The 72,089-nt window shown below is 40.6% G+C and overlaps 2 protein-coding genes across 4 annotated transcripts; both read left to right on the top strand.

The window, feature by feature from the left end:
• The first annotated feature begins 16,017 nt into the window (after positions 1 to 16,017).
• Positions 16,018 to 18,126, top strand: LOC147425218 (uncharacterized protein At4g15970-like). Of its 2 annotated transcripts, none has more exons than XM_086500628.1 (4): positions 16,018 to 16,170; positions 16,296 to 16,409; positions 16,786 to 17,145; positions 17,511 to 18,126. In XM_086500628.1, exons 2-4 carry the CDS (start codon positions 16,356 to 16,358, stop codon positions 17,991 to 17,993), a joined length of 897 nt encoding a protein of 298 aa, XP_086356754.1. In that variant the 5' UTR covers positions 16,018 to 16,170; positions 16,296 to 16,355; the 3' UTR covers positions 17,994 to 18,126. The 2 variants fall into 2 exon arrangements, with proteins under 2 accessions (XP_086356754.1, XP_086356755.1); XM_086500629.1 differs by having other exon boundaries at positions 17,574 to 18,126.
• A 3,207-nt stretch (positions 18,127 to 21,333) lies between these two features.
• Positions 21,334 to 33,096, top strand: LOC147425219 (uncharacterized). Of its 2 annotated transcripts, XM_086500405.1 has the most exons (4): positions 21,334 to 30,608; positions 30,702 to 31,368; positions 31,446 to 32,284; positions 32,364 to 33,096. In XM_086500405.1, exons 2-3 carry the CDS (start codon positions 30,790 to 30,792, stop codon positions 31,617 to 31,619), a joined length of 753 nt encoding a protein of 250 aa, XP_086356531.1. In that variant the 5' UTR covers positions 21,334 to 30,608; positions 30,702 to 30,789; the 3' UTR covers positions 31,620 to 32,284; positions 32,364 to 33,096. The 2 variants fall into 2 exon arrangements, with proteins under 2 accessions (XP_086356531.1, XP_086356530.1); XM_086500404.1 differs by having other exon boundaries at positions 21,334 to 31,368.
• Positions 33,097 to 72,089: the final 38,993 nt, after the last annotated feature.

Genomic DNA, 72,089 nt, shown 5'->3' on the forward strand with positions numbered 1-72,089 from the left:
AGTGTAATGTGTGTGCGTATACATGACTGTGTGTGTGTTTGTGCTATGTGTGCAAGTGTTTTGATGTGTGTGTATCACTGTGTGTGTGTGTGAGTGTGTGTGTGTGTGTGTGCTTACCTGGACACGCTCGCCCGATCCACCGGAGGAGGTCCAATGGAAGCTCCATTGGAGCTCCTCCATGCCTTGAAAGGCATGGTGAGAAAGCAGCACGCGCACTGCCCTCTCACCATGCCTTTCAAGGCATGGGGGAGCTCCAATAGGAGCTCCATTGGACCTCCATTGGACCTCCTCCGGTGGATCGGGCGAGCGTGCGCAGGTAAACACACACACACACACACACACACACACACACACACACACACACACACACACACACACGTGAGTAGAAAATCTACACACACACACACACACACACACACACAGTAGCTTGTCTTCTCTTACTCCTTCTTCTTCACAACAAAACTCCACTTTCTCTTCACTCCACTTTCATCTCCTTCTTCACAGAAAAACTTCACTTTCACTTCACTCCACTTCAATCTCAATTAAAACTCCATTTAAACTTCACTCCACTTTCATCTCAACTACTACTTTTTTCACACACACCATATATTACAAAAATGATATTGTGGTATAAACGCTCACACACACACATTCATTTATATATATATATATGTATATACACACACAAAGATATACACAAAATGGATTCATATATATAGTTTTACTAAAAAAATACTATGTTTTTTACACACACACACACACAACCATATATTTAAAAAAATGATTGTATGTGTTTGTGTGTATAAAAAACGTAGCATTCTTAAAGTTAAGTCATGCACACACACACACACACACACAAAATGTAAAAACTATGTGCACAGTTAAATATCTTATGTGCACATACACTCAACTTAAATATCTTAACTTAAAAAAATGCACATACACTCAACTTAAATACACTCAACTTAAAAATATCTTAACTTAAACTATGTGCACATACACTTAACTTAAATATCTTAACTTAATAAAATGCCACAAAATCATTTATACACACGCACAGTAATGTATATAACTTAACTAAAATAATTATATATACACACTACCAAAAACACACACACATATATATAAAATGGCAAGATGGAATCATATATATAACTTAACTAAAAAAATTGTTACGTTTTTTATACAAAGTCAGTCATATAGAATGTTACGTTTTTTATACACACACTCACACAATCATATATATATATATATACACACACACACACACACACACACACACACATACACAAAAGATGAAGACGCTATTAGACTGCATTAAATGCAGTCCTTGAACCACCATTTAGAAATTAAATGGCCCCTCAAATTTGATGACATATTCCACTGCACATACATTCAGAACCGTCATATATTAAATGCACTTCTTCAATTATGATTTTCATTATTCTTTGAGCCGTCACAAGATCTTATGCAACTGTCTTTTCGTCTACCTACCAATCTTTCACTTTCATTAACCTTCACATCTTTCATTAACTTTTACCAGTTTCATTAACCTTCACTTTATCTTTAACTTTCATTAACCTTCACTTTATCTTTAACTTTCATTAACCTTCACCACCTTCACTTAATCCACCACAGTTTTCTCGCATCTCCACCCTGTAATCTGTTGCTTGAGAGAATATGTCCAACATGAAAGTAACAATAACTTGGAAGGTTGGTGGTCAGATAGTCAACCGCGACATTCAGTTGAAGGGAAACTCATTGTTGCTTAGTGCTTACTATTTGCAGAGTTTGCTGCCTCCATCTTGCCATTTTCAGTCACTATCTGCTCTTATTGAAAGTGATCGTGGCCTAACAAAAGTCTTGCTGCAACCACAGTGGGATATAGAAGGTCATCAGCATTTCTTAATAGATGGTTCTTTTTCGAGCTTGTTTGAGATGCTTCATTCAGACACATTTATACAGGTATCTGATAATGAGAAAGGAAATGACAAAGAGATATCTGAAGATGTTTTAAGCATTGTGCATCTTGAAAGTAGTGGTGACGATATAGGACAGCTCAAAACTCAGTCAATCGTCATTTGGATTCAACAAAATCCAGGGGCAAAAAAGTTAAATGATCTGTTAACATTATGTGGAGCTCCTTTGCAAGTTGCTGAACTTCCACAACATTATGATGGAAATTTGTGTTTTGAGTTACCTGCGACTCAGGATAAAACAAAACGAATGACAGGGATGGAACAACGCTTTGATGGTCACTTGTGGACTCGCCCATCTGTGACAACCATGGCAATAGCATGCACAATTCGTCTAAGCCACTGTTTGGGATTCATGCAGTGTAACTATTCAACATGTCCTCATTATATTAAGGAACAAGAATTCAATAGTAGAGATTTTCATGGATATTTGGACAGATAGGTGAAAAAGGACTACCTTGCAATGGAAGAGAATACAACAATAACTTGTCATTATTGTCAGAAGGTTGTTACTTGTGTTGCTGCTTGTCCCTGCAAAATCTATCATGTTTTGCCTAGAGATGGTACAATGTCGCGACTGGCAATACATGTTGGTAAACATTGTCATAATGTTAAGGCAGGAACCTCTAGGGCTGCTATTTCAAGAGTGCGGAAACTGGTAGGTGCAGTACTAAAAATAGAAAAGGGTGGCCCAAGAAAAATTCAAATGTTGGTGGCTCAACAACTTGTTCTTCACTCCTTGATTGGTGAGGAAGCTGAAGCTACATCCAATGTACAATTCAATGATTTTTTGGAAGAAATGATGCCACTCGTTCAAACCAAAGGGTAAGAAAACTCAATTTGGTTCCTTGAATTTGTTAATTTTTTAACTATTATAAATTTAGCCTTCTTGTGATGCATCGTGTAGGTTTTCTTCAATTGTTTCAAAGGAGAGAAAGAGTCAAGGTGCTGTTATTGGGGATGGATATGATAATATTTTATTGCTTCAAAAAAAGTGTATGTTTCCTTTTTTTCATGGGAGTAGATTTCCTGGACAGGGTGAAGAGGATGACAAGTGCTTCCTATTTAAAATTTCCACTAAAGGACCAGGTTCTGGAATTGATCTAGTAAATCGGATAAAAAGAACTAAAACTGGTGACTTGAGAAATGCGTGGGTACATTTTGATTTTACCCATAGAATAGATGGATGGGCAACAATGTCATGCTCAGTTTATGATCCACGGTAATCTTTAAGTATTTAAATATCTCGTATTTTTTTTATCATTAAATAAAAGAAGATGTGTGAAAATGTTTATGTTGAATATCTTGCAGCATACGATCACTACAAATAATTGCTATATGTGAAACTAAAAAGGAGGATGCAAAGACTCAAGTTATTTTTTGGGAGAGCCTTAATTCAACAATGGAAAAGTACGGACATGGTGCAACTGACTTTGCAGGTTTTATGTCTGATGAAGCTGGTGCAAATTGGAATGCTATTCGAACAGTCTTCAATGGCGGGCCAGATAATATCATGGAGAGACGTGAACGATCATGCCTATTTCATTGGGAGCAGAGTCTCCACAAATATGCTAAAAAGTGGATACCTCAACATCTAACAAATCAACATATTGATATGTGTGAGGACTGGAGAGCTTGTAAGACCATTGTGCTTGCATCTCAAAAGGCACTTTCAATTCAAAAGTGGTGGAGACAACATCTATCTACAGAGAGCATCACAAGAGTGAGCAGATGGTTTAAATGGTGGGAGCAACAAATTTCACACTGGGGAGGAATTGGAACAGATGTAAGTACCTTTATGACAATCTATATTTTTAGAAAAAATTCTTTTCATACATGAAATTTATAAATTTTAATTCATGTTTTTTTGCATTTCATAGGGTGGTCTAAGTCCGTGGGAGCGGGCACAAATTCCCAATGTTAATTTACCAGAAAGTGTACATGCCAGTTGGTTAGCAGGTGAAGGTGGAAAGGGAAAAATATCCTTGTATGATGCATGTGTAACAGATGTTATAAAATCATATATTCAATGTGCAAAGCGTTTGGGATATACTACTGGGCGTTATATAGGAACGGGTCCCACAATGGAGACCTTACTTTCTCGAGTTGAATCTCAGCAAACTCCAACTCCAACCAACGTGGCCCATCTATTACACGAGGCTGTTGCAGGGACTCCCATGTATGCGCAGCCAATTTTGCATGGAGACAAAGAAACAGTACAACGCAAAAAGAGGGGCAGAATAGGAACAAGTAGCTCCCATCGGCCAGAATATGTCATGGAATCTAAGCAACGAAACCATCGCGGTCGACCAAAAAAAATCAAGTTTGATACCCAAGGACCAGGTATTTCTAACATTCCGCTGCAAATTAGTGACAGTGATGATGATATTGGAGCTCAAAAAGAAACAACCACACCTTTGTCATCTAAAACAAACAATGTGTTTGAGAGTGATGTGCCACGCACTCAGTGGGCCCTCAGGAGAATGCCCATTCAAAGTCAAAGAAAATGTTTTGGAACAGTAGGGAGAAAAAATTGTGACAATATCTTGCATAGTCGCTCAATTGGTCTTGTTGCTCCATGTATATGGTCCGAAAGAATGTTCAAGGGTAAAACAATTGAGCAATGGTTATGGTTTTGTAATCATGATATTTTGCATACCCAATCAATCAAAAGACAAGTCAAAGATTTACCTCCTGCTCCAAACGTTTGGCTAGTAGCAAGAGGGACATATATCTCCACACAGGAACTTGCCGCGCTGCATCAGAGTGGATTTCGGACAGAGAATTCAATGGTAAATCCACAACCTCTTGCTGGCGACTGCAAAGAAGGTGGTGGTAGCTTCAGGAAGAAAAAGTGGAGGCATGGAATCTCTAAAGAGGCCATGAAGAAATTGGAAGCATGTAATAGTATGACAATTATATTTTTGGATGAAGTGAAAAGGTCTCAAGAGCATGTAATTTTCCGAGTTCTCACTGAAAATAGTTATGAGATTCATATAAAACAGAGTCCAGCATACACGTGTCCGGATTTTCAGAAGCAAGAGAATACCAACAAATCCTTTTTGGCATGCAAACATATGTACTATGTGTACACAAAAGTGCTCGGACTTGAACCTAAGGAGCACATGATTATTCATCAGCCAACCCTCTCACCAATGGACATCGCTTTTATTCTTGGACAACCAAGGATGATTTCTCCCTCCATTTAATTACAACTGGTTTGGTATGCTTCTTTCACTCAACTAGAATATTGATCTATGATATGAAAGTGTTTTTCTGTATTTATTTTGGTTTATTATACTTGTGATTATTTATCTTGAAAAAACATTGTTTATGCAGCAAAGGATTTCAAATTTCAAGCAAAAGATATGAAGCATCTTGCAAGCTATTTGGGAGCAAATTACTTGCCTTTTAGAGTGACCATTACATTTATGGCGACTATCCTTTTTTGTACTCTAATTTTGATCTTATCCTGTGGTAGTTTTGCGAATGTACTTACATCCTCAAACTTATGTTGTTTCAAAAAGCAATTGCTTGGAAAAAATAGTATTGTCTCTATCTGGAATTATTTTTGACTTCATCACATTTATATATGTTGTGGATTATATTTAACTCTGAAATTAGTGTTGTCTCTATTCTTCATGATTTTTTACTTTATCGCATGTTTATATGCTGTGGATTATTTGACTCTGATCACATGCGTTGCGAGCATATTTGACTCTAATGGCATGAGTTGTGAAATGGTGATTTTATTTGTTTACATTTTTTCCGTCGTTATGCCCTCTCTGTCTCTCTCTCTCTCTCTCTCTCTCTCTCTCTCTCTCTGCGTAGTGATATACAACTCTATGATTTTACTTTCTCTCTCTAGAAGAGAAGTCACTCTCTCTCTCTCTCTCAAGGATTTATGATCTCTTCTTCCAATGGTAACTCGCATAAATACTATCTCTCTAGAATTTATACTTTCTCTCTCCGTCAACCACACATATATGGAGTCTTATGACGATTGAAAATTACATTAAATAGATACTTTATGCTATGACACATATTTGGTTAAAAAAACTCTAAAGATTGCTAAAATTGTCAAAAAAACTTGAAATGAAAAACTCGCAAATGTTAAATCCCCTGTATGTAAATACACACACACACACACACACACATGTGTGTATGCATGTACATACGTGTGTGTGTATATGCATATGTATATGTGTGTGTGTCTATCTTCATACATCTCTCCATACACACATCACATTCTCTAGTGTCTCTTCCTCGTTGTCATCCCTCACCACCCCCACCTCTCTCTCTCTCTCAGCCACCCCCCCACAAGTGGACGCTTGGGTTGTCTTAGCGGATGCTTCGGTGCATGTTTGTTTAGCTCCCTCCTTCAATGTCTCTCCTTTCACCTTTTTAGCTCCTATGCTCCAAAAGCCAGGCAAATCTGTAGTTTTGCATTAATTGTGCCACATGGCTATTGCCTTCTTGTTGACTCTACCCGGACCCTAACTTGGCTATTCTCCCTCCCATGTCTTGATTGCTACATGTATTTACCACCTAGAGATGTCCTACTTTGTGCAATGTGAAGAGCCTTTTGGGTAAAGTTCTCCACTAAGGTAGTAGTAGTAGCAAGAAAGGATTAGCTAGAGGTCATGCATTACAAAACTTGAAAAGTAACTTTTACAAAGATGTGTATCTAGAGTGAGAAGCATGTATACCTCTTGCAAGACATTGGCCTCTAGCTCACCATCTTCACCTTCTGCTCATGTGCCTCGTTGCATGAATGAATCCCCCTCATCTCATGATAGAGTAGTATAGATAGAGGATATCAAACATGGATGTGATTTGGAATTTGTCTCATAGGCTTCATTGGCATTTTGGAATGTTAATATATCTTTATTTCTCTTCTAAGAAACTTATATGAGGTTACTAACTTACTTGGACAATTCTCTCTCTCTCTCTCTCTCTCTCTCTCTCTCTCTCTCTCTCTCTCTCTCTCTCTCTCTCTAGATATAGATCTATGAGGACTCTTGGGATTGTTCCTATGACATTCAAAGTCTCATCAAATAGATCTTTGAGGTCTCTTGGATTGTTTCTACAACTTTAACATCCTCTCTCTCTCTCTCTCTCTCTCTCTCTCTCTCTCTCTCTCTCTGCGCAACTATAATCTCTTGTCTCCCAGCCATTAATAATTTTATTCACTATATGATCTCCCTCACTATCAATCTAAACCTCTCCCTCTTCTTTTGTCAATTCATGCCAATGTCAATAGATTTATCCCCACTTGCAGATCCAAAGGGGTGTTATACACAACTTGCAGTTGCCCTAAGAGATATACAAAGGCTACAAAACCTGGTAAAGTCAAGTTTTTAATCTCAACTTGCAATATTGTGCAATCAGATAGTAGAATCAAATGTAGGACCAAAAGATGTTTTGTCCATGTTATTGCCAACTAGAGTGATTTGGTTGAAGTTACTCTTGTGCAAGATTAAAATTTGGAGTCACTAGCCAACCTCCTTCCTTCTATGTCCACACACACACACACGCACACACACACACACACACACACACACACACACACACACACACACACACACACACACACACACACACACACACACACACACACACACACACACACACACACACACACACACACACACACACATATTGAGGTAATGGTGATGGCCCCACTAATGAAAAAGATGAGAAAATATAATGAGATCAGGTGGGCTGGTTGAGCTTGGAGCATGCCGTTACTTTGTGAAGCAGAGGGTCTCATGAAAAATGGCATGAAAATATGCATGTGGTAGACTACCACTTTGAGTCAACCTGCTCTATATATGACGGTAGGAGATGCAGGTGGTTGCAGGAAGAAATTGGACTCTGAGGCTTAAGAGTTTTGAGTCAAACTAATGGTCTGAAAATAGAAACCAAAATGTGCAAATTGACTTCTCATCTTGCTCAAATTGACTCACGATGTAAATCCATTGCTAACCTTGAGCTTTTCTATTCCTCAGATCACCCTACTAAATGTAGATTGATTATGATCCCAACTTGGTCAACTAGATTCAATTATAAGAGCATGATCACAAGAAGATTTAGAAATTTTCTCATGTAGGAAAACAGAGTCTTTCTCAATGTTTTTCATACAATGCATAACATCATGAGCTTTTTCTCGAGAGGCATCACATACCTAGGTAGGTACGATTGGGGGCAGGAGAACCCCGGTCCCCCCCACCAAGGCCAGCGGTCCCCTGCCCCCACTCATACCTAGCTAGGTATGTGGCACCTCCCTCACAGAAGCTCATGATGTTGAGGTAAGTTACTATGTGGGAAATATTGTGAGAATTTGTCCAAAACATCGTGTGGATGCAACCATTGATGGACCTCAACTGTGATGAACTGAGAGAGAGAGAGAGAGAGAGAGAGAGAGAGAGAGAGAGAGAGAGAGAGAGAGAGAGAGAGAGAGAGAGAGTCAAACACATTGGCTCTCTATATGGATATCTTGTGCCAAGCTTGCAATCACTTCTTGAACCGATTAAAAAAAGTGATGGTTCAACTCACTCCTTCAGCCACTTTAGCTCCCGTTCTTGACTTCTCCAATTGCCATGCTATAGAAAATGATTGGCTCACCGACCCCACTCCCATGCCACGTGATGGATGCTGCACCTGTGGCGCTCACGTTTCTAGAGCTCGCCTGTGACCCCACTCTTGTCTCTCCACGCTCTCCTATTTTTGGCTCCCCATTATAGGAGCAATAGAAGTAGATGTTGATCAAAGCATTTCCACGCACAAAGTATTTCTCAAAGAGCCTTGGACTAACAATCTTTTCATTCTCATGTTAACACTAGTTTGGTACCAAAACGGGACACTTAAATGTCCTTTTGTTATAAATTTAAATTAAATGCTACTTGCATTAGCCTGTTTATTTAAGAAAACCCTCTTAATACGCTTAAATATGTTAGCTAGAGGGTCTTTTAAAAATGTAACCTTGCATTTTAGAATCTACCATGATCAAGAACTATACTCATCAAGTTGACCCTCGTAAGACTGCGATTGATGCTTTGAAGAAATCGATTTTATAAGCGCAAGAAAAAATGAAGCGGCCTTGTAGAAAATTCTAGGTGACTTTTCCATAATTTTTCAATAGATAATTGAAAGTTTCATTTGCAAAAAAAATTTGACTTTGGAGTATATAAAATAATGGAAAGTTCCATGTGTTTGCTATGGCCATTTCAAGCCTATCGTTTTATACAAAGAAAAATATGTTTTTGATGTGTTTGTAAGTTTTCGAAAGTGATACATTGCATGCCCTTTCCATTGAGGACTCATTATGGCAAGTAGAAGGGCTTTGGTATGCAACAATTATTGGATCATTTTAAATATTCAAAACTGCATAAGAGAAAACTTTGATATTTTCATTCTTGAGACATATGCATTTAAAACCTCAAATAATATCAAACTGTCTATGTAGATCAACTAAATGTATCAAAGTACATGGTACATATATAATTGGGGTGCCTAAAACCTTGGTTTCAATGTTATTATGGAGAACTCAAGATTTTCAAGAATTTTTTCACCAAAAAAAATCAAGATAGAGTTCAAGCAAGGAGATTTAATTGAGTTAGGGAGCCCAAAAAATACATTGTTTCTTGATTTAAACATACAAAGTCATTTGTATTTGTCAAACTGCACTAGAATAGTACCAATTTCATGAGGGGACCTTTGGAAGACCAAAATTATCCTCTTTTTCAGCACGTGCTCAAGTATGAAACTATACCTATAACTTGCGTGTGACTTGGAAACTTGTCTTTGAAGTGCATTCCATTGTTTTATAACACTAAATGCTAACACTTGGCTTTATAAACATAAAAAAGGCCATCTCTATAAAAAGATATAAGAATTTTGTGATTTTTTTTGGCAAAACATTAAAATTTTACTAGAATTTATGACTTAAAACTTACCAAAATTCTCTCTATACGGATTGTATTTTGACATGGACAAAAATCCAGTGTTTTCTTTCCCTCATAACCAACCTATGGTAGAAGCAAGGTGTAAAAAACTTCTTTCTAGTTTGACAAATAAATTGCCAAACCTTGGTAGGAAAACATGACACTTTAGTGTTTCAGTACACAAGTGTCATGAGACACTTTAGTGTCTCAGAACACAAGTGTCCAATTACAGAACTAGTGTTAAAATTCTCTATGTGATGCAAGATTCCTTGCTTTGGCTCCTCTATAAACAAACCAAGTAGGAGTGGATTATAATATTCCCTCATAGAACATTTATGGCACTGATCACTAGAAGCTTTACTACATGCACATCTCTCTCTTCAAGGAGGGATTATCTTGCATGTAGAGAATTGAGGACTCTTGTATGCATGTGCAATGCATCTGCCTCTTGCCACCACCAGATGCTAGCTAAGCATTAGACATGAAGAACTTTGTTTGCACCTCAAGGATTTATTTCCTAGAGCCCCTAATGTTGTTGCTTGGCAACAATAGCAGATGATTGAATTGGTAGCATGCAAGGGCTAAGAAGGTAGTTTTTATACCCTAAAAGAGAATAATTTTACACAAAGGGACAAAAAGCAAGACATAAAAGGAGCTTAACATACAACTACCATTATTATAAATGCTTGAGAACTTACAACCTAGGATGTAGTTACTATGCATGTAACTGCTTAATGTTCATGAAAATATTGACGGTGTTACGTAGAGGTACCAACGACATTATTTACAAGTCAGTTGGTTGGGCCTTTGTGATGTAATTCCAAGGTTGAGGGTTCAAGGCTCATGGGCCTTTGTGGGCGTGAAGTGTATTGCAAGTCCGATTGTCAATACACAAGTCCCTTCTTCCCCACGCTAATGGTGAAAAAAAAAATACTATTGCAAAGTTACATGTTGAAGGTGCGCTTGACGTCCCATATATTGTACTTACATGAGAGCTACATGCTACCAGAGGAGGGCAGCTTGTGAATTGGTGTAGAATTTCCTTGAAAGAGATGGAAAGCTTTGTGCAGGTGGCTTGTTGGAGGGCAATGGGGCATGATCTACTCCTAGAATGTGCGTTTACTTGCATAATGCTTTACCTATGCTGCAAGCTAGAGCCCTCTACCAAACCTTGGGTGCTACCTTGACCTAGTATATTTTGTATTATAGTAGTGTGAAAGAAGTATGCCCACAGCTATAGCTATTAGTAGCACACTCGGGTTTCACGTCCAATTAGCTGGTGCTACTCATGTAAGGATGCATGCTGAAGGAGAGTTTGGCATGAGAAGAAGTCGCACCTCACATCTATTTGACTTCCTAGACACAAACAAAAAACCGTGAATTGTTGTGTGCCTTCAGGTTCAAGTTTTTTTTGAATTGAAGATGCATGGTAGAGCTTGCCACGCCGTGCATAGCTTGGTATTACAACTTACACATCCCCCTTGTTGCCTATTCACCCCTTGGCCACGAGCTTCGCGTCTAGTGCCATGATCTGGCCCTCCTTCCTGATAGCGCATGTGTACCCACCGGATCTCAACGCTTGATGCATATGCCAACTATATCTTTGATTGGCATGCAACATGCACCTCAACCAAATTAAATGGCCCCGCTTGAATAACAATTCTTGAGTTCTCAACACTTGTCGGATAGATCTTTGAGGTCTTTTGGGATAGCTTCCTAGGATGTTAAAATTCTCTTCTTCTCTTAATCTTGTTGTTCTTCTTCTTCTTTTGTTTCCTTGTCCTTTGCATGTAACAAAATGGCACATAGATTAGAACAAACTTTTAGCACTTCCAAGAAAGTGAACCTAGAGAGAGAGAGAGAGAGAGAGAGAGAGAGAGAGAGAGAGAGAGAGAGAGAGAGAGAGAGAGAGAGAGAGAGAGAGAGAGAGAGAGAGAGAGAGAGGATCTTCCGCAACAAAGCCTACATTTGTGTCCTATTGTACTTGCATCCAAAGACCATTTTTGCACTTGCCCTCAGGATTAAGTGACACGAAGCATTTAAGAGGGGGGGGGGGGGGGGGGGGGGGGGGGTGAGGGGATAAATGGATGGGAAGACCACGCGCAGCAATTGAGGTGATCTGCACCCTAGATTTCCTTATTAAAACTAAACCCAGCCAAGAACTAAACCCAGATATGGGCCCTGTCTGGGTTTAGTTCTAGGCGAATCCAGGTTTAGCGTTTACAACACCATGTAAAATGGCATTGCTTTCACATGCACGCGGACGGGCGTCGTGGTTAGCTCAAGCCTCAAAAGGCATTGGGGCGCGAGGTCGTGGGTTCCAATCTGGGCTCCTGACCTATGCCACCATTTTTTGGGGGGCCTCACCCACCTCGGGATGCCCACCACCCTCCTCCACCGTCGATCCCCTTACCCACCCCCAAGTGCACGGCTGTGTCACTTAGTGTCGTGGCTTGCTTGCCATCTTGCTATGCCCCACTTAAGTGTTGCGCCTTGACTACTCTGCATCACCAACGTGCTTGCTCCCTATACTTGCTGCCCTGCACCTGCAAAAGTGCTGCTAGCGATAGTTACACAATGGCATGCATATATTTTTTGTTGCCTACACCCTGCCTCAATAGATTACCCACACATTGATAGTGTTGCACACATTTACATTCATAACCTGCGAGCTTTTTCACCGTTGCCTACATAACTATCTACATGTACTAACCTAACCCATCTAGGCACAAACTTAAAGGAGTAAGAAATTTCTCCATGATTAGTCAACCACCTTGTGTAGCGCCTCCCTCAACAATGCACTACTCTTGTGTCTTGCTTGGGATGCATAACTATTGGCAACTAATTATATTCCTGTGGTATTTTTCTTTCTTTACGACCACTAGAGAGAGAGAGAGAGAGAGAGAGAGAGAGAGAGAGAGAGAGAGAGAGAGAGAGAGAGAAGAAAAAGTGTTTCTCATGGGTGCTCAAAACTGAGGGGTGGCCGTTGCAAAGAAGGCTAACATTTCACTCCAACTCCTACAAATAGCCCTCCAACTCATAATGTAATTGTTCACGTCTCTGATTCTCTATGCGTACTCACCACTTGGTTTTGCTAGAAAGCTTAAGTTTTGGGCCCGAAAAGAGAATGCCACGTGGCCCCCGGAATATGGACTTTCTCAATAGAGTAGTATAGATTGGAAGACATGTGCATGATGTTCTTTTTCTCAATTTATATGGTTGATAAACATACTATAACCATCATGGCGGAAAAAACTCAGATATGTAGGAAAGGCCTTTTTAGAGAAAAGTCTCATAGGGGATGTAGTTGGAAGGCTTGTGCCTTGTGCAACATGATAGGAGGTGTACTGTTCACTATTGCAAGCGCACAATGGCCAAAACAAGTGTGGGGACTATTAGACACCTACATTGAACCCACCACCTCCCATACTGGAGGCTTTGACTATACCATTAAGCTACACAATAGGATATTGAATGTTCAAAATAAATTAATCAAATGAAATTCATTCATGGGAGGAGTATCATAATGAAGTCAATATGGTACAACCATTACCACATACAAGGTAGGTGAATCAAGATGTGACTTATAGTTTTTTTTGCATCTCTATGAGAGAGCGTTGTACCACACTATTGTACGCTTATAGGATAAGCTACAAGACATGCATATTATGCACAAAATAATATGCAAGTAACACACACACCATAGTAGGGTAAGGGACTTTCCTTAGCCTATCATGCTCTCTCTCTCTCTCTCTCTCTCTCTCTCTCTCTCTCTCTCTCTCTCCTTCCTATGTCTCTAATGGAATAAAGAAATTAGGAATGTTTTCACTAAAAAATTCTAAGTCGATATGGTAAAAGGAAGGGCTAAGAGTCATCTGGTTTATAAGGGCTACAGACAATCTATTTTATATTGGCTAAAAGCCATATGTTTTGTAATCCATGAGTGATTTCTCTAAAGATCCTAGTCATTTATCGACCTCTTCATAGTTGTACTTTCAAGGAAAGAAGTTCTCCATCTGCCAAGGGATTTGGATTGGTAGGATCTAACCAAGGGGTTCGGATTTCCAAGGCAATACCCACCGTTATGAGTTAACATTCATTTGTTTTCACTAGTCTCTACTTTTACTATTCAACCGGTCACATAGATTTTGATACTATATCTTTGAGGGTTGAAGATTATACTTAACCACCATGTAAGTATAAGACCTTTTTCACCTCATCATAAGCATATGAATTGATCCAATTTCTTTTCCAAATAAATTTGGTTTCACTCTATAAGTGGGATGCAATTGCGAGCATGCTTTCATCCACTTTTGTCTTTAGCCACATGAGAAGGTCATGTACGAGCACATAATTTTAGGGAAGTAGTGTTTCATGTATTGTTTTGACACCATGCCACTTTCTCTCTTAGTTGTTCATTAGGGTACCATGAAGTATTCACTCCATATTGCAACACTTCCACATCTACATGGTAGGGTTTTGGCTGAATACCATCCATTGCCGTTTGATTAATTTTATTGTGTCACATAAGTAGCGACCTGCTTGGCACATGTTTTTAGTCGCAAGGTGTGCAACAAGTTCTAGAAACTCATGGAGTTTAATTTAGTCAGTGTGGAGCAATTTTTATGAGGGTCCCTCTCACTCATGTCACTGAGTATTTATAATTACCTCCACATACAAGTACTTGCTAGTTGTCAATTTTCTTGACATCCTTAGAATATGAGTCTTTGGACTGACATTGGCACATGTTTCCTAATGATGTGTCATGACAAAGTCCCTAGGTGCTGGTCACTTTTGTTTATTAGAACATTTTGAGCACATAGTATCAAGAACAATTTCAGTGGCCAGAAATTGGCGGGTACTAAGTACATATTTGTTGAGGTTACAAGTACTATAAACAACATTGACAGATGGTTGTTCACACATATAGCAAGGCTATGTTCTATTCATAAAAATATTTCATTGTTGGTACTTAGATGTGCTTAATTTTCACAGTCTATTATGGTCCAACGGTTTAACAAAGCTTCAAGTAATTACAGTGGACAGTGGACAATAATTAGTTTCTTTTTGTAGAGCTATTTACCCATTGTCTTTCCTATTATTATCAAAGTGCTATGAGAATGAAATTCGCGATATGCATTGGCAATTAAAGTCATGAAAATGCAAATTTGAGTACGTTTTTGCTAAATGCATGCACACTAGATGTTAAGGGCCCTAGTGTTTAGCAAAGGCTTACTTGGAGCGGTTTGCAAATTCATGAACTTGATAGCTTATGAAGCATTTTGCACCACAGGTGCAGTATCTCTATGAGATCTACTATGGATCTACCAACCATCATACGAGTTTATGGCTTGGTATGGGTGCCTGTAGATAAGCTGATTGGACTTTGTCAAGTTTATTCACTTCCCTATTCAATCTCTAAAGTTAACCAAGTTGATTGTCAGTCATTGTGACCCCCATTTACTAGTCATTTTTGGAGGACTGCCTATAAATGGTTGGGGAGAAACAAGTCACTACAGTACGGCCACTCGTTTAAAGACGACTGGAAAACTTGTTAGTATTAATCTAGTGCTAAAGGATATGCTACGAGCATACATTAGCAAGAAGAAATACACTAGAAAGTTTACCTTTCCAAGTTTTTTTATAATGATGCAAAGCATGTTGCGATTAGGTTTAGTCCCTGCATGTTTATGTCAGGTTTTCAACCTTGATCACCAATTATGGTGGGGTTGCCTACTGACAAAAATGACAGCAAGTTTATAAGGACTTAGTATAGGCTGAGGAGTTATGTTAGTACGTCACTTTCATGGAAAGTTGAGAAGAGGTATTTCCATGTCTAGCCGCAAAGGTACAGAGGGGAACACAGGGGATGATGGAGATAGGAGCACTCTTTTTCTAGTAAGATTCAGGGCAAATTTGGAGTGTTGATTGATTGAACTTTATAAAGTGGGGCCAGTAGGTATGTAGATAGGTCTACGTACCTACCTACCTAGGTAGGTAGCCTACCTAACTATTTACATACCTAGCTACGTAGTCTACCTACCTGCCTACGTCCTATCTAGGTACCGACCTATGTAGGCAACTACCCTCAGTTTTATTCATTTCTTTACAAGATGCCTCCGAATCTCACCCATTCTTTCCCTCCAAAGCATCCTTGCTACCATTTGAAAATGATGAGCTTCAGCTTCGAGCTTGACACCGCCTGCTCTCTCATAAACACTCCAGCTATCGCATCGAACTGCACGCAGGTGCCCCCCCCCTCCCTCCCTCCCTCCCTCCCTCCCCCCCCCCCCCCCACACAACAACATGTGTCTCGCAAATTGAGAGGGGAAAAAAAATTCTATTGTTCCAACATTTATATTTTCTGTTGCAGGCAGGTCGAGCTCGGTAAGCAGGTGCTTGTGCGGTTTTCCTACTACTCTTCTCTCTCATCATGCTCTATCGCTCCACTTTGATTTCTCCATGGCTTCGATTTCGCCAGACGCAGGTACTCACTTCATTCATGCACATGGCTAGCACGCACATGAGCTGAAAGCTCTTCATGTCTGTAATATTGCATGCATGCAAATAGTACTTCCCCTTACCAGATTGGATGTTTATCATGCTGGGGTTTGAATCAAGTTGCTGTATGTTCGAGTACTGCTCTATTGTTTCTCAACAATTGTTTAAAGTGCATTCCTTAGCAGTGACTTGAATGTTGAAGACGCAGACAGAAATCTTGTCATAAAGACATTAGTAATCTTGTCATGAAGACATTAGTCTGTTGATCTGTGCCATGCAAAACTCTGCATTTATCTTGTTTTGCTGGTGGTGTTTACAATTCTAAATTGCAAGCATTCAAAGACAAACTGGTTGTGATACAGGTATGCCGGGAGACTTCAGATCTTCAAGAGATTCTTCGGAAAACCGCAATGCCTGACAATATGGTTATTATAACCACTCTCAATGAGGCCTGGGAAACACCAAACTCAATGATCGATCTCTTCTTACAAAGTTTCACCACCACAAGCCTTTTGAATCACTTGCTGATTGTTGCCCTCGATAACAAGTCATATGAGAGGTGCCTGGGCATTCATTCACACTGCTTTCATCTGAAGACAGACGGAGTGGACTTCTCAAGAACAGAGAAACTTTTCATGACCCCTGACTACCTGACGATGATGTGGACAAGGATTGACTTTTTACAGCAGGTTCTTGAGAAAGGATTCAGTTTTATCTTTTCGGTATGATACTTTGCATGGTTTGGTGTTAAGCTCCATTGTTGCTGTCGCAGCTTTCCTTTGTTTGCATTTGAAGTGGCACGTTTAAAAGCAATTGCAGAAGACGTAATCAGGTTGCCTTGATCGAAACTTAAGTTTTGAAAGAACATAACGATTCAGAGGAAACTTACTCATAAGAAGGGACTGAAACAAGCAAACATTGATTGATGAAAGCTGAATTGGGCTTGTTGGTTAGTGACTATACATAAAGGAAGTCAACGTGAGTTAGTGCCTCTAGTGTATGCATAGGATTCAGCAGATTGTTACATGAATTTGCATACAATTTGCACCCACATCTCTAACATGAATTGCCACACATTTTTTGGCAGGATGCTGATATCTTATGGTTTCGAGACCCATTTCAGTACTTATCTGCTGATGTAGATTTTCAGGTGGCCTGCGATTTTTATGTGGGGGATCCAAGCTCATTGGAAAATGCAGTTAACACAGGCTTTGTCTTTGCTCGGGCTAACAACAAGACCATCAGCTTGTACAAGTATTGGTATATGGCCAGAGAAGCGTTTCCTGGAATGCATGACCAGGATGTCTTTAACAAGATCAAGCGGAATAAAGCTCTTGAAGTGATTGGCTTACGAATGCAGTTTTTGGACACAAAGTTCATCTCAACCTTCTGCCAACCTTCAGATGACCTTGAGAAGGTGGCTACTATGCACGCCAATTGTTGCTTTGGCCTGCAAAGTAAGCTAGATGACTTGCGGTGGATACTTGCTGATTGGAATAGGTATCGGTTATCGACAAACAGGACAAAGGAAGTGAGGTGGTCAGCACCAAAAGCCTGTTTGGACAGGTGAAAAGTGCTGGATTAGTCTAATTGGATGGGCAATGTGCGAGAAAAGCTACACAACATATGTCATTAACTGTACATGTTAGTGAGGTGTACTACAAAAGGCAAACATCATTAAACATACACAAAATTATCTACTAGCCAAAGTGAATCTCTAAGAAACACGGAGGATGGCATGATGGGATTGGGGCAGCAAGTGACAAGACACTGCTACCTGTTCAACCATGATGCAGATAGTAGTCAACCATTCCTTGCTAAAAAGGTGGAAGCAATTAATTAAGATTTAATTACGCATAGGATGCCTTTGTCAAAGTCAACGATGCGGAAGCGTATAGACCAAGGGGAAAGAGCACGAGAGAGAGAGAGAAAGAGAGAGAGAGATATTGTGAACCAACCAACGTTAGCAATGAGCTAATGATAATACAATGGGGGTTGAGGATTGCTTGTATAGCAACCTCAGTGAATTGCCCTACCCGGACTTTGACAAATAAGTAAAATAAATACCTAAAAGCCAAACTAAATAATGGGATTACATTCGACAGTTCACTTGAGATGCCAAAACTCCAATACCCTTTCTGCAACTCATAGTGGACATCAGTAGTGAGACCAAGTCGATGAAGAAGCTACCATGGACACCCTAGTAGTTGTACACTCATTTGGATACACCTCGGATTTGCTTCCCTCAACTTTGCTCCTTAGAAGAATGCCATCTTGAGCATCGGTTGCCTTTTAGGAAATTGAATTGTAGACCACACTATGTCCAAAAAATCCCCATTCATGAACTCTGAACACATCACGCCCAAAATATAAAACTCCAAGATAATGAACTTTGGAACATATCTTGTCCATGATCCGACCAAAAACAATGGGTTGGTGCACTCATCTATAGTGTTTTAGACATCTGATTGTTTCCCTGCTAGATGCATGTGCATTGAACTTTGACCTATGGGTCCAAACACCGATAACTTCAAGTCCAACACAAGGGTCCAAATTAATTATAGGGAGCACTCCTTGCCCCTCTCTGCCACTCAGAAGCCTCTCTCTGGATGAAGCTAGCGGTGACACCTGCTTTGAAGCTTTGACTAGCAATCTCGGTCCTTGGCCATCGTGGTCACCACAACGTGTGCCATGTCGATCTCCTCTGTCAAATCTTTATTACCATAATCTCTATCCAGCTTGCCTTTGACTTTGCCTTCATGTGAGTTCTTGCTTTTGCCTTTGACTTCAAACTCCTGAGCCAAACAAAGCGTCATGTCACATTCATAGAAAATGTTCTTGTACCCCATGGGTACCAAGGTAGCTAACTCAGTACTGGTACTGCCATCCTTGTCAAGCTTGCCGATGCCTCTGTCCTCTATCGAACTCGCCCATTTGCTTTTGGCTTCACAATCTTGAGCCAAACAAGTCGGTGGTTTCCTTGAGAAGTGTGCTGGTGTATAGCATGTTAATTGGATGGTTAATCTGCTATCCATAGCCGATGGTCAGTCTTGGTGTTTGTTGTCATGTGTGCTCAAGCAAGGGGAGGCCATTTTGAAGTTGCAAGAACTGGAAACTTGTACTCCTCGCACTCCAAGGGCTGCATACAACTCCCAAGCTGTTCTGCCCTTAGCCAATCCTCTTTCGCACCTCCCAAAGGGTGGCCAGTCAATTCCCAAGTCACTCCATACGCTTTGCATAGAGGGCTACACATGACTTTCTTCTCCCAAGGTGCTCCTCAAAATGCACTTTTTGGGCCCCCTCTTGGGCTCCGAATCACTAAGGCAAACTGCCCTCATCGTTTTAAAACGCTGTGGAAAGTATGGGAAATTGGACCGTCGGCAAATGGTGGGTGTCGCCATCGAGGGGAGAGTGGGTGGCAAGTCTTTGTTGACAACCTGTAGAGGAGCATTTTAAAATGCCGTCGCTTGGGGGGGAAGTTGTCGTCGTCAAGCATATCAAAACGCACAAGGAAAGTAGTCGTCATTGGCAAACCCTTTCGGGAGCGTTTTAAAACGCTGACTATAGATCTGGGGGGAGTGTGCATCGGATGTCGTCAAGTGCATGCATAATAGATGTTTTACAACGCTAGCGATTGGAGGAGCCTCTCCTACGGCAAGGTAGCAATCCACACTAGTTGGCAGCAGTTCTCGTAGCGTTTCAAAACGCTAGTGGAGCAGGAAGGGCCCGCGATAGGCTCGAAGCAGCTGCATTTTGCAATGTCGACAGGAGAGAAATGACGGGGATGGCATCGCCGCAAGGTGAGGGACAATGGTTCTTCTCTTTATGGGTCTTCTCCTCTGGGCCACCTTGCTCGCCCAAGGTCATCAAGCACAAAGCTCTGATACCATGTCAAAGTCGATGATGCGGAAGCGTATAGACCAAGGGGAGAAAGCACGAGAAAGAGAAAGAGAGAGAGAGACAGAGAGAGATACTGCGAACCAACCAACCTTAGCAATGAGCTGATGATAATACAATGGGGGATGAGAGTTGCTTATATAGCAACCTCAGTGAATTGCCCTACCTGGACTTTGACAAATAAGTAAAATAAATACCTAAAAGACAAACTAAATCATGGGATTACATTGGGCAGTTCACTTGAGATGCCAAAACTCCAATAACCTTATCCACTTGGAAACATGCAGGGATCAGCTAACATAATGTTAGGAGCTTGTTCTTATGAGGAAGCATGCATAAGGCATAGATGAAAGTACTCAAGCCTTCGTGTGCGAACATACAATAGAAGCTCTCTCTCTCTCTCTCTCTCTCTCACACACACACACACACACACACACACACACACACACACACACACACACACACACACACACACACACACACACACACACACACACAACATTAGTCATGACTATGCATCGGTGGCTTCTTTTGTGCTTCACGACGTATTTCCCAATCAAGTTTTCTACATTGCCATCTTCAAAAACAAAGAAATCCTGAAGAAAAATGAAAAGGGACTCGTTTACAAACTTTAAAGAAAAACAATGGCATTATGAAACAAACAAGCATAATGGTGGCTTCGCAAACAAGCACCGCCCATCGCTTGTATGGGCTCTACATGGGCACTCACAATGTGAGCACCTTTTTCTCTAGGGCGCTTTACAAATTCACAATTGATTGGACATCAATTCTATTTCTCACTTGGAGGGTAGTGAAGGTGGTTGTCTAGCTCTTGGATAGCTCATTAGACATGTCCATACACACGTGGCAAGAATTCATGTCTCCATGCACAACATTCCTTTAAAAATTGATTGGTGCCCTATTTTATGGGAGCGCTCATTGGGGTGGGGGTTGGGGGGGGGGGGGGGGGGGGGGGGGGGGGGGGGGGGGGGGCATCACAAAGGCCTGCACGTTTATGACTAGACTGCCATGTCCACACTATCGTGCGCCCTTGAGCTTTGTGTGAAATAGTTGCGGACACCCATTCCAAAGCCACTCTTAATAGAGCATCCTAATTTAATAGTTCTTGAATTAACCAGGTCAGCTTCCTAGAGCCTCCAAAAGGTCTTGTCCATGAACTAGTTAAATTAAAGGTTGGTCTATGATTTTCATTTAATGGAAGGAAAAAGAAATATATTAAGGCTAGATCAGCCCTTCCCTATTTAAAAAGTTGACTCTAGTCATCTTCTAAGTTTGGCTAGGCCACATGTCTCAAGAGGCTTGGATTTGTCTTATGGAAGTTAGATAAGTGTGTGTGTGTGTGTGTGTGTGTGTATGCATGTGTATACCTGCCAAACGATAACTCAAAAGGAAAGAGGGGAAGACTTGTACATGATTAGCAAAGAAGGAGGGGACACGTGGTAGCATAAGCATTGAGTTGCACTACATATCTTCACTTGTCATTGGTCCATGCATTAGGATTCCATTTGAGAACTTTTGGCAAGGGATGAGCAAAAAGAAAGATCTTGTGGGATTCTCTCTCCCTCCCTCTCTCTCCCTGTGTGTGTGTGTCAAGTGTGCCCCTTGTAGAAAAGCAAGTCTTCTCTCTCTCTCTCTCTCTCTCTCACACACACACACACACACACACACACACACACACACACACACACACACACACACACACACACACACACACACACACGGGAGCTTAAGAGATGGTGTCTATGTTGAAGTTCTTGGCTATGGATGCAAATCCAAGCAAGAAGATACATGAGAGTTCTTATTCTTCTTCTATTCTAGCTATGCAAGCAAGCATATACAAAATACTACTTCTTTGCTCAAGAAATATTCTTTTTCACCCTCATCCACCTCCAACTATTGAGGCGGTCCGGGGCGGGCAACAAGAAGAGCGGCCTCTAAAGACCCTTCGAGGCTCCCGTGCTGCTCAATTGGTGCTGGGGCAAGCACAATCAGAGACAGCAACAACCCACAGCCAGAAACCAAACAAGAAAAGGGGCACCACCTAGTTGTAGATGCGAACTAGGACGCACGTGATATCTCCTTGTACTCAAACGCACAAAGAGAGGGGAATGCAAGATAGCCACACACACCAAACACAAACATTCACCACACCAGAGAGAGGTAAAGTGCACAAATCAACTTGAGCAACTCAGTCTTAGCCTTAAAGACTAGATGCACACAAAGCTTGATGAGAAATAGAGGGACAACACAAAACTTAACCTTGTTGCCAATACACAAATTGTCTTAGGGTCACGGGAGCCCTCTCACCGAGCACCCTCTTACAATTTACCTTTTAGGCAAACAATTCAACAAGCCCTCAAACTATCAAGCATGAAATGGAACAACAAACTTCAAGGACAATATACCTTCAACCACCTGATGAGCCACTTATCAAGTCAATTTGGAGAGAAGAGTCGTAGTTGCAGCATACAATTGCACCCAAAACTATGAATCTTATTTATGGACAAGAGTAGGCTACAAGTGTGATTGCAGAGTATAGTATCACTCCACTTCTCTAGATGGCATAACTAACTCCAAGCTTCTCCATGCATCTATGTGTAGTGATGGAATAGAGCACTTACAATGCACACACTCTACACAACTAGGCTTGAAGAGTGGTGTTTTATGTATTGAGAATGGTGTGGTGTAGTGTGATCATGTGATGATTTACAAGGGAGAGAAGGGCTGTATTTATAGGTTTTAGAAGCCCCGATTAAGATTAGGCCTAATCAAGTTTATTTGAAGGAATAAAAGATTATGCATATTTTTTTATTTTTTTTAATGAGGGTGGGTCTCTCTTGTCCTTTGAGTCACATGGATGTGGGCTAAAGGGAAGAGAATTATTGAGGATGATAGGAGAGAGGATTGAGTGAATAATTTGGGAGTGCCTGCTCTAGTAGAGGGTGCATTTTACAATAAGGTTAGTGGTTAGTAGTTAGTAATTATCACTAAAAAATATTTACAAAATCATTCACCAAATGGTGAGATATATGATGAGAAAAGTTAGAGAAGGGATGAGCTTGTAAAGAGAGGTTGAAGCTTTGGAGAAGTTGACATTCACCTCTTTACAGCACCGGAAGAAGAAGCAGTCAGCATGGCGAAGCAGTGCGTGTCGATGAAGCTATGTTATCTTCAAACCTTGGAAAATTCATGATAAAAGCCTTCGTTTGCAGAGGTTAACCTTGGATTTTTGCTAATTTTTTGAAGTTCTTTACAAAGCTGAAGAGGGTATGGTAATATGGACATATATGTAGAGAGAAAGGGGGACACATAGGGTGTAGAAATGGAGGATGAAGGCTATGGAGGTGTGAGAGAAGTGGCAATGGTGAAGAGGGTGAATTAGGACATGGGAGTTGCAGGTTTGGGAGTGGGAAGGAGAGGGAGGAGTGTGTGTGAAAGAGGAAAATGATAAAGTGGAAGAGAGAGTGTGGCTGCATAGCATGGGCAAACTGGGGTCCACCAATAAAATCATAGCTCACAGCTCGTAGTTGAAAAAAATATGAAAAAAATTTGAGGTGAAAGTTCAGCTCACGAGCTACAACTTTTGTTTGTATCACCTTTTTAAATTCGGGGAGCATGTGATCTTTAAAACTTCAGCAAAACTGACTGTTTTTTCCACTGCACAAAGTCCTTGTGAGGTCTTTCTTTGGATGATTCTTTTGAATACCTCCAAGAGTGAGCGCCCCATGGTGCATGCATGCATTCCACATACCCTTGACCTTATTTGGTAGGTCTATAATTGAAGATATTGTTGAGATCATGATATAAATGAATAGTACAACTAAGAAAATCAAATATTGAGGGGTCTAAAAAAATTATGTACGTGTCAAATATAAATAATATAGGTGGAAAAAATATTAAGGGGTCAAAATAAATCTCTCTCATTATAAGTCTACCATAAAAAGATGAATATTTTTGGTGGTCTAATTTATGAGAGTAATGGAGAATAGATGTAGGAAAGAAAAAATGACAATAGTGAAAAAATATACACATAAATAAACTAGTTTTTTTTGGATTTTTGTTGGGATGGAGTTACACCAAAAATAAGAGAAGCTTGCATGAAATTATTTTTATATGGAATAAAGAGTATGCAAAATGGTAAGAAAAAATATGTTAATGGTGAGTCAATGTACATAGCATAAATAACACACCATAGGTAGAAATATTTAAATAAATACCAAAATAATTATAAAAAATCCTTTTATTTAGGCTCTATATACAATGAAATATTTACACACAAATGGGCCATAATATACTTATAATTTTTATTTTTTTAAATTTTTTGGCTCAACTAGCCCAGTGACTAGCTAATTAAGGGTTTTTAAGAAGATATGGGAAAAGTCCCCTAACTCACACACACCTATATACAGTGAAATGGTAGGGATAGCCACAGTGTTTGGATGATTTTGGTAGGGTGGGTTAACTCACTATGGCAATCACAGAGAGCCGAAAAACGGATATCACTATGTAATTATTTCCCTTTATTGGGATTTTAGGGTTTGGAAAGGAGGGGTACACCATTGAATCATGAAGCTCATAATCTCCTTGGTTTGAGGAAAGGACAATCTTGAATTGTAATCAAGGCTCTCATTGAGAGAATTAGAACTTAAATTCCTTTTGGAAGGGGGACTGGCTACAAGAAAATCCGATCCTCAGTGAGTTGTTAATCTCTATTGTGTTATTCTGTTCAAGTTATGTGCATGATTTTATGTTCTAACATGTGTAAATGGTGGAACAAAATCAACCCAACACAATGCCTAGTTCTCCTCTAAAGAATCTTGTCAGGGAAGACTCACCTTTCATAATCTATTTTCACACTGTGATTGAAAGAAAATATTAGATACTCTAAAACTGGTATTAGAGCTAAGGTTTCTCTTTTCTTGCCTAAGAAGAGAGGTGCTTGAGTAATCCATGAAAGGCTCGAGTTGCTCATTGGCAATATGGTAAGAGGTACTAGATTCACTATCTCAGTTGGCATGGCTATTTATAGGGTACGAGGGACACCATTGGGAACTATGGTCTTAACTTATACTTGTCTATGGATTAATCATTATTGAGCTATTAGCTGCTCAATAGCAACTCATGCTAGCTTAGCACTGTTAAACCCATTCTCCCTACTCTTTGCAATTAACATTATTCTAAACCACGGGTGTAGTTACTTGAGTGCTTATTTTTCAAGGATTAAGAGATGTAGTAGCCAAGGTTTTGGAAGTACCAAGGAAAGAGCTAGCATACAGATGAAAGAAAATATAATTATGGCACAACATAATCAAGACAATATGATTAATATTAAATACTGTCATATTTGAAAAGGTCCATGTGAGCTGGCCACTGGCCATTTAGAAAGCCCTAGGTATAAATGTCAATAACTCTAATGGGAAAAGAGGCTTATTTTTGGAAGACAAGAGAGCTCTGATGTACGCACGCTCAAGCGACTACGAAGCTCCAACTTATAATCAACATAACTGATGATTGTGTAAATCCATTTTCAATTTCGAGACTTACATTGTGTTCCTCTCTCTTTGCTCTTTCATTCAAGTGTAATCATTGTCAATTTTGTTGAGGTTTGTCACATGTTAGTGAGCATAATATTCAGATTTAAATCACTATTTTTTGACATTTTGACCAGAGGAGAGTGTTCCTAGACCATAAGGCGACCTTTCTGGATCTTTTTGTTACAATGTTTAGGACCTTTTTCTTGATGGATTGTGATTTTGGTACCTTGTTAGATTGTGACTAGACTTGGTAGGATAGTGCCCCTAGGTGTCTTAGACCTCCTCCTAAAATTTCGTTGCATTTTGAGTCCATTTGAGTGTCGAAATGGCGTGATGACCTAGAGCGGTGAGGGAAGGACATAGATAAATTTTTTGAGCATTGACTGCTGGTCTTCTTGTTGAGTTGGTATGTTTTCTTGTTAGTTTCACTTCTTGAAATTGAAAACCTCAAAGAGTCTCCATGTCCCACCCGAGTCACTTCCCTGTATATTGACATATTATGCTAGTGCCAGATAGCTATGCGACATACATCTGTCTCGGCAAACCGCTAACATTGGCACTGTTGCCGGGGAGGAATATTTGTCTTTTCATTCCATTCACACATGATCAATGAAGGAGCTAGACACGGGTTTTAGTCTTTGATAGAGTTTAGAAGTCGAGGACTTGCTAGATCTATTCTCGAGAAGTAAAGAAGGTTGTGAGTGAGATAGCCAAAAGCATTTCATTCTTCGATTTTCTTGTTACTTTTAGAGTGTTGTTCCGTTTTCGTTTGGATTTTATTTTGTACCATTTTGTTTGTTTTTCTTCTTAGTTTCATTTCAATACTTAGGAGTAGGGTAAGTATAAGCTACCACCATCAAATTTGGGCTGAAAGATCAAAGAAGAAAGGGTGAAAACCATATTTTGGCAAAAAAAACCATAACACTAAAATTCTAAAAATTTGATGGTAGAGACCTGAAAAGTGATGCAAATTCTAAAATTTGTTGATAAAGGGCATTGTAAGACTCTCTAGAAGCAATCTGGAAAGTTTGAGCAAATTCTATGGAGGAACATGGATCGCGATCCATGTCTCCCAGATACCATTTTAGTAGAAAAGTGATCAATGATGCATTGGGACATTGCTGTGAGAATTGTTTTTTGAAAGAAAAACTCAAAAATCACATGAAAATTAGCTGCTAGGGAAAAAACAACAAAAGCAAGAATTTCAGACACAAAATTGGATAACTCATAAGATTTTGAGATCCAAATAAAAAAATAAGTAAAATATAATATCCACATAGTGCACGCATACTGATAACTAAACTTCATGTTCAGAAGTGATCAACCATGGATGGGGATCCATGTCTCCCATGACTATCTAGAGGTGAGATTTGACTAGTAGGTAGTTGATACCATTTGAAACAACTTTTCCAAAAGACATCATAGCAAAAAACTGAGAAAAATGGGTCTACAAACAACAGAGTCTATCAGCACACCAAATATCAAGTCCAAAAGTGGTGAAACATGGATCGCGATCCATGTCCCCCATGTGCAATTTTAGATAGAAACTATATGAGCTTGTAGCAGAGACCATTGTGAACAAAAATTCCTAAAGAAGGTTTGTCAAAAAAGTCCAAAAAACTCACCAAAAGTGCCAAAAACACTTCAAAGTGAAAAACTGTCAAAACAGAGGATTGAATTTTTGGTTGACATAATCAAGTCCAAACCACACAAAAATTATATAGCCAACATCGGTATACCAAGGGGAAGCTGTGTACCAAGTTTTTGGGCAATTTGTCACAAGGATACATGGATCGCGATCCATGTCCCCCTGACACAGACTGAGACCAAACTTGTACCATAGCTAGAGCACATCAATAGGAGTCTAGTGGTCTATTCAAACAAAATTTGGATACAAAAAACCAAGACAAAAGCCCAGACCTGTCAAGAATTCTAACAAAGTGCAAGAATTCACCTAATTTTCAATACAAAGGTCCATTTCAAAAAAAACAAAAGATACCATAGGACCTACTAGTCATGCTAATTCTGAAAGAGAAGTCAATTTGGGCTCTAAACATGGATCACAATCCATGTCGCCATAGTGACATCTTGACCTAAAATTTCCTAGATCAGTAGTGCATACATAAGGAAACATATCTCTACGTTCAATTTTAGAAAAAAGTTAACAAATTTGGGTCAAAAGGGAGAAAAACAAGTGATAGACTCAAAACCGTAGAGCAGACTTAGTATTGGGCATTTAACCTGTGAAAACAAGTCCAAATCCAAAAAGATTTGAGATTTAAGTTGTGGACATAATGAGTAACAAGCTGCCAAGAGATCAAGTCCAGAAGTGGTGGAACATGGATCGCGCTCCATGTCCCTCAACCTCAAAATTTGATGAAAATTGGTACAGAGCCTGCATATGTCCTTACCTACACACTGCCAAATTTTGGAGTCAAAATTTGACAGGGGGTCATGGATCGCGATCCATGTACCTCTTCATAGTGGGGGTACCTGATTTGATGAGCTCGTAGACATACTTGAGCACATCTCAAATCTCAATTTTGGACTAAAAATATCATTTGGGGATGAAAATACAAGTCAAAGTTCTTGTGTCCTAGTCCTAAAACTGTTTTGAGTACTGTTTCAAGTGGAGTTTACCAAAAGAAATTGCTCTAACTTTTGATAGACAACTTTAAATTGAGTCAAGTAAAGCCAGGAAACTGAATTTTTTTAGGTTTCCTAAGTTTAAACTTTCAAGGTACCCCAAGAACAATTTCCAGAGACCAAAGGGTGACAAAGAGAGACCTCACGAGGGAAAAAAGGGATAAGTTGCACTAAGCCAAAGTGAGTTTGTCAGAGATTGTCTTGAGAGTTTGAGTGAGCCTTAACCATGATAAACCATCCACCACCAAGGTTTTTTACTCCACTCAGAGACATGAGAACTACAATAAATGCTACAATACCTTCCAGAGTGAGAATCGACAAAGACCCAGAGAAAGACATCCTTTGATCAACAAACCGAACGTGAGGTTCATCAAAACCAATGCATCCATGAGAGTGCTTACGGATTAAGCTCACAATGCATTGTATCGGTTCACAAATAGGGATCAACATACTTTCTACATGTGTGTAGAACCCATTGCTAAAGAGCTGGCATTCCATAAGAACCTCTATGCATTCACGTTGTTGGGCAAAAGAAAAAGTGTGACACCTCTATAGCTTTACAGCCCAAGAGCATTCAAACCTCAACCTCAGTACCAAAAATTATACCAAAAAATCTCTTAGTAAACCCCAACCAAAAGACTTATGCTCCCTTGGGAATTTACAAGCACACGCCCACCCAAAGGACCGTAACATATAGGAGCAAAACCCTGTCAAAGCATCGATTTACAGCACATGCCAACCAATTCATATGAAGAAAAGGGCCTCCCCTTTCACAATTGAACATCACAAACCCAAAAATTCAAAATAAATTCTACAATTCATAGATACATGCCCTCCCAAGCTGTCTGCACACAATTTGCCACTAGGATGGCATAGCCATAAGCATGGAGAGAACTAGTCGTAACTTGAAGAGCACAACTCCAATTGGGGCACTTAAAGCTTGAGAGAAATCTTGAAAAATGAATGGAAAGAAAGATTAAGATAACCAAAATTGAATCTACGTGCCTCTACATGAAAAATTGACACGAAAAGAGAGCTGTCTCGACACGACTACATGTAGAGCAGGCTAGGCGAGGCATAAAACTGCATTAGAAACCATTAAGGAGGCACAACAAGATAAAACATGAAAATTTATGGCATTAGGAGAAAGTTGGACTAACTTTTGGGCCCTGTAAGAAGTGCCACGTCAGCTTAGAGAGAGAAAATGAAAATGTTCCATTGTGCATTTTATGTGATACTTTTCTTCGCAACAAAAGGCCAAAATGGCATTCTTTGGTAGGTAGCCGCCGTCTTTATTATTCTTATCCTTCGTTCTCTTGTCAGGAATCCAACTAACCGTATGACTAATGATTTGAAATGCCAACTTACAAGTGTTCCCTCCAGAAACATAAGCCACACGACTCTATCAACTCTAAACTTGAGAATATGGCTTTCCCTCCCAAAACCTGAGACATTTCTCTGTCTTCTTCTCTATCAACTCTAGGAATGGAGAACGCATCTTTTCCTGATGAAAACACTAATTTGAACTTACAATTCTCAGACCCTTCATCTTTAACACTTACCCAAAGAAAGAACACACATCATCTTCATGTTGATGTATTGCAAGAGTACGCACCGTTGCAGAAACGTAGGAGGGACTCTTTATTATCTCAACAGGAGAAAGAACTTAGAAGGACAAACAAGGAACATCATTTGGATTTGTGGACTGATGGGTCTATTTATCCAAAGGATCCTACGACAAATGTGCCACCTCCCTTTGCTAATATCACTAACCTTTTACATTTCATAGGCGATGGCAAGGATGGGCTATTGGGATACACCGAAAATTTGGAAATGAGAGGATTGAATGCGGAAAGGCAAAGAAACTTCCTGGCAATGGAGAACATGCAGCTGAAGAAACTTAATGAAGCATGCTCTCAAAAGATTTCATCAAACAAAGAGACAATCCAAGGCCTTGAGAAGAAGATCACAAGTTTGTGAGAGAAAGACACCGTGCTTGGTAGTCGGAAAAGAAAACGAGATCTGTGCAACATTGAGAACATGAGGGTTGGTAGTGGTGGCCTAAAAAAATGAATACGAGCTTTAAGGTAACCCGAAGTTTGTTTCTTCAATGTGCTTCATTAAGAAATGGATACACTTACTTTCCTACATGATCATAACACATTGTGCTTTTTTGGTAGGTCTTTACTGCATCCAAACTTGAACAGTGCAGGCTTCAATGCCGGAGTGCATTACAGCCGTCTAGCTCCAAAAGAAGTAGTTGAAGAGATGATAACTCAGAAAAAATTTCATAAGTTGAAAGGGAGGCTACTTACCTCCTTCATGAAAGAGAATCAGCTAGAACCAATGGAAGTGCAAGCAATACTTGATGAGAGTGGCATCTCACAGATGGGATACATGGCACTCTTCAAAGCATTAGCTAAAAAGTCTCAAAATAAACTACAGAGAGGATCATTGCTGCCAAAGCCATCACATGTAAAGGCTGCTCGCCGACACGTAAACGATGAGGTGTTTGAGAAACTTGGGTCACCATTCCATATTGAAGCAACGTTCTTAGGAAAGGGCGGCAGAGAGGTACAGTTTAATGAGCACAACAACCTCTTCGTTGATCTTGAAGCATTGCAAAGGTATGCAGTTCACTTCTTTGACATCAGTCGAGACGAATGCGGTGGGGTTCTCAAGTTTGTTTTGAAGCTCGACGAGTGCGAGGTCCTGAAGAACAAGAAGTTGGAGAGAGTCACCATTACCCTCATGAACAGAGCTCTGGATCCATCAATAACGAAAGAGGATCCACGATACTTCAGCGTGCAATCAGAAACCAACATTCTAACTCTAGGATCATTTCAGGTATGCTTCGTTCAATCCTGATAACAAATATATTGATTATTTGGTTGTTGACTTTGTGTTTTGATTTTTCATTGCAGGTTGATAAGGAAAATTTTGAAATCCTCGATTGGGTTTTTAGTCAAACACAAATTCCTTCTATCATCAGTGAACAAAGAAACGGAGCCGTTCTTTCAGTGGAAGGATTTGGTGACTACACAGTGGAATGGCACATGGCAGGTGACTTAAAGATCTTAAGTGTATGTACAACATAACACACGGAGCAGCTGTGGCAAATCCATGCTTATATTGCATGGCTGATGCACAATCACTTGAGAGTGTGCAATGGATTAGAGCTCCCAATAGGCATCTTCAAGATAAAACTTTTAAACCAATGCTTGATATTCCTTTGAGTAGAGTTCACGTCTGTACACTTCATGCACTCTGTCGAATAATTGAAAAGGTGGTTCATTTGTACATATGTTTTGCATGGACATTAAAGAGAGAGAGTGAGTTGAAAAGAGTGATCAAAGCATTAGAGGGAGTGCTCTCAGACATTGGTTTTCATGGAGGCAATGTCAAAATCGAAGAGGACCCTAAGATGTCTCAAAGCAGATACAAGGTACCGAGGAAAGCATCGATAGGCGGAGTGAAGGAAAGAAGGTTTCTTGGGTTTAGCCTCAAAGATTCAGATAGAGAAGAAAGGAGAAACCTGTTCAACAAATGGAAACAGTTACATAAAGTGGTTAAAGACAATGCTGGTGGTGGGGCAATCCAGAATCAAAAGGTGAATGTGTGGAAATCACTAGACAAAATTTTTCATTACGTTGAGCAGCATTCTTGGGACCAAAGTAAGCTCACATCATTTCAAGCAGCCTTGCTGGATTGGAAAAAGGCTTACCTTACAGGGTGGGGTGGGCAACATATCACACATTACATGGTAGGTTGGAATTCTACGTATACAAAAAACAATATTTTAAATTGTACTCTACTGACCATTTTGTTTTATTTCAATGCAGCACATACTGTTCAACCATGGTCCATATTTTTCCAAGACATACGGCTCACTATCAATATGGTCCACACAAGGCATGGAAAAAACCCACTACATGGCAAGAACAGGTTATTTTAAGCACACTCGACATGGGGGAGGAAAAGAAAAGGCCAATAGCCTATTAGAGTTACACCAATGGACTTATAGACGACTAATTCATAGAGCAAGGCAGAAGGAACTTCTTAAGAGTTCATAAATTACACGGTCTTTACAACACATCTGCAAAGAGAAGAAACAGATGGCTTGGGGAGCTTCAAATGCGGCGGAGCGCCATGCGAGGTGGCGCCGGTCACGAGTCAGGAGTGGGAGAAGATGGACCTGAGCCCGTCGTTTTTATCCTCTTCAATGCACCTCCTTCTTCCTCAGTTTGTACCTCTTCGATGTGCAAGCTCTGTAGACGAGCTCGTTCCTCTGTTGATGGTAGCATCCCCACGGGCATTAGGTGTCTTCTTTCCCTCAGAAACAACCGCTTGTTGTATGGATCTAAGCTTTCCGGGTCTTCAACCCCTGCAGCCAGAGCCTGAGCTGTGTAAGACATGAAATAGGGGGCTCTGAGTGCTTGGCACCCATACCCAATGCCAAATACGCGTAGAGCAAACTGTTTCTCAATTAGAATTAGTCTTTCTACGTTTAGTGGGAGGGGGTGCCCACCACACAATCTTGTAATAACTTTCATTGCAAATAGTGGGAACTTTGCATTGTCATCGGAGTATTCCTTGTGGTATATTATGATCTACATAAAAAATGCAAAGAATTTATATGCCGTAAGTGAGATGAGTGAAATTGCCAAGTACTTGAATTGTTTCTACAAACCTTTTTGTGGTTGAAACGCCCGATGTAGTGAGACAACGCCACATCCTTGCCTTGGACTCCAGTGTGACAAGCCCTTGCCGTGAGCCTCCCGCTCTTCTAAGGAAACTATCGTCATACACTAGCACCTAGTAGCAAAAAACAATGATCATGATATTTTATCACTGGGCCATCTCTAATACCATCTGAATGCATGAAAAAAGTTACCATCTAATTCTCGTCCATTTCCAGCATCGACCTCCCCCACAAGTGAATAGATTGACTATTCATTACTTGATCTTTGGGTGCCACGTGCCTACCCATGTTTTCCAAGCCGAGTTGTTTTGTTGTCGATTCAAACTGCTCATCTGTTGGCAAATTGGCCTCTCCGGACTTTGCTTCATTGAACGTATCTTTGATCAGTTGACCCTGAAGTGAACTGTGAGTCACGGACAGCTGTGTCAGCAATAAGATGCTGGTCCACTCCATCATCGTCCACAAACCCCATGTCTGCCTCACAAAAATTCACAATTGCCACTAGGCAGTAGTCCTCCCGTATATTGAGCTCATGCATGATATCTGTGAGCAAAATATAGTGGGTGTCTCTCGCCATAGAAAAGATGGGAGCACAATTCAAAGGCAAAGTCACTTCCTTACTTGGGCTTTCTTGCTTGCACCCTATTGCTGCATCCACAAGAGAAACAAGAGTTAAGCCCGCATCAAGCCCGCATCAAATGTTTCCTTTAGTACCTCTACCTGCTCTTCTTCTGGGTTGAATTGCACCTCCACATCCTCTACCTCTTCATCCGGCACCAATGAACAACTGCCAAAAGTTGTTGACTGCGAAGTCTTTGACTCACCATCCATCTGCAAGTATAAGTAACAGATAAACCCATGGTAGAATTCCAATAAGCGACACTTTTTGAAGTGATTTATACACCTGTCTTGTACAAGCAGTGCATTGGAGGGACACTTTTCTAGACAGCGATTCAGTCTCCTTGAAGCACTCTTGTCAGGGTCAAGGTTGGCAGGGTGCACACATCTCATGCCATCAACTGTCATGGAATTGTCACAAGTGACTGCCTCATACTATTGCAAATGGTTTTGTAGGTACTCAAAGGAGCAATCTATAATCCTCTGTATAGAAAACTGTGCATTGAACATTCCTGATAGTTCTGGTGCACGGTGATGAGCACGGGCGTTATATAAGAATGTGAATAGTTTTTCTTCACATGTATCCTCGCTCACCTCTGTCTCCAGGACTATGATCCCCATGACTGAAAGAAATAGCAAGCCAAAACTATTTGGTGTCATAACCAAGCGAATGTTGAGCCTCGAGTACCCCTCAATTTCCTTTTTTGCTTGGTTTTGTCCCGTGCACTAATGTCATGAGAGGTGACATTAGTTGAGTTAGAACCAATCGAATAGGGCCCCTAGCAATTTCCGAAGGACCCTATTCGCTTGGTTCTGTCCCGTGTGCTAATGTCATAAGAGTTGACGTTAGTTGAGTCAGTACCAAGCGAGTAGGGTCCCCAAGAATCACCGAAGGTCCCTATCGACGGGTTATGTCCCGTGCGCTAAGGTCATAAGAGATGACGTTAGTTGAGTCAGAACCAAGCGAGTAGGACCCCCTAGAATTTTCGAAGGACCCTATTCGCTTGGTTCTGTCTCGTGTGCTAATGTCATAAGAGTTGACGCTAGTTGAGTCAGAACCAAGCGAGTAGGGGCCCCAAGAATCTCCGAAGGGCCCTATTCGCTTGGTTCTGTCTTGTGACCTAAGCATTTGGAACATGTGGATAAGAACAGAGCATATTATAATATCAGTGATAGATTTATAGGCCTACTCACTCACTAAGCCCAAACTCAGGCACGGTCACATAAGGAGTAATTATTCCAACCATGAATGCGGTACGGTCACATAAGGAGTAATTATTCCAACCATGCATGCGTTTTTACCCTAATGCAGTGGCTTCGGTGCGCACACAGTTAACATCACACAAGAAGGGGAGAGGCAGGGAGAAAGAACCTGTCTCTGCAATATCCAATGGCGCCGAGTTGGATGGTGATGTCGTAGGCCACCGACAGCAAGAACCAGAGGGGGGCGATGGCTGTGGCGACGCGGTAGCAAAGGACTCGACCCAGTGGAGGTCACTCAACGCAGGATCACGAGAGCTGGCCAAGGGGAAGAGCGCAGAAAATGCAAAGGCGATGGCGATGGATATGGAGATGGAGATGGCGAATGCAAGGGTGATGGAGATGGAGATGGCAAATGCAAGGGCGATCAGCGTCTGACTCTAAACGCAGGATCACGAGAGCTGGACAAGGGGAAGAGCACAGAAAAGGCAAAGGCAGCAACGATCTGTTTGTTCCACTTGGAGATGGAGATGGAGATGGAGACTGCAAGGGCGATTGGTGTCTGTATGACCCTAAACGGTCACTCAAAAAGGCATGTGGGCTGCGCTCTCAAGGACAACCAGTATTAAATGGTCTAAGATTCCCAAGCAGTATGATTTACCAACCGGAATCTTGCGCATAAGTGAAGTTTTCACCCTCCCCGAGGTAAGCATTCTAAGTTGAGGCATTACCCCCGCCAAACATCTCAAGTTTCAACTATTCTGCCTATTTTCGCATCCTCTACTGCGCATCATTCTAATTAACGCTACCCCCATCGATGCTACACGGTAATTAAACTCCATCACCTCTTACTTTCGTGCATCCTCCTTCTCTTACTCTTGTTCTGCTGTGCTTCAGCGACGCGGAACTCTACACACAGTGAAGAGGTATGCTACTTACTACCCTTATGTGCACTTGTATTTTGTGTAGTTAGTACCAGGCGAATCAGGGAAGGTAAACCCTGTTTGTTGCACCTGCTCGCTTGGTACAGGTCATCGTCCTTGGTCATTACCAAGCGAATAAGGTAAGGTCACTTAGTCCGAAGGGCCCTATTCGCTTGGTACTGACCAAAAGAAAAGTTAAGTGATGTCTGCTAGTACAGAGGTCAATACTAAGAAAATAAGGGGAAGGTAACCCCTGCTTGTTGTGGATTTAGGGTTTTCTTTTGCCAAATACGCGTTTTGATTTTATAAGAAAGAAACAAAATTACAACTAAACACCGGGTTTTGAGTTAGAAAATTATGGAGACTTTACAAAGAGTGAACTATTAATTTCCGGGGGTTTAGGGTTTGCAATAACCATGTAGTCCTTTTCCTTCACAGTCAAGCTATCTCTTCGGAAAGCCTGTTGGCAAAGTTAATGGCTTCCTCATATTTACTGGTTAGCTCAAGCACTTCATCCTTCATTTCCTGAAGCCAATTAATGATAGCCTCCATAGAGCCATTCTCAGCGAGCAATCGCTGCATGTCTTCATGCCTTCTTGCTTCCAGAGAATCTTTAAGGATTGAGACCCTCTGCCTGACGATCAGCATTTACTACAGCTTCAGGCTAGCATTCTGCATAGAGCATTTAGCAAGTAAGCTCTTCAAACTAGGAGCTTGGAATTTGGGAGCAGAAAGCAAAGAATTACCAGTGGCTTACCTCGAGAATTGACTCCCGTGTTGATAGTAGCCACTCCCGAGTTGTGTCCCGGTAGAGAACATTAAAGGTAACATCGGGGGAGGGCCAAGGGGTGACCTTATGAGGAGGGCCCATATGCGGTGTTGCTGGCGCTGCGAGAGTATACCTTGGAAAGGAATCACCACTATCCTAAGCTTCCTTTAGTTGTTCTGCGAAAGCCTGAGGGAGGTTCTGAAACAATTGCTTCTTAAATAGACTTTCAGACATGCCTAAAAAGCAGAGCCACGGTTTTGGCTTATGAGTGAGTGGTCTGTGAGGGGTGGTACCGCCATGCGGTTTCATGAGAGATGGACGTGGGAGATAGAATCAATGGTATAATCCCCCCGATATTAGGGGAGGTGATGGGAGGGAACGACATGACAGTTAGGACATGCCATTGGTATTTTGTTGCAGAGGATGCAAACATGTTCGCTTGCTTGTACACTTTTTTGAGGTCACTACCCAACGAATAAGGTATTTTGTTGCTAGGGATGAAAACCTGGTCGCTCTGTAGTGACCTTAGAAAATGTAAGTGATGTTTGCTATTACTATTTTCTGAGTCCACTACCGAGCGAATAAGGCAAAACAAACTCTTTTCTATGCGCCTATTCGCTCTGTAGAGACCTCAAAAAATATAAGTCATGTCTGCCACTACTATTTTCTGAGGTCACTACAGAGCGAATAAGGCAAGGAAACTCTATCCTATGCACCTATTCGCTCGTTAGTCACCTCAGAAAATATAAGTCATGTCTGCCATTACTATTTTCTGAGGTCACTACCGAGCGAATATGGCAAGGTAAACTATTTCCTATGCACCTATTCGCTCGGTAGTGACCTCAAAAAATATAAGTCATGCCTGCTATTACTATTTTCTTAGGTCACTTCCGAGCGAATAAGAGGTGGCAACTCTTTCCTATTCACCTATTCGCTTGGTACTGACCATTTTTGAAATCTGATGTCCCTTGTGCTGACAAATGAATTGTCTTTTGGTGTTATTGTATTTGTAGAGATGCCTCGTGTAAAGGCCTGTTCTAGGAGGGCAACAGGTGAATCTTTGAATGCTCAAGCAAGAAGACACCGATATGAGACGCAAAGAGGTGTACTGCAAGAGCTGCGGAGGATAGAACGACACGTTCAACCTGCTATTCCACTTCCCCCTTTCCAGCGAGTAGTGCGGGAGATTTGCGAGCAGTGTTGGAGAGTCGACATGCGATGGGCCAGCAGTGCACTCCTCTGCCTTCAAGAAATTGCTGAAGACTATCTCGTGGAATTCTTCAGCGATGGATATATCCTGACTGCCCATGCACACCGCATCACTATAATGCCACGGGATTTTGATACTTTTCGTAGGCTTCGTTTCCTCTACGATGGGCTTCTTCAGTGAGTGCCTATCCGGGATAGTAGAACCATGGATATTCTCAACATCCCCCCTCTCCATCCTCGTGCACGACAGACAGAGCCGTCTAGGGCTGAAACAAACAGCAGAAGGACCCGATCACGGGTCAAGAGAAACGACACAGACGGGCAGGCTAAGATAGCCGCAGAGGGCCAAGAGCAAGCCAGAGTGGACCCCGGGGCTGTCATGGAAGAAACAGAGACAATTATTGAGGAGCCAGCTAGACACCAAAATGAGCAAGTCATGGAGGATCCGCAACCCATCGTGGACAATGAGGGACAAGAGAAGGTCAGGGTGGAGCCTGAGGCATCTATGGAGCAACCAATATTGAAGGAAAATAATCCGGAGCCTGAGGAGTCTGAGGCTGTTAGGGAGGCTGTAAGGGAGGAGCCTGAGGCAGCTCGGGAGCCAGCTCAAGAAAGGCAAGGGCAAGGCTCTGCATCAGAAGGGCCCTCCAACGTATCGGATGAGTCAATTATTTTAGAGCAAATCAACGAAGAGAATGAAGATGAGTTGAGAATTTTGTTGAGCTCAGCGCCTCTACATGTGCACATACAACTGCCTGCAAGGTCAGAGGAGGCCTGCATTACCTACCTCGATAATGTAGACTTCATGTGCATGCGCAGTTTCACCGACTCGCTCTCAACGAATGAGGTCGTCAATGTTGGTTTGTGCTAATTCTCATGCTCTTTATTTCTCATGCTCATTAAATGGGTCTCTACCGAGACATGGGTCAATACCAAGCGAAACAGTGGCTAATGAAATTGGATTTTGGTACTACTCGCTCGGTATTGACCCATGTCTTTGCGGCAGTTGCCAAGTTTTTCTTTATAATGGTTCACTACCTTAAAGACATGGGTCAATACCAAGCGAGTCTGTTGCTTATGGGATTGAAATCCGCCGCTGACTCGCTCGGTATTGACCAATGTCTTTGCGGCAGTCGCGTCAAGTTCTTTATAATGGATCATTTCAACCAAGACATGGGTCAATACCAAGCGAATCAGCAGCCAATGGAATTCAATAGCTGCCCACTCGCTCGGTATTAACCCACTTGGTGTTCAAGTCTAATCTCTGCCATTTGTTCATGTTAGCCACGCTGTCTCGCTTCTGCCCCTTGAGGTTCAAGAGAAAGTATACATAATAGATCCGCTGATATCGCCTTATCTGCAGAACAACTTAGTTTCCTTTTTGAGTTTGATGAACTAGTTTAGCAGAGTCAACTTTGATCTAGCGCGCTTTCTGGTCACTGCGTGCAATCAATCGTGAGTATTTTCTTGCCTTGTAAAAAACATCTTTTATTGAGAATCTCTCCTCATCTTTGATGGTGTCTTTGTAGTGATCATTGGAGTCTGATGTTATTTGACATGGAAGCTAAGATTGTTTACTACGCAAACTCCGGGCAAAGCAGGGCGTTTCATGGTCGTGTAAAAATGTAAGATTCATTTGGGTACATATGGAAATCAGTGTGTCTTTGTAATGTGTCGCTGACTCAAGTGGTTATGAATGTAGTGCCGTGAAAAAACTTGTATGCTGTGTAGAGCATCTTTTGTTAGAACATGATCTAGGAAATGTAGTCCGACATGAACGGGTAACCGTGCCCACGCAGACTGATGACTATAGCTGTGGCTGGCGAAACTATTTGAATGCCGTGTTGCTCATCAGTCAAATTATGGATATACCGAACGTAAGTGATCTGCTGTTTTATTGTTTGCTGCAACGTATGTATGAAGCAAAAGATGTCTGTATCACGCTTCTACAGGAACTTCGATTACATAACTACACCAACAACGATGTGCGACATTTTTCTGTAATGGCCATCCAGCATATTATAATCTCGGTAAATAGACGCACAAGAGAGGAAGTGGCGAGAGCTGATGAGTTCGAAGAGGCTATCATTAACGAAATGACGCAACGCCACAATCAGACTCAAGAAGAAGTTAGAAATATGCAAGAAGCAATAAACCAATATTATGTGGACACCGCAGAAGTAGAGGAATGGGCTACACGTCGACGGCAAGAGCAAGAACAGTGGGAAGCTTCATAGGTGCAGGAAGCATGGGAAGCCATGGAAGAGACCCATGATTTCGAGCGACGCGAAAGGATGCCCGAGACCAGTGTCCCCAGAGGCACAGGTAGCAGCAACCGGAGCAGAGGGCAAGGGACGAGTGGCACAAACTGTGGGAGAGGACAGGGGACGAGTGGCACAAACCGAGGGAGAGGACAAGGGACAAGTGGCACAAACCGGGGGAGAGGATAGTAGCAGGGAAAGGGAGCAAATTACTTGGATAAATCTTGACAGAAACAACACAATATGTAAAGTTTTGAAACATTGAAATTGTACATTTTTGAAACATTGAAAATGTACATTTTTGAAACATTGTTTGACCGCCAAAAAATATCTCTGCATTAGTCATTTTGAAGAGTACATCATGGTTTGCATGGCATCAAAGCTCCTTGTGTGCACAAGGTATGTGACCTAGCTTCCGGTGGAAGCAATTAAGTGAAGTGTATTTGTTAGTGACTCCTTGCACAATGTTGTTTTCTCCTCGCACCTTGGAATCTGAAAAGAAGAAAAAGTTAGATTCAGTCATAGTGTATTAAAGACAATCAAAATTTATCGATTTAGTAAGCACCTTTCTATTGTTGAGATTGAATGCATACAATTCCGGCAAAAGTGGAAGTTCTTCACATGTAAGATCTATCCTGAGCTGTGCCAGAGTTGTGCTTGACATTGTCTCCATCACAGTAAGTAGCCTGTCTCGAAAGTAGAGCTCCATTGATAAAGGTTTGTTCTCGAGGCTGTTCTCTATATCTTGGTCGAGTGGAATAAGCTGCCCACTAAGAAGATGCTATCTAATATAGTAAAACGATACTAAGAAATTCTAAGAGCTCATAATGAACTTGCAAATTATGGACTTCTTTTGCAAAATACAGATTTTGTTCTGTGATTGTTTCCTATCCCAATTATCGTCTAAAAAGTCCAAACACCTCTCAGACTTGCAAATGAACATTGTTGCGGTAGTTCTTATTTTCTCATCGAAGAAAAAATCTACGAACAGTTCAAGAGGCATAAATAGTGCGAGCCGAACTATTTTTGTGGCAATTGAATACTTGAGGGACTTTTGTATATCCTGAAACAACTTATTCCTGAAGCTTTCACTAGTTTGTGAAGCAGACAGGGACCAATCTTTGCTGTCAAAGGATGGAAGTGACAAAGGAGCTACACGACCCCAACCAATGGAAGTTCTCGGTTCCACATATGACATATCATAAAAGAAAATTCCATTATCTGCAAGTTCCTTGTGTTGTCTTCCTCTGTACATTTGCTCACCAATAAATGCATGGAAAGCATCAAAAATTCCAACTATACTCTCAACTGGTTGCCAATCTGTCTTATTCGATGGATAAATATCTGAAACATACCAAAGATGATATCCACCACTTAATATTCTAATATAATCATGCACTCAGCGAGATGCCCTAATAACTTACAGTTGGGTCGATGCCTTGGAAAACTTGGAGGAGATGTTTGCAACCTTAAGTCTACATGCTAGAAAGCATGTTGTATGAGGACCTCTTTCACCCGCTTGCTTTGTGCACACACTTTAAACTCTTTAACTTGACCCTTGAAAGCCTCCACGAAATCATTGCGTTGCCTCCTCTTCCTCCTCCTAGTTTGCAGTAGAACCCAACTTCCGATAGTTATTCGAGATGGAATCCATGCTTGATCGTATGTAGTATAACTGTTAAAAATGCTAACAGAGTCAATGGTAGTGCTAAGCCTTCGAGAAGTAGACATGGTGTGCAATAGAATGAATACAAAGAAAGGTTAGCGCAAATATAAAAAAGGGAAGATGTTTTGAGAGGGAAGTAGAGCTACTCAAAGTCATATTTGGGCGGGAACAAGGATACTAGATAGAGTCTTCAATGAAAGTTCTCAAATTCCTCGGTACATAGTTAGTATGACTTACGGCATTTATGCCTTGAAAGCGTGAAATTGTGCAATTTGATGAACCAAAATAATATTTCCTCCCTTTTTTTAAAAAGAGCTTGACTCCAAAATGTCGATTTTCAACGTAACGTTAGCCTCTTCCTCATTGGTCGAGCGCCACTCTCTCTCTAGAACTGAAAGGCCCAAAAGTGAGTCCAACTTTCTCCTAATAGATTTTGGATAAGCTTTTTCAAGTTCTTAATGAGTTTTAGTTATATACAAGTTTCACTTCAGAAAACTCACTTCAGAAAAATGCGCCCAACATAGTTTTCCACACCCCAGCCTGCTAGATCATTCATGATCAACATTAGAAAAGAGATCTTGTAAACCGCATAAGTGAGTATTAATTTCATCTTCATCATTAGCCACATGATCACAAAATTACTCAAAAGAAGAATCATACTCAATAGTCATCAACCTTGCAATATAATTCTTCAACTTGTAGCCATTCACACGTGCTTTATGTGGGGTACCATCCAATGATATGTGCTATTTGGAAACCTGTTTAAGACCAAGAAAGGACCTTGCTACTTTATTTGAAACTTCTTTGAAATGTTCTATCAAGATTACTATTGTAACGAAGCACCATGTCACCCTTCTTGATGTCTTTGTCCTTCACCTTCTCATTTGCCTTTGCTTGATTGTTCTTCAAGACCTGTGCATAATGCTCAAAAGTTAGCAACCTATTCAATTATACAGATTCAAAATATAGAAGCCTCTCCTTAAGTGTATCATCAGGCCCTTCTTCAAGCTTTAGCATCAACTTCAAAGCTGGTATCTCCATCTCAAAAGGAAGTAAACCCCTTTGCCAAAAACTAGATGAAAGGGAGAGAAACAAGTATTTGATGGAAGTCCTGTAAGCCCATAGAGCACAAGGTAGCTCTAAATCCCAATTCTTCACATTTATTTGTTTCATCTTTGTAAGAATCCTTATGACCTTTCTATTAAACCTCTCATTCATGTCATTGCATTGGGGATAGTATGGAGTAGTAAACCTGCGATGCATATGAAGCTTCTCACATTGATAATCCACCAGCTTTTCCCTAAAACCTGGACCATTGTCAAAAAGTAACTCAAATGGTATGCCAAATTTGCACCAAGTATCTTCATATATAAATTGGAAAACATCTCTGCTCGTGAGTTGCTTAACAAATTTGGCTTCGGCCCACTTGGATAGATAGTCAACAATAGTGAGTATGTAACATTTGCCTCTCGTTATCATAGGTAGAGTACCTATTGTATCAATACCCCACTTCTCTGAGAGATTATCCTCCCTGAGGGTCTATGCACAAAATATAGAATTTACACCTCTATACAATTTTTAATATACATTAGAGTTGCGGAAGCGTTTGCATAGGGGAGGAGCTCTCAACCCCTGACCAAGCATGAAGTTTAGGCCATGAGCCGGACTGCATCGAGAGGCACCTAGCGGCTACTGCTACCTCTCAATGGGTGTTATGAATGAAAGCATACTCAAGAAAAATATAACATTGTGGAGGGTGAATATATCTGTACACCGCATTGCGAGCGAGCGAGAGAGAGAGAGAGAGAGAGAGAGAGAGAGAGAGAGAGAGAGAGAGAGAGAGAGAGAGAGTATAGTGGGGGGTGAAATAGAGTGCATAGAGAGGTGAGAGAATGACAAAAGAGAATAATTAAATGCTCCATCTAAATGAAATAGGAAACCACATATTAATGCAATGAAAAAATCTGGGTATACCATAACATCAAAAAGTTTATGACAAATTAAGTAGCAGAGCATCGGACCCTGTGTAGGGATCGACCGTTCACCCATCCACTTCAGATCTACTACGGACATAGAGAATTTTACTCTATCGGGAGCGTGCCAAAACACCTCCAACCTACTTGAGCTAGACATAAGCTGAGGCCGCTTCGCCTCCCTCCATGAACCCGAGCTTTGAAAGGATCCCAAGTACCAGTAGATGGTAGGGTATCAACACCAACCATACCAGTTTAGGCGCCATGCCCCATCGATGCCCAACACTGAGTGTTTAGATAAAGCCAAGAAAAATTCCCCAATGCGTTAGCCATGTAGGTCATTCACCCCCGATGCACTAACCGTTTAGATGAGCCTAACAAAAGAAGAGGACCTAGGCAACACCCTGATCCAGCAAAGCCCCAGGACAATGACCCTTTAGTCTAAGGCTAAGCGATGTAGGTGATCCGAGTCTTGTAGCGATGCTAACATGAAAAACATAACACGTGAGTCCAATCACAATAACACTTTCCATATGCACAAACAATCTTTTTCAAGCAGCTAGACTGTACACAGTCTCTACCCTTACACGTCTACTATAAACCATTTAGATCTCTTCATGATCTAATGTCAAAACCATAAACCATAATCCGATTACATCACATGGGCTTTACCCAACTCCGATGAGGCACAACGAATCCTGCATAACCACTTTAGAACATAACATGGTTGCAAAAATTTTGGCAGCATAACCATATCCAAAAAAAAACCAAGAGCCACACCGTCTTCCACCATAAAATCACAAGAATAATCCATGAGGGAATCTTAGACCTTAACCACAAATCATATTCACGATGAACCAACTCCCACCATTGGAGTTTGACGTATCTCCTGTAGTCAATCAGCATCCACACACATATGACTCTTTATACATGAGTTTTTCATGCATAAAAGGATTCCAACCAGCAACTAAACATGATAAAAAAAAACAATTTTGACAACATCCAACCATGCAAAGTTGATGCATTGGCATCTACACTTCACCTCTCTAGCACATAGGGCTAGTTTTGACCTAGAAAGGTGGAAAGCAATCATAACCATGCACATGAGGCATCCACACATCACATGATAATGTTCCATCACCATAAACATGATGCAAAACAGCTCCGACCTTTAGGTAAACCATAAAGCATAACTTCACACCTTTGCAAAAAACAACTTTTTGCAATTTTTGATAGCATGCATAACATGCGAATGGAAGTATTTGACCTCAAACCATTTCATCATTATCAAATCCACAAGATAGACCAGCACTCTATGACATCACTTTTCCCATATGATACTCACAAAACAAACTGTTACCCAGAAAGAAAGCCATTGTAATCATATCTGCCTATGACGTTTGGTTTGACTAACCATATGCCTTCACATAAGTTTATGGGAATCTAATAATTGAAATAAACCCACCAAAACAAACCATAAATCATGCATAAGCAGATCAGTTAACTCATGACGTCATATAATACTGTTAAGTATGGAGCTTGATTTACCCTTGTAATTTTCTGTGGTAAAAGCGCACATTTGTAAGGCCCCCATTATGAGGAGAAGCCATCGTGTGTGAAGGAAAATCACTCACCGGAAACCAAAATTTTCACGGACAAGAATCAGGGGCAACTTTAGAGGCCTCGGGGACGGAGGCCCTCGAGACTTTTTTTTGGCCGGAATATTCCTTTTTGCCGGAATATTATGGCCGGACGGCGGCCGGAAAGTGGTCGGAAAACAACCGGTTGGTTGGCCGGTGGCCGATGGTCGGAAGTCAATGGCCGGTGGACGGTGGCCGAATTCAAAAGCGGACTTGTCTTCTCAAGGGTGGCCACACATGGGCGGATTGGAGGGTCCGATTTGGACTTATTCGCACAAGGGCGGCTACACATGGCTGTCTCTCATAAGAGAGGGCAGCCCTTTTGGCCTATAAAAGGAGGCCATTTCTACATACATTTCATAGTGTGAAGTTGATGCAACAAGGTGAGTGTTAGGTTGTGAGAGTGAAGCAAGGCGGGAGCTCTATCAAGGGTTTAATCCCTTTGTAAACTACTTCTTCTTTTGAAGTGCTAAAGCCATTGAGTGGCTGCTTTCCCGTGGACGTAGCCCACATTGGGTGAACCACGTATATCGTGTGTACTCTCTCTCTCTCTCTACTCTATAATCTCTTGTGTGTGAAATCTATCTCTCTCCATTAAGTAATCTACTAAAAACTCTATTTAGCTACGTCTTATTTCCTAACAACTGGTATCAGAGCAAGGTTTGCTCGTAGCTAAATTATCTCAAGGAATGGATTCCTTGAATTGAGTGGGAGTTATGGCGGAGGAAGGGAAGCTCAAGATTGAGAAGTTCAATGGAAAAAACTACCAACATTGGAAGATGCAGATTGAAGACTATCTCTACCAGAAGGACCTCTATTTGCCACTAGGCGGTCTTGCGAAGAAGCCCGCAACAATGGCAGATGAAGCATGGATTGTCCTTGATCGAAAGGCACTGGGAACAATCCGGTTAAGCTTGGCGTCAACGGTGGCCTTCAATGTTTTGGAGATGAAGACCACGGAGGACTTGATGAAGTCACTTGACGACTTCTACGAGAAACCATCGGCATCCAATAAGGTATTTATTATGAAGCGCTTGTTCAATCTAAAGATGGCAGAGAATGGTTCAGTTGCAGAAAACCTAAATGACTTTAACACAAACATAAGTCAACTTCGATCAGTGAAAATCAATTTCGATGACGAAGTGCGAGCTCTCCTTATACTATCATCTCTACCGGATAGTTGGGACAGCCTTGTGATGGCTGTAAGTAATTCTATCTCTGGAACAAATAATCTTAAGTTTGATGATGTTGTGGGTGTTCTCCTAAGCGAGAAAATGAGAAGGAGAAGCACAGGAGAATCATCAAGTGCTACACTATCAGTGGAAACAAGAGGAAGGCCTAAAGAGAGGTTCAAAAACCAAAAGGGTCGTGATCGCTCAAGGCGGAGCAAGTCACGCACAAAGTCAGTTCTTGAATGTTGGAACTGCGGAAAGAAGGGCCACGTCAAGAAGGATTGCTGGTCCAAGAAGAAGAAGGAGACAGAGTCTCAAGACAACAAGCCAACATCGGAGGCCAATGTGGCAGGTAAAGTAGAGCAAGATGCTCTAATTCTCTCATTAGACAATGTGTCTAACTCCTGGATAGTAGATTTCGGGGCTTCATTCCATGCGACACCACACAAGCAACATTTCCAAGACTACACCAAAGGTAATTTTTGGTATGTATACTTGGGAGATGATGAAGCTTGTGAGATTGTCGGAAAAGGTATAGTTTCTGTCAAAACTGCTAACGGAAATGAATGGAAGCTTAAAGACGTTAGGCATGTTCCTTCTCTTCGCAAAAATTTGATCTCTACAAGACAATTGGACGATGATGGTCACAACATTGCATTCGGAAACAAACGATGGAAGATCTCAAAGGGATCTTTGGTGGTTGCCAAGGGAGAAAAAGTCGGTACACTTTACTTGTGTACTGTTAGCATGCAACCTTCAGCTTGTGCAGCAACTACAGAAGTTGACAGTGCGGTGTGGCACTACCGACTTGGGCATATGAGTGCCAAAGGAATGCAAATCCTTCAAACAAAGAAGCTTCTACCAGGTTTGAAAGAAGTGGACTTAGAGTTATGTGAAGATTGTGTTTATGGTAAACAAAAGAGGATAAAATTTCAAAAATCAGGAAATGAAAGAAAAAATAAAAAACTTGAGTTGGTTCATTCTGATGTTTGGGGTCCTGCAAGTACACCATCACTTGGTGGCTCATTGTACTATGTAACATTCATAGACGATGCGACTAGAAAAACATGGGTTTATGTCATGAAGAATAAATCCGATGTATTTTCCATATTTCAAAGGTGGAAAGCCTTTGTGGAGAATGAAACAGGTACCAAGGTTAAATGCCTTAGATCCGACAATGGAGGCGAATATTGCAGCCAAGATTTTGAAAGATTTTGTGCTAGCAATGGCATTCGGAGGCAAAGGACAACCCCAAGGACACCTCAACAAATTGGGATTTCGGAAAGGATGAACAAGACAATCATGGAACGAGCACGAAGCATGCGGCTACATGCAGGCCTACCGCTTGAGCTTTGGGCGAAAGCTGTAAGTACGTCTGTGTACTTAATCAATCGGCCACCCTCAACGGAATTGGATGGGGGAGTTCCAGAAGAGGCATGGACAGGTAAACCGGTGAATTATGCATTTCTCAAAGTGTTTGGGCGTGAGGCTTTCATGCACATAGATAGAAGCCTAAGATCAAAGCTAGATGCAAAGTCCAAAAAGTGTTTCTTCATTGGCTATGGAGAAGGAGACTTTGGGTATCGCCTATGGAATCCTGAAGATGGTAAAATCTTAAGGAGTAGGGATGTAATTTTTAACGAACAAAATATGTACAAAGATTACTTGGAAAGAAAACAAACAAAAGAAACAAGTGATGAGTACATGGAGCTTGAGGACGGTGAAGACTCAAGGACTGCAAACGATGACAATGTGCAACAACGTCAACCAAATGAGGAGCCTCAACCTATTCCCCGAAGATCTACAAGAGCAAGTAGACCTCCAGAAAGGTTTGTTCCTTCCTTCCACCATCTCTTGATCTCAGATTCTGGAGAGCCGGAATCATACGAAGAAGCTATGCAACATGAATCCAAAGAAGAATGGACGAAGAGCATGCAAGTGGAGATGGACTCACTACATCGCAACCAAACATGGGAGTTAGTTGAGTTGCCTAAAGGTAAGCGGGCACTTCAAAACAAATGGGTGTACAAGCTGAAGGAAGAAGAAGGTGGGAAGAAAAGGTACAAGTCTAGGCTTGTGGTAAAAGGTTTTTCTCAAAAGAAAGGTATTGACTTCAATGAAATATTTTCTCCTGTTGTAAAAATGAACTCAATTAGGCTTGTCTTAGGCCTTGTGGCTACTCATGATCTAAATCTCAAGCAAATGGATGTAAATACGACATTCCCTCACGGTGACTTAGAGGAGGAAATCTACATGCTTCAACCAAAGGGGTATGAAGTAAAAGGTAAGGAGAAAATGATTTGCAAATTAAAGAAGAGCTTGTATGGTTTAAAGCAAGCATCAAGACAATGGTACTTGAAGTTTGATCAGTGGATGTTGGATCATGGATTCAGAAGATGCAACTCGGATCACTGCGTCTACACGAAGAATTTGGGAGATGGGAAATTCATCATCCTAATGTTGTATGTTGATGACATGTTGATTGCAAGTGCTATCATGCAGGACATCAAAGACCTAAAAGAGGAGCTGTCCAAATCTTTTTCAATGAAAGATTTAGGTGCTGCAAAGAGGATACTTGGTATGAAAATATCAAGGGACAGGACGAAGAATACAATAAAGCTATCTCAAGAAGATTACATCAAGAAGGTACTAGAAAGGTTTGCAATGCAAAATGCAAAACCAGTTTCTACACCTTTGGCTGGTCATTTTAAACTAACGAAGGATATGTGTCCAAAGACACAAGAGGAGATAGCCTATATGTCTAAAGTTCCATATGCTGCAGCGATAGGTTCTCTAATGTATGCTATGGTCTGGACAAGGCCAGACATTGCACATGGAGTGGGAGTTGTGAGTAGGTTCATGGACAACCCAGGTAAAGAGCATTGGCAAGCTGTGAAGTGGATACTTAGGTATCTAAAAGGGACAACAACAAATGCTTTGTATTTTGGAGGAACTCATATTTTTCTAGAAGGGTATGCTGATGCAGATATGGCAGGTGACAAAGATACTCGAAGGAGCACTACTGGCTATGTGTTCACGGTTGGAGGCACAACAGTAAGCTGGGCTTCAAAGCTGCAGAAAGTGGTTTCACTTTCTACCACGGAAGCAGAGTATGTAGCAATGACGGAGGCAAGCAAAGAAATTCTGTGGCTTCACAGATTCTTAGAAGAGTTTGGATTCAAACAAGACAATTGTGTCTTGTACAGTGATAGCCAAAGCACTATCCATCTTGCGAAGAACTCAGCCTTTCATTCAAGGACAAAGCACATTGAGATGAGATATCACTTCATGCGCACTCTTTTGGAAGAGGGACAGCTAAAGCTAGGAAAGGTGCATACAAGTGAAAATCTTGCAGACATGTTTACAAAGGTGGTCAACAAGGAGAAGTTGAGCTTTTGCTCATCTTCAATCGACATTCAAGGATAAGAAGCCAGAATGGAAAGCAGTCACAGGTTTGGTTTGGAGATCAGTCTCCAAGCGGGAGATTGTTAAGTATGGAGCCTGATTTACCCTTGTAATTTTCTGTGGTAAAAGTGCACATTTGTAAGGCCCCCATTATGAGGAGAAGCCATCGTGCGTGAAGGAAAATCACTCACTGGAAACCACGGACAAGAATCAGGGGCAATTTTAGAGGCCTCGGGGGCGGAGGTCCCCGAGACTTTTTTTTGGCCGGAATATTCCTTTGCGCCGGAATATTATGGCCGGACGGCGGCCGAAAAGTGGTCGGAAAACAACCGGTCGGTTGGCCGGTGGCCAGTAGTCAATGGCCGGTGGTCGGAAGTCAATGGCCGGTGAGCGGACTTGTCTTCTCAAGGGTGGCCACACATGGGCGGATTGGAGGGTCCGATTTGGACTTATTCGCACAAGGGCGGCTACACATGGCTGTCTCTCATAAGAGAGGGCAGCCCTTTTGGCCTATAAAAGGAGGCCATTTCTACACACATTTCATAGTGTGAAGTTGATGCAACAAGGTGAGTGTGAGGTTGTGAGAGTGAAGCAAGGCGGGAGCTCTATCAAGGGTTTAATCCCTTTGTAAACTACTTCTTCTTTTGAAGTGCTAAAGCCATTGAGTGGCTGCTTTCCCGTGGATGTAGCCCACATTGGGTGAACCACGTATATCGTATGTACTCTCTCTCTGTCTCTACTCTATAATCTGTTGTGTGCTAAATCTATCTCTCTCCATTAAGTAATCTACTAAAAAATCTATTTAGCTACGTCTTATTTCCTAACAAATACTTCCCTTGGTAGCACCCCTACACGCGTAGGTAAAACCAGTTATGAAACAATTAATAACTCGCATACTGAAGGTGATAACAAAGATCTAAATACATTTATCAACAAGCTTTTTGATTGGTTAAGTGGGTTTGTCCATCCAGTGAACCTATATAGTGGTTCTCCAAGGAGCCTGGGGTCAAAAAATTTGGCTAAGTGTAATGAACAACAAGCTGTTTTTTGACCGTATCTCTTAGCTCGAGCGTGATTTCACATGGCATAGGAGAGAGAAAATGTTCTAAATGATGTGTTTTATCTCTGATATAAAGGGTTCGGGCTGGTTCATAACGGTTTGTGAGTTATACCAAAACAGTGTTCCTACCGCTTCTATGACGTGAAACGAAAAGAGCTTTTTATGTACATACGCAATCATAAACGCATAATGTGCCTAAATCAGTGTGTTAAACATGATGAAATAATCATGTGGTAACTTCATACATACTCGGTTAATCCATACTTGCACTCGTTTACAAAAAAACAATCATCAAGAGGGTGAGTACTCAGAAAAACAACATAGAGAGAGAGATGATGATGGCTATGGAGTTTAGAGCTTCTCACCGTGATTCAGAATCAATTAGGGACTGTCAAAAGGCTTCTTGCTTTGACGCAAGAGTGCGGTGATGAGAGCTAGGTAGAGATTTTTACCACGAGAGCTTTCGAAGAGCGCGTACACCATGAAACGAGAGAGGAGAAAGTAAGCAAGTAGAGAGAGAATATCCTTCTTCTTCTTCTTCTTCCCGTATTCACAAGAGAAGATCTTATGGAGATGGTGATGAAGAGCTTGCACCACTCCTATAATAGATACATACGTATAGCCTTGCGGTAGTAGATGCAATAGGCGGCACTGAAAACTAAGGGTGTATGCAAATTTATAGCTTCTCCAATTGCTCAGAGTATGTCCCAAGCTACAGGTAGCGCTAGTTTTTGGCCCAAGAATAGCTGCATAGCTTTTGGAACTTTGCAAAAAACATGCCTTTGCTTTTGGTGGTCTACTCTCTCGGTTACCATCCAATTTTATAGTAAAATTGACCAATTGATCAATATCTGGCCAACTAATGGAACCTTAGCTAGACTATGCCACATTGTGATGTCCCGGCATAATTATGACTTTCTAGTACTGTCTCGACGTTATTACGGTATCGATTTTTATAAAAATAATTCTCGTAAAAATCTTGTTTGGTCTCGTTTTTGCTCCAAGTGATCATTTTTAAATCCGACGGAGACTAAAATTAATATTTTTATGTTGAGGTCATCCTAAAAAGCACATTGCTTTTCAAAAACGCCGAAAAGCACAAAAAGCTAAAAAAGGCATAAAAAGCAGCATTTTCTAAAATTGAACCACGGATTCCCCTTGTCACCAACTGGAATAAGAAAGCGGACTCGCTTTCCACTAAAAAGCACTAAAAATCATGAAAAGCTACAAATAGCATGGAATGGACTGAAAAAGCAGATTTTTACAAAGTTGAACCATAGCTTTCCCAGAACACGTAGATTAAGGATCCGACCCTGCTCTTTGCAAAAAAGCATAAAAAAGCTAAAAATAGTGGATTTTTTCAAAACTGAACTAAACGTCCGTCTTACCTACTGGAACATGGAAATGGCCTTGCTTTTTACTTTAGGACCTTACAATACTGTCAATTAAGCATCTTAAATCAATATTTGACAAAATAGATATTAAAAACCATTTTTCTTATTTTTAAAAGAGACCCAAAAATTGGGAATCTTACATCCTCCCACACTTAAAAAACTCAAGACGTCCTCACCTCGACATGAAATTTGGATAATTTAGTCTCATTACATAACTTACAAGGTTCATAAGCTAATGGTTTTCCTTCTTGAGACAGAAAGCCACCGATTGCTTGTCCACGTGCATCAGTGAGCACAATAAATGTCTTTGAGAAGTCTGGAAGCTGTAGTATTAAAGCATTTACCAAAGCTTCTTTGAGTTTCTCAAAACTAGCTTGAGCATGTTCATTTCAAGTAAACACTTTATCCTTCTTAAGCGTATTAGTCAATGGAGAGGTAATGTTCGCGTAGGCTTGACTAAATGTACGATACCATCCTGTTAAACCAAGAAAGCCACATACTTCTCGTACTTATTTCAGTGTAGGCCAAGCTATAACAGCTTCGATCTTACTCGGATCAGTAGAAACACCATCTTTGTATACAATAAATCCCAAATATTCCACCTTGTCAGTGGAGAAGGTGCATTTGCTACGTTTGGCATAAAGTTGATTTTGACGGAGAAGTTCAAGTACTTGCCACACATGTTTTTCGTGTTCTTCTCTGTTTCTTGAGTAAACCAGGATATCATCAACAAAGAAGATAAGAACAGAATCATCAAGATGCTCTTGAAACACATCCATCATGAGACGATTAAAAGTTGCAGGAGCATTGGTAAGTTCAAAAGACATAATTATAAATTCATAATGTCCAAAACAATTATTAAATCCTGTCTTTGGTATTCCCTCCCCCTTGATTCGATTTTGGTAATATCCTAACTTAAGATCGAATTTTGTGAAGATAGAAGCTCCATGTAATCGGTCAAGTAGTTCATCAATCCTTGGTATTGCATACTTATTCTTGACCGTTACCTGGTTCAATCTACGATAATCAATATAAAGACGTAGAGTACCATCCTTCTTCTAATTAAAGAGAACATGAGTACTCCATGGAGAAACGCTCTTTGGGTTTCGCAGATTCAGGTACGGACATTTTGTCTGGTTTATGGGTAACTCTTTGAGCTCCTGGAGTAAGCTCTATTGCATGATCAACATCACGCTTGGGTGATAACTATGAAAGTTCTTCGGGAAATACATTATCAAATTCTGTTATCCATTTGGGTTCAAGTGAATCTATTTTCTTCTCCTTAGGATTAAGCTTTACTACGTAAATCCTTTCATTGCTCCTATGACTCTTCATAAGTTTGGTAAAGTTCACCAAGTTGATCTTAGGCTTTCCTCACTTCCTAGTAACTGTAACCTAGATCTAGGGTCATTTTCAAAAGTCAATGAAGCATCTTTACAATGTATGTGATTATCATTGGCTTTTAAGCCAATCCATTCCTAGGATTCCATCGTAGATTCCTATGGGTAAGACTCTGAAGTTTGCAGAAGTATTGTGACCATCCAAAACAGAATTCAAGTTATCCAATGAAGTAGAAGATTTAACCTTCCCACCCGTAGCTATCAGGGTGTTCAAGCAAAATGCGATTTCTGATGTACTTAGGAGATATGAAAGAATGTGTACTACCTAAATCATCAGTAAGGTAAAATGGTTACCTTGATACTCTGTTGGAGTTCTAATGATTGAAAATTATTCATTCACTCCCTGATGTTCAATTGCAGCATGAACATATGCGTTTGCCTGATTTCATTCACCTCTAGCTCCTTGAGCTTTGCTAACTTGAGGTCTTTGATTTTTTGCTCTCTCCTCTTAGGCGAGTTGACAGTTAAAATTTTTGTTGTTGTTATTGTTGGAAGGTGGTCAATTCCCGACAAAAAATGGATTTCCTGGTCTAAAATTCCCTTAGTTTTGAGGTTATCTTTGGTTTTGGTTAAAGTTTTGCTGATTGAAGTTCCTCTAAATTGTCGACCGTTTAGGTCTAAAATTTCCGAAATTCCAATTTGGATTGAAGTTTTCACGTTCATAATTGTCAAACAATCCTTTGAAGCTTGAATTATTAAATGGACAATCCATGGATTAATGAACAAGATCACAAAAAGTGTAGCAAAAATGATCCTTTCTGGCCTTTGTATGTAATAAGTTCTCTCTTCTTTGCTGTGGATTTCCAGACCTTTGTTCTTCCTCAAGATGGGGCCTTTTGATTTCACAAACAGGAGCAGGTTTTGGTTTCCTCTTTTCGATAGTATATAAATCTATTTCAATGGTTTTCCTGCATCAAAGACATCTACAAAATTGGTAAGACGAAGACTCTGGAGTCTAGTCTTCATAGGATTATGTAACCCTTAAACGATTAAGCTACCTTGACCTCTTGAGTCATCCCTGCTGGAGCATATTTGACAAGGGTCAAGAAATGTTGATAGTATGATTCCAGATCTCTGGTTCCTTGAGTACAGTCAAGAAACTCATTCATATGGTATGAATGATAAACTTTGTTCTTATAATTCTTCTTGAGCTGGGTTTTAAGGTAAGTTGCAGCATTAGGATCAACATTGTTTTTTGTGCAATGGTCTCTCCATCAACGCTTGGCTATTTTTTGTAATTAGAACTTAGCGATGATGGCTTTGTTCACTACATATGAATGAGCCAAATCAAAGTAGTCATCCATGCACTCAATCCAATCTTCAAGAAATTTGCCTACATCTTTGCCTTCCCCGCTAAAAGTTCCACGTTGCGACTTGCAAAGCATAGCATCGATGTCTCTATCAATGATGGTGGCTGAGGAAAAATAGGCGCATTTGTGTTAGCAGTAGCCACATTCCCTCTAGGAGGCATGGTAACTTACTGCACCTTATCAACCAAGGTCACACTTATTACAATATTCTAATCCACTCGAAGTCCTTCGAGCCAAATAGAATAGACAATTGAAGATAAGATGAGAGAGAATAGGAGAAAAATTAATAGATTAATACAATTTTCTATACCACAAAACTTTGGGGTTCCAATTTTTTTTTACAAAGTGTCTTGAAAGTTTCTAATAAATCCTAATGGCTCTAACATAATGCACTCGGTAATAGCCATTGTGATATCCTTCCACCAATGGAGCATAGCTATCCCATTCTTTGAGTATATTGGATGGGTGATCCCAATAATCCCTTTCGATCTTTGGTTGAAATATTTCTTCCTTGGCATGTGAGTCATACCATTGTTGAGTAAGGGATCGGTTAGTTACATGCACTCCCATTTTGGCATGAACAATTTCCTTCTTGTACCCAAAGTAGTCATCAAAGAAAGCAAATTCTTTTAGAAAAACATGCGGTGTGTCCCACCCATCTGAGTTGTGTATGTTCGCACAATTTGCAATTCACAGGGGTCTGTTATAGACATTATATAAAATTTTTACATGGCGAGGATTGTGGATTAGTGACTTTTTAAATAAGTAAAAGAAAAACTTCCAAGGTACCAGGCTAAAAGAATGTTGGTTGTTGGTTTGGCATTGGCGGACCCATACATTGAACATAACAATGTTGAAACATCCTGTAGCCACTACTAAGGGAAGTATGTTTCTAGCTATCCATGTTCCTTTTTCGGTCTCAAGATAAGTTCATAAGAATTTATATACAACACTTGGTTAGTGACAACAATCTCCTTTTTCAACTTGGATTCTATCCACTCGATACTCCCAACGGGTGAGGGTTTATGTTCAAGTGGTCTAAAGTCGGGTTTCCTGCAGCATAATGATACCAAGCTCGGAATGTATTAGGTACAATACAATCCGTGGACGTTAGCTAAGGAAAGTATGTTTTTAGCTATCTATGTATCCTTTGTTGGTCTCGACGTAAGTTCATAAGCATTTAAATACAACACTTGGTTAGTGACAACAATTGTCTTTTCCAACTTGGATTGTATCCACTCAATACTCCCAACAGGCGAGGGTTTATGTTCAAGTGGTCTAAACTCAGGGTTCCCTGCAACATAATGATACCAAGCTCGTAATGTACTAGGTACAATACAATCCATGGACATTAAACTTTTCTTTTCTTCCCCATTATGCGTGGTAGTGACAAGCCTTTTCACTTCCACTCCAGTTTGAAGATGGTCCTCCACAATAAGGTGGGATGTCATTCCATGAGGTAAGATGCCATTCATCTACACACACACCCCATCGTTCAAGTTAGTTAGAATGATAAAACCAAGATTCAAACTCAAATATATGACCTCAAAACAATATGTGTCATATCAAAATCAGATTTTTATAACTATAGAAAACCAAAAAGATACATAGTGTCTTTAGGGGGAAACATAAATACGAAAGGGTCCTATGAACCAATTCTTGGTTCCTATAACCGAGGTTCTACCCCTATATTTGTTCACATCTCGAGTTTCAAAGTTTAGAACTTCAACTTGTGCACTAAAATTCATGTCTTTCTTCTTGTACCATTTCTTTCCTCGTGATACATCCGTGGGTGGTAATCCATTAAATCAGTTTACATGAGAATGTCATTCATTTACATCATCTCTATAGAAATATCTACTCGAGTTTACCACCGCCATTGGTTGTGCCTGGGAAAAATCACTAATGCACCTGGGCTTCTCATAGTCATCAAAGGTAATGGAAAAATTGTGAGTATTGTATCTAAGATAGGCCCATACACTCTACTGAACCATTCTTGGGATACATAATAGAATTGATTTCCACCATTTGACTTCTTCCATACTCTAATTATGACCTTTTCACAAAAGACATATCTTTGGTTTAGCATGAGGGCCTTCTTACTAAGTATGAGCTCTCGACTCGGTATGTCCAAAAGCGAACATAGGTTAAGGTAAAGAACATATCCCTGTACTTTAACGTCACCTTCTTGGATCTTTTTACTTGACCCAAAGCTGTGGATTGGACATAAACCTATCACACACTTGTGTTCGATGTTCAGGGCTTCAAAATATAACTCCCATGCTACGTAAGTGTTTGGAACAAGGTAGTCTCTAGTCCCCTTTGAAGCTCGAACCACTTCAATTCCCCATGGAAAGTGAATCCAACCGCATAGTTGAAAAAGACCCTTTGTGCAAAATCACTTGGGAATTCATCTAGACAATTAAGAAAATCCATCTAAAACAAGACAAAGAGAGAGAAAACTTAGTACACATGTGAACCAAAACTGAGTCTATGCTTCTTTTATTCATCAAAACTTAATTTTTACAATTTCATTACAATATCACGGGTGTCTCGTAGCTAACTTTCTAAAATTTCTTTTTACTCTCATGAGAGGGTATTCTCTTAGACCTCCCACGCAACAACGTGGTCTGTAGTTATCTTCTAGTTTTTCTTTCCTATGACAGCTTCAAGAACTTCAAACTTCTTAGCAACTTTGATAATTCTTAACATTTGGAAGCGCATTGCCAAGCAGTATAACATGTCTTCTAGGCCTAACCATATTCTCAGTTGGAGTAGCCTGAGGTTGAAAAACCAATCTCTTGGGCTGTCGTCAATGTAGATAAAGAATTGACGGAAGGGTTCTTGGTGACGGGTAAGGTAACTACAGTCAACATTCTTCCAACAAGTTGTGCTTTTTGACATGCCAAAGACTTTGGTCCCTATTTCTAAGTAAAATATTTCCCTTTTATCTCTTCATAACCGTGTCGCCATATTGTTGAACATTATGGCCAAAATCTCATTCCCCTGGCTAAAGCATTCAGACGCCACTCTGGGAGCCATTTGTAACTATGAAACAAACTTTCAAAGAAATTACAACGCTGTCGTTGAACACTTCAATCTCTTTACCATAACTCAAACCAAACAATTCCGTTCTAAGAGACAAGTCAACAAGTATCACCAACCAATGCCACTTATAGATACATCATCAATACAATATCCTTTCCCAAATAGCATATATGAATGCGTACATGATGCATAACTAACCCGACTAGTATCAAGATTTAGGCAATCCCCACAACCTAAAGCATATGATACCAGGTGAGAGATACCCCTTCCTAGGGATCTATGCACAAAATATCTAGTTTTCACCTTTGTACAATTTTAAATATACATCAGAGTCGCAAAAGCGTTTGCATAGGGGAGGAGCTCTCTGCACTTGACGAAGCATGGACTTTAGGCCATGAGATGGACTGCATCCAGAGGCACCTAGAGGCTAGTTCTACCTCTCAATGGGTGTTATAAATGAAAGCGTACTCAAGAAAAATATAACATTGTCGAGGGTGAATATATGTGTACACCGCATTGCGAGGAGAGAGAGAGAGAGAGAGAGAGAGAGAGAGAGAGAGAGAGAGAGAGAGAGAGAGAGAGAGAGAGAGTAGTGGGGGGTGAAATAGAGTGCACAGAGAGGTGAGGGAATGACAACAGAGAATATTTAAATGCCCCATTTAATGCAACATGCAACCATGTATTAATGCAATGACAAAATCTGGGTATACCATAACATCAAAAAGTTTATGACAGAATAACTAGCAGAGCACCGGACCCTGCGTAGGGATCCACCGGTCCATCCATCCAATTTTGCTCTACCACGGACATAGAGAATTTCATTTTGTTGGGAGCTAGCCAGAACACTTCCAACCTACCTGAGCTAGACATAAGGTGAGGCGGCCTCGCCTCCCTCCATGAACCTGAGCTCTGAAAGGATCACAAGTACCAATAGGTGGTAGGGTATCAACACCAACCATACCAGTTTAGGCGCCATGCCCATTGATGACCAACATCGAGTGTTTAGACAAAGCCAATAAAAAATCCCCAATGCGTTAGCCGTGTAGGCCATTCAACCCCTGATGTACTAATCGTTTAGATGATCCCAACAAAAAGAAGAAGACCTAAGCAATACCCCCGATCCAGCAAAGCCCCAGGACAACGACCCTTTAGTCTAAGGCTAAGCAATGTAGGTGATCCGAGTCTTGTAGCGACACCGCATTGCAGAAAGAGAGAGAGAGAGAGTATAGTGGGGGGTGAAATAGAGTGCACATAGGCGTGATAGAATGTCAACAAAGAATATTTAAATGACCCATATAAATGAAACAGTCAACCATGTATTAAAGCAATGATGAGATCTGGGTATACCATAACATCAAAAAGTTTATGACAAAATAACTAGCAGAGCAATGGATCCTGCGTAGGGATCCACCGGTCCACCCATCCACTTCCACTCTACTATGGACATAGAGAATTTCACTTTGTTGGGAGCCAACCAGAACACCTCCAACCCACCTGAGGCAAACATAAGGTGAGGCGGCTTTGCCTGCCTCCATGAACCCGAGCTCTAAAAGGATCCCAAGTACCAGTAGGTGGTAGGGTATCAACACCAACCATACCAGATTAGGCACCAGGCCTCATCGATGCCCAACACCAGATGTTTAGGCAAAGCCAAGGCAAAATCCCTGATTTATTAGCCGTGTAGGTCATTTAACCCCCGACGCACTAACCGTGTAGATAAGCCTAACAAAAAGAAGAAGACCTAGGCAACACCCCCGATCCAGCAAAGCCCCAAGTCAACGACCCTCGAGTCTATGGCTAAGCTATGTAGGTGATCCTCGTCTTGTAGCGACGCTGCGATGAGAAACATAATACGTGAGTCCAATTACCATAGACTTTCCATATGCACAAAAAATCTTTTCCAAGCAGTTAGACTGTACAAGGTCTCTACCCTTATAGGTCTATCATAAACCATCCAGATCACTTCATAATCTAATCTCAAAACCATAAACCATAATCCGATCACATCACATGGGTGAGCACTCCACCCAACATGGGTGAGGCACAACCAATCCTGCATAACCACCTTAGAGCATAACATGGTTGCAAAACTTTTGGCAACATTTCGGCAACATAATCATATCCAAAAAAAAAAACCAAGAGCCACACCGACTTCCACCATAAAATCACAAGAATAATCCATGAGGGAATCTCAGTCCTTAACCACAAATCATATTCACGATGAAACAACTCTCACACTTGGAGTTTGACGTATCCCCTACAGTCAATCAGAGTCCACACACATATGAATCTTAAGACATGAGTTTTTTATGAATAAAAGGAGTCCGACCAGCAACTAAATAAAAATACAATTTGACAACATCCAACCATCCAAAGTTGAAGCATCACATCTACACTTCACCTCCCTAGCACATATGACTAGTTTTGACCCAGAAAGGTGGAAAAAACAATCATAACCATGCACATGGGCCATCCAAATCAATCCAAAACTTTCCATACATCATATTATAATGTTCCACCACCATAAATATGATGCAAAACAACTACGACCTTTAGGTCACTCATAAATCATAACTTCATACCTATGCAAAAAATATTTTTTTGCCATTTTCTAGAGCATGCATAACATGAAAATGAAAGTGTTTGCCAATGCATCAAGATCAACTCCATAATATAGACTAGCACTCTATCACATCAGTTTCCCCATATGATACTCACACAACAAACGGTAACCCAAAAAGAAAGGCACTTTAATCATATTTGCCTATACGGTTCGGTTTGACTAACCATATGCCTTCACATAAGTTTATGGGCATCTAATAACTGAAATCAACCCACCAAAATAAACCATAAATCATACATAATCAGCTTGACTATCTCACGACATCATATGGTACTTCCCCTTGGTAGCACCCCCACACGCGTAGGTAAAACGGGTTATGGAACGATTAGTAACTCGTATACCCGAGATGATAACGGAGATCTAAATACATTTATCATCAAGTTTCATCAAGATTTTCAATAAGTGGGTTTGCCCATCCGGTGTACCTATATAGTGGTTCTCCAAGGAGCATGGGGTCAAAAAATATGGCTAAGTGCAGTGGACAACAAGCTGTTTTTTGACCATATCTCTTAGCTCGAGCGTGATTTTGACATGGCACAAAAGAGAAAAAATGTTCTAAATGATGTGTTTTATCTTTGGTATAAAGGGTTCGGGATGGTTCATAACAGTTTGTGAGCTATGACCAAAACCGTGCTGCTATCACCTCTTATGACATGAAACGAAAAGCGCTTTTTATGCACGCATGCGATCATAAACACATCATGTGCATAAATTAGTGTGTTAAACATGATGAAATAATCATACGTACTCGGTTAATTCATACTTACACTTGTATACCAAAAAAGAATCACCGAGAGGGTGACTACTTAGAAAAACGACATAGAGAGAGAGAGAGAGAGAGAGAGAGAGAGAGAGAGAGAGAGATGATAATGGATATGGAGTTTAGCGCTTCTCAGGGTGCTTTAGAATTAAGGACTGTCAAAAGTCTTCTTTCTTTGCCATAAGAGAGCGGTGATAAGACCTACGTAGAGGTTTTCACCCCAACAAGTGCTTCCAGAGAGCGCGTACACCGTGAAACGAGAGAGGAGATAGTAAGCAAGTAGAGAGAGCATATCTTTCTTCTTCTTCTTCTTCCCGTATTCGAGAGAAGAGCTTATGGAAATGGTGATGAAGAGCTTGCACCACTCCGTATAATAGATACCTATAGCCTTGAGGTAGTAGATTCAACAGATGGCACTGAAAATTGAGGTGTCTATGTCAATTTATAGCTTCTCCAATTGCCCAGAGTGTGTCCCAAGCTAGAGATAGCGCTAGTTTTTGGCCCAAGAATAGCTGCACAGCTTTTGGAACTTTGCTAAAAACATGCCTTTGCTTTTGGTGGTCAACTCTCCCACTTACCAACCAACTTTTACAGTAAATTTGGCCAACTGAACAGTATCCGCCCAACTAATGAAACCTTAGCTAGACTATACTGCACCGTGATGTCTGGACATAATTATGACTTTCCCATATTTCCCCGATGTAATTACGATACCGCTTCTTATAAAAATAATTCTCGTAAAAATTTCGTTTGTTCCCGTTTTTGCTCCGAGTGATCATTTTTAAATCCGACGGAGACTAAAATTAATATTTTTATGTTTAGGTCATCCTAAAAAGCACATTGCTTTCAAAAACGCAAAAAAACACAAAAAGCTAAAAATAGCATAAAAAACAAAATTTTGTAAAATTGAACCACGAGTTTTTCTTGTCCACTGGAATAAGAAAGCAGACTCGCTTTAATTTTCACTAAAAAGCAATAAAAATCATGAAAAGCTAAAAATAACGTGAAAAGCACTCGAAAAGCATAATTTTACAAAATTGAACCATAGCTTCCTTGGAACATGTAGATTAAGGATTAGACCCTGATTTTTGCAAAAAAGCACCTGAAAGCCTAAAAAGCATGAAAAAGCTAAAAATAGTGGAATTTTTCAAAACTGAACGAAAAGTCTATCTAACCTAATGGAACATGGAACGGCCTTGCTTTTTACTATAGAACCTTACAATACAGTCAATCAAGCATTTTAAATCAAAATTTGACAAAATAGATATTGAAAACCATTTTTCTTATTTTTAAAAGATGCCCAAAAATTGGGGATCTTACATTCTCAAACACATCATAAGTCACAATGGTGCTTCTAATTTTTGATTTAAGAACCCAATTTTCCATGCTGTGACACTCTTTACAAGAATTGCACCAATGATGAACATCATGTTGAATGCTTGGTCATACGTACCCTTCTACAAGACTTTATGCAAAGTTCTTTTTGAAGCAAAGTGACCACCACAAGAACCCTCATGATTCTCCTCTAAAATTTTGTAGATTTCCTCTTTCCAAGGGCTTTTCTCATCACAAGATCAACCCCCTTCATATATAAGGCATCACCAAGTAGCACATACCTTTTGGCACAGCGTAGGAAGGCATACTTTTTTGACTTCTCCAACTCTGATGGAAGCATGCTACCTGTTTATAGAAACTCTTCCTTCCTCTCCAAAGATTCCCTTCCAAAATAGAGAGGAGAATCAACCCTTATCACATACAATTGGCCAATTGAAGCTTGTGCTGCACCATGTGCTTCTGATTTTGGGACCTGTCCACATGCCTTAAACTCCAAGCTTTAAAACGATTAAGCAGATTTTTCACTTGAAAACACATATTTTTTAGGCTTGAATTATTACTTTACCAGACCCCAAGTACTTGCTTAACCACCAAAAGAGAATCACCTCTTACCCTCACATGATGGATGTCAAGGTCATGGCAAAGGTTGAGCGCTTTCTCCAAAGTATCATACTTAGCCTCAGTGTTGCTTTGTGCCATAAGATTCAAACTCCTTTTAGTTACCAAGCACCTTGAGGATCATAAATTACACCTCCTGAAGATTCAACATGCGCTTTCTTGTAAGAGACATAAAAAAACAAGGAGCTTCCATGTGTTGCTTCTTCATTGCATCCTCCTTAATAAGAAGAGGGCTTTCCTTATAAGTAAGCAAACTAGCCAATGTAGCCCTTGTATTCTCCTCAAAAAGAAAAGAGAATTGGAATTCCTGTAGCTCCACAATCCACTTCATGAGCCTCTTTGACAAAGTAGGGCTGTTTACCAATTGAGGTAGACGAGTGTAGCTAGTGTAAAACGTGAATGGTTTGGGGAGAAGGTAGTGCCTAAACCTTCTACATGCATAAATCACACTCACCATGATGAGATCCACCTCAGTATAGCCTCTTTCCACCTCTAGCTTCACCTTGATAGCACAATAGATGGGTGTATGCAAGAGCAGGTGTACCTAGTTTTGGTAGTTTATGCAGCTCTAGAGTGCAAAAAAGAAAGATTTTATGCAAATGTTATTGATGACACCCTAGCTATACTCATTTCTAAGAGCCAAGAATTGGTGACCACATAAAAGGCATAAGTACTAACATACCAAAAAGTCTCGATTTCTAAACAAACTAAAGAAAATAGCACTTTCTGTGTGCAAGGAATTTCTTGGTTTGACCTGTCATGCCCTATCACAGGATTGTGATCTTAGCATAGATTCTTATATAAGTCTCTTATCACTTACTTAATTTTGAAACAAACTTGCACATGAATCTTACATATGCTTAAAGAGAATATTTTGAATTATTGGAGTTTTTTTTCTCATTTCTTTAAATTATGAGTAGTTATCTTTGCAAAAAAAATCAACAATTTTTACATAATCAGTTCTACACAAGATATCTATAGATGCAAGACTAATTTCTCAAGATCCTACGGTCATTTGATAGATATAGTTATGTGGAGTGTGGTGAGATGAAAAAAACCATACTTTAACGGTTAAATTTTGACAAATCTTTTTTGGAAAGTTTACATGGAATAATAATAAATGAAATTCAACTCTTTTAAAAATTATAATAAATAAAATACTTATTATTTTCTCATGGATTTGATATATATTATAGTTTGTGGTACAAGGAGCCCATAGAAAAAATATTGTGTGCATTAAGGCTTCATAAGATTATCTTTTATCCATTTACTTATGTGCAACCTTTGGATTATCCTTAATGTATATCTTAGGGTCAACATTTAATCAAAGATTAAAAAATTGGCATTTTTTCATTCTCCAAGGGTATATTATAGCATCTTAGTCCTAATTGGCCATGCCAACATATGAAGTGTAGACAAATTTGTTGAACACCTTGAGTGTCACATTTTCCACCTAATTGCCAAAACTGGGTACACCTGATCTTGCACACTGTAACATTTAATGGCCTAGTAACTTGTGTGTAGCGGAAAATAGCATGAACATAGTGAGCATTTCATAAGAATAGAATCCTAATGAGAATAACAAGAGTGCTTGGGTGGAGAGAGCAACAAAAAGTATAACACCTAGTTAGATAGCATGAACAATACTTTAAAAGAGAGAGAAATTAAGCTATTGACAATAGTTGAGAACCAGATTTTCATGGAGCCGGTCCCCCCTCCAAAAGGTTTTGTATTATGGTTTCTCCCATCAAGAGAGACATTTTACAATACAATTCTTTGTGTTTATTACTAGTTAGTGCAATGAAGATGGAAACTTCATGCACTAAGAAAAACACTTATCAAACACAACATCAATTCCCTCACGGTCTCAGACCCAAGACCCCACACACCTTCAAAGATGGTGAGAGCTGGCGGGGTATGAGAGTAGATTGAGAGGAAGAAAAATTATTCTTACAAGAAAGATGTACATCTCCTCACATAATCACTCATACTAGCATAGCTTAGCTTAGTAATTAGCATGGTAGAGGAGATGAACATGCATTGAAGCTTGGCTCTTGGTTGGATTTGCATCACAAAGCCAAGAGTTGTTGGTGTAGGCCTCCCTTCTCACAAGCTTGGAGTAGGTGGTAAGATTTCCATTAAAGCTTGAGAAGGAGAGGGAGAGTCTTCTTGCTTCACACATGAGTTTGTGTGGATAATTCCTTGAGAAAATTAGGCGCCTCTCTCTCTCTTGGTCGACCCCTCTTGCTATTTGCTAATGCTCACTTCCTATTGGACCTCCCCAGGCTTAGCCAATGGAAATTAAGCAGCATTAGTGATAGCCTTATAACATGTGTCCCTCTTTCCCCTTTTGTGAGAGATTTTGCTATTTAATTAATGCAACTAAACTCTCATTGGACCCCTTTGTCTCCTGGCCAATAGGAATCAGGCAAGCCATTGGGCTGCGGAATGCTCATTGGACCCCTAGGGAGACTATCCAATAGTCTTCTAGAGAGCTTAATTCTTATTGGTTCTTTTATTAAGTGTTTTTAAATTAATTAAACTAGACTTAATCTAGCCTAATTCTCATTGGTCCACCTTGAAGGCCATCCGATAGGATTTGAGTACACCTTGTGGGCATCTGGGCTAGGGAGCTGACATGTGTCCCCCTTTCCCCTTGTGTACAAAGGAAGCTTGTGTGTGTGTGTGTGTGTGTGTGTGTGTGTGAGTTTCTCTCTCATCCCCTACTTCTTGGGTTCGCCCCCTCCTTTGTAGGGCTTGAGAAAGACTTTTGGGACACACAAAGCATCCAATTTCCCTAGTCTTTTGACCTTTGGACACAACCTTTGAATTTTGGAACCTTAGCATTTTGGAAGTCTTAATGGGCTGAACCTTAGGGTCTTTTAAGCCCATTGTTACACATTGATCTATTGCAGATGCTCCCCCTTTGGATCCCTATTTTCCCTCCTTTGGATCCCTACTATGGCCGGTCTGCTAGCTTAATCAATATTCTAGCTTTTTCTCCCTGGCACTTCCCCATATTAAATGATTAGTTTAACATGAGAAAATCATTTAGGAGAATTAGATATTGATTATTATGACATTACCTCTCTCTTGAAATCATAGTCGTCCTTGACTATGGGGTAGAGAAGATAAAGCATATGTTAGGAAATAAGACGTAGCTAAATAGATAATTGAGTAGATTACTTAATGGAGAGAGACAGGTTTAGATACACGAGATTATAGAGTAGAGAGAGAGAGAGAGTACACACGATATACGTGGTTCACCCAATGTGGGCTACGTCCACGGGAAAGCAGCCACTCAATGGCTTTAGTACTTCAAAACAAGAAGTAATTTACAAAGGGATTATACCTTTAATAGAGCTCCCTCCTTGCTTCACTCTCACCACCTCACACTCACCTTGTTGCATCGACTTCACACACTATGAAATGTGTGTAGAAATGGCCTCCTTTTATAGGCCAAAAGGGCTGCCCTCTCTCATGAGAGGCAGCCATGTGTAGCCGCCCTTGTGTAGATAAGTCCAAATCGGACCCTCCAATCCGCCCATGTGTGGCCGCCCTTGAGAAGACAAGTCCGCTTTTGAATTCGGCCACCGGCCACCGGCCATTGACTTCCGACCACCGGCCACCGGCCAACCGTCGACGGTTATTTTCCAACTACTTTCCGGCTGCCGTCCGGCCATAATATTCCGGCGAAAAGGATTAAAAAGTCTCGGGGGCGGAAGCCCAGGAGGCCCCTAAAGTTGCCCCTGATTTTTGGCCATGAAAATTTTGGTTTCCGACGAGTGATTTTCCTTCATGCACGATGGCTTCTCCTCATGATGGGGGCCTTACAAATGTGCGCTTTTACCACAGAAAATTACAAGGGTAAATCAGGCTCCATACTTAACAGCATATTCATTAGTCCTTTTTCTAGCGTGTAAAGGATCCCTATGTTACCCTACGACATCGTTCCAGAATGGGCGACTAGTCCATTTGGCGCTTGAGAGTCTAAGATGCCACTGCAAGCATGTCTGCACATTAGTTCTATCAATCTTCCATAGTAGAGTGACAAGCTCTACTTGGTGTTTGGGAGACGTCGTCTCCGCAAACTTGATCTAAGCATGCATACTACTTCATTTTTTTGCACAATAAAGAAAAAGAGTCTTATAAGACAAAAACTTTGTTTATTTTTAACATTTGTGTGCTTACTGTAGGGAAGCATTGTAAGCATTGAAAAGTTTTAGGTCATCCTTTAATCGTATGCCTTGCATCCATCTAGCATCTTCAAAAAGATAATTCTTAAACTTAATAAGATATCATCGGATAGTCTTACCACCTGTTAGTACCTTGTCTTCATGTCGGAGAATGGACTCGGGTTGCAACACCTCTTCTTGGTCCTCGATGTATGGTGGGTCTTCAAAAGTTGGTTATCGTGGTGGCTCTCCTTTGTAAGGCTTTAGTAGGCTCACATGGAAAGCATTGTGTATGAGCTAATGGCTGGGAAACTTGAGTTGATAGGCCATCTCATTGATTGGCCTAACAATCTGTAAGGGACCATAGTACCTTTTTGCTAACTTAGCATAGTACTTTTGGTGTCCCATAGGATTCTTGCCCATCGTGTGCCTTAATCGAGCCTTGGGAAATTTGAAGTAAGACCCAATCATTTTCTTTAAAGGCTAGGGCTCTTCTGTGCTTATCAGCAATAGCCTTTTGCCTTTGATATGAGATATGGATAGCATCCTTAATATTTTCAAAAGATTCTTGTAGGTCTCCGCTATACTCCAAATATCTTCCCGTGTACCTTAAGTAGCAAGGGAATTTTTGATCTTCCCTTTATTACCTCAAAAGGTGCTTTTCCTATGGAAATATGTACAGTGTTACTGTAGGCATACTCCACTAAGGGTAAGTACTTCTCCCATTGAGATCTTTGATCTACTTCCGTTACATAGACTTCTAGTAGATCAAGAATTGTTAGGTTAGCTATTTCACTTTGGCGATCCGTTTGTGGGTGATAGGTCAAAGAAAAATTTAGCCTTGTCCCTAAATTCTGGAAGAGACCCTTCTAGAAATTAGTGGTCATTCTAGGATCTCTATCTGACTTTATGGACATTGGCAAGCCATGGTACTTGAAGATTTGTGAAATGAAGAGGGTTGCCATTTGATGGGCTTTGATAGTCTTTTTGACAGGTATAAGATGAGCTTGTTTATTGAACCTGTCTACTATCGTCCATATCCCCGTATTCCCATGGATAGACTTAGGCAATCCAAAGATAAAATCCATGGATATGCCCTCCCATGATGGTGAATTATGGATTGGAAAAGTTTGAAGCAATCCAGGTTGCTTCCCTCTATCAAACTTTGTCATTTGGCATACCACACATTTAGAAACATACTCTTGTATGTTTCTTTCATGGTAGGCCAATAGAAATATGTTTCAATCCCTTTTAGGGTAGATTGAATCCCTCTAGGCCCTGCATAAGGAGGAGCATGAGATTCATACATTACTTTCTCACGTAATGAGTTAGTGACACATAGTCTATTTCCATAGAGAAGATAACCATCTTGTGAAGTAAATGGTTCCTCGTTATTTCCTAGTGCAAGGGCTGAAATCACATCTCTAAAATCAGGATCAATAGCATACTTATCTATCATAGAAGATAGATCATTGTGAGTTTCTATGGAAACCGCATTCACTCTCGGCCGTCTTGAGAGTGCATAAGCTACTTGATTATGCTTTCTAGCAATGTGAGAAATATGAAAATGAAATTGCGAAAGGAAATTTGTCCACCTCATTTGTTTGCCGAAGAGCTTGATCTGCGTCATGAATTACTTAAAACTTTGGTGATCCATCTCGCAGAATGAAAGGAGTCCCCAATAAATAGTGCTTGCATGAGTCTAAGGCATGTAGAACTACGAGGAGTTCCTTTTCATATATGCCTAGAGCTTGCTCAACAGGATCGAGCCTTCAACTTTCATAGCCTATGGCGTGCCCTTCTTGGAGCAAAAAATCTCCAAGGCAATCACCACAAGCATCACATTGGACCTCAAATGGCTTTGAGAGATCCGGTAGTGTAAGCACAGGTTGAGAGATAAGATTTTCTTTAAGCTTTTCAAAAGCATTATTCTCCTTGGTAGACCATGTATACCTAACATTTTTCTTTGCTAGGTCATGTAATGGTCCTGCAATTAGTGAGAACTTTTCTATGAAGCATCCATAGTATGCACACATACCTATAAAGCTTCTTAGTTCATGAAGATTCCTTGGTTTAGGCCATCCTTTTATTACCTCTAACTTTGATGGATCCATTTGGATGCCATCTTGAGAGATAATGTGACCTATATACTGGATCTCTTGTAAGAAAAAATCACTTTTCTTTCGATTAACATAAATTTTATTCTCTCTTAGAACTTGAAATATTACCTGGAGGCGTTACTTGTGTTTGTCTAATGAATTAGAGTAGATGATGATATCATCAAAGAAAACTCCAGTAAAGGTTCGGTGAGGTTTGAATAGCTTCTCCATCAAGCGGTTGAATGTGGCTGGTGCATTGGTCAAGACAAAAGGCATGACAATGTATTCATAAAGACCAAATGTAGTGCAAAATGCGATCTTTACAATGTCTTGATCAACTATCCGTATTTGGTGATATCCACTTTTTAGGTCAATCCTACTGAAGTAGGTCAATCCTTGTAGCTTATCAAATAGGTCTTCTACCCCTGGAATGGGAAACCTATTCTTGATAGTGATCCTATTTAGTGCTCTATAGTCGACACACATTCAATATGTGCCGTCTTTCTTTTGCACTAATAGCACATGTGAGAAAAATGGAGATGAGCTAGGCCTAACCATGCCCTTCCCAACTAAGTCATGCACTTGCTGCATAATCTCCTCTTGTTGACCTTGAGAAACTCTATAAGGAGGTTTATTAGGTGGTGAACTTCCTGGAAGAAGTTCAATTGCATGGTCATCATTGACTCGTTTAGTCCTAAATGTCATCTCATGGAGCGTACTCATCGTCGGATAGGCCTAGCTGGACGGGGGCCACTCGAGGAAGGTGTTGTGCTTGGCAATGCTCAGCCGATATGTGTACAAAATGTGGTGCCACCATGAAGTCACCCGCCCAAGCCAATAAATTAAAAAGGCCGTCGGGAAGGACCTCCCATGATCAGAAAAGGGCCAATGGCCGCCCAAGACAATCAAATGGCCACCCAAGCCAATTAAGGGCCTCCCACCTTGTAAACTAAAGGGCTTAAGTGTGTAAGCAAAGAAAAGAAGAGAAGGCCCATGGTGTGAGCAGCGGGCAACAGCGCAACTCACAAGGGATGTCGTCAACAATAAAGACATCTTGAAACCCCTTAAGAAAATTGGATAACTCTAATTCCTTTTGTTTGTGTATATTTTCTTTTGCTAAAATATTAGGTTCATTTAGAGAGTCTTTAACAAAAATCATGTACACGGAAATAGAGATCTTAATTGACTTATTGAAATCTTGCATATGTACAATGGGTATGGTGTTACCCAGTTCCTTAGCATCTACGTACATATCTTTTTTCTTGAACCTAAAAGAGATTCTCCTTTCAAGGAATTTAACATTGGAAGCCATGCGATCAATCCATGGTGCCCCTAGGATTACATCCTCATGCTTGAGAGGAGAGATAAATAAGTCCTCTTTGTCCACATAGCTTTGGGCATGGAGCCTCAATTTCCCTACTAAGGGAGTGACTGAAGCTTCTTGCCCTTTGAAAGCGCCGTCTGTAGGTAAGACATCTCACATCTCATAGGCTTGTATGCCTAGCTAAGTGGCCAACTCTATAGATATGAAATTGTGAGTAGAACCAGGGTCAAAGAGAATAAAAGCATCATGTTCTCTTACCTTTCCCCAAGCATGGCATAGAGGAGATCCTTTGTGGTGAGTTTCCTCCTCTTGGATTTCGACCAAGGTAGCTCTAGAAGGCTCATGGAGGTTATTCTTTTGGGGACAAGCGTGGTATGCATGCCCTTTCTTGCCGCACTTAAAACGGAGGTTATCCTTGCAATAACGCTCAATCTCTTCAGGAGAGAGTTTATTTTTGCCTTTGTAAACTCCCTTCTCTTTAACTTTGTTGGAATTGCCCTTAGGATAATTTTGGACATTGTCCTTCCCCTTAGGCTCATTGGAACCCTTTTTTTTGTGGGCTTAGAATTTCTTTTAGCCCCTGTTTGGAAATTGATCCAAGAAGCCACCATAGTATGGTGTATAACCGCCAATATGGTGCATGGCCTTTGGGAGTTGACATACTCCACCATTTCTTCGGTTATGCCCACACAAAATTGTTGATTTTTCTCTCTAAAATCCAAATTTTTGAAGACAGTGTCTTTGAGTTGTAGGTCCCAAAAATTGTCGACATATTTGTGAATGGATTCATAGGGAGAGAGCTTCAAGCTTTGCCATTCGGTGAGTACTTTGTCTTTGGCATCGGTGGTCAAAAACTGCTTCATAATGGAAGCTCTTAAAGCTTT

The sequence above is a fragment of the Adiantum capillus-veneris genome, chromosome 25, assembly GCF_014529385.1.
Source record: "Adiantum capillus-veneris isolate H3 chromosome 25, ASM1452938v2, whole genome shotgun sequence".
NCBI lineage: Eukaryota > Viridiplantae > Streptophyta > Polypodiopsida > Polypodiales > Pteridaceae > Adiantum > Adiantum capillus-veneris.

Coding starts and splice junctions, on each gene's coding strand:
- LOC147425218 (XM_086500628.1), top strand. CDS start 16,356: ATGCTCTATCGCTCCACTTTGATTTCTCCATGGCTTCGATTTCGCCAG. Junction 16,410..16,785: donor TTCGATTTCGCCAGACGCAG/GTACTCACTTCA, acceptor GTTGTGATACAG/GTATGCCGGGAGACTTCAGA. Junction 17,146..17,510: donor GATTCAGTTTTATCTTTTCG/GTATGATACTTT, acceptor ATTTTTTGGCAG/GATGCTGATATCTTATGGTT.
- LOC147425219 (XM_086500404.1), top strand. CDS start 30,649: ATGGATACACTTACTTTCCTACATGATCATAACACATTGTGCTTTTTT. Junction 31,369..31,445: donor TAACTCTAGGATCATTTCAG/GTATGCTTCGTT, acceptor TTTTCATTGCAG/GTTGATAAGGAAAATTTTGA.